Source organism: Gymnogyps californianus, chromosome 2, assembly GCF_018139145.2.
Source record: "Gymnogyps californianus isolate 813 chromosome 2, ASM1813914v2, whole genome shotgun sequence".
Taxonomy (NCBI): Eukaryota; Metazoa; Chordata; class Aves; order Accipitriformes; family Cathartidae; genus Gymnogyps; species Gymnogyps californianus.
This window is the reverse complement of record NC_059472.1, coordinates 159,010,971-159,082,857: the sequence shown is the minus strand read 5'-3', so window position 1 is coordinate 159,082,857 and position 71,887 is coordinate 159,010,971. Positions and strand designations below refer to the sequence as shown.

Sequence of the window (71,887 nt, the reverse complement as noted above, 5' to 3'; positions counted from 1 at the left end):
AGCCATAGCTGACCCTGCTAAAGCAAATCTGCCTATTCTGGCACCCTCTTATAAAGGAGCTGGAGTTTGCAGCCATTGACTGCAGAGCAATGCTAACACTGGGTCGCTGCAGGCAATGCTGCAGAAGCCGTGCAAGGGGGCTCAGCAGCAAATGAAGCTCTGGAAGATGCTTACCAGGAATCCAGGCAGGACCCTGTCTGCAGCCTGCGTTAAGATTCAGCAAAAACTTGTCCGCAGAGAAAAACGAAACACTTCAGGCTCAACAAACCAGTGCTGCATTTTGCAACATTATTTTGGATCTTGCCAAGCAGCCCTAGCGAGCAGCACAAGCGACAGGTCACTGGACCTGTGCACAACATGAGAAATGAGTGATGTACCTTCAAGTGAGAGGCACGGCTGATGGCTTTTATTAGTTCCACTGAGCCGTAATCCCCCACCATGCTCTTCCCCTTGTACCTAGGAATTCACATCTCATACTGCCTTTTTTCCATAACAACTCCTACTATTATTTGGTGTACAAAGCAAAAATATATCATGCTTTTGGAAATGCCTACACTATATCTTCGCAGCTGTCAAATCCACTGTCTGCAAAGCAGGTGTTATTTTTACCACATGCGCTCAAGGAAACAGCTTACCCTAGCTATGGTTTTCAAGAACGCAGCCATAATATTTCAAATATGTGTACTGTCATCATGACAAGTCTGTCAGTCAGTCTGTCTTGGGAGCAGCTTTATTTTTCCTGCATTAGCTGTACTGTGATCAGACCCAAGAGCCTCAACGTGGCAGACGCTGCATAAAAAAAGCAGTGAAAACCCAGTTCCTGCCAAGGTTCCTTGCATTCATTGCAGATCCTTTGGAAAGGCTGCTGGAGAAGAGGCACTCTCACAAAAAGTCTGTTGTGGTGGCTAGAGAGGCTTCATCGCTGCGGTACCCGCTGCCTAAGATCTTCAACGGATAAGTGAGGGAAGAAAAGGCCTTTTGCAGGGATGGGATGGGATGTGCATGCAGGGGCAGGAAATGTGTAGGGATAAAACGTCAGCCTCCCTAGTGAAGTCATCTATGTCCATGCAAAGAAAATACAAGCTGCTCCTGAATGAAAACGCTAACATTTTACATCTATTTATTCATGTGACAATTCAAAGCCTGACACGGGGGACAGCAAGACCCATTTCCCACTGGAGTGTGACCTGAGAGCCTGCAGCAGTCAGGGCTTTCCTCCCCGCCGCAATGCCACGAGGGAAAACATCCACCCTGCAAACTGATGGAAAACTAGCAAGAAAGTCTATGCCCCTCACTAATCAGGAGCCCCTATCATACAGCAAGAGGGAAAACCTAGCAGAGATTGATAGATTTCTTTTCCATGCAGGCATTTTTACTGAAAGATGCTTCTTGAAAATCCCTAAAAATAGGTTATGACTTGTTTCAGATTCTGGGAGATTCCCACCTCTCCCCTGATAAGTGTAGAATGTAGTACTCCGTTAATTCTGCTCATCTCCAGAGTTTGTATCTGGAATTAGTAATCCGTGCCGTTCTCTGCCCGGCATCACCCCAGTATAACCCCAGCAGAGCCATTCATCATTTACAGCACTGTAACCAGCCAGGCAAGGATGCGAAAGTGGTATAGCCTTAGTTCATAACATGAATATATTCGTATTGACATGAGGAAAAGCTACACTCGTGCTACACGGTCTCCATGTGGGACTGGGGCAACGTTGAGAGTGCACTCAACTCTGGCTGTATGGAGAAGGACACTGTTCTTGACTGATCTCACAGCCCTGACAGCACAGGGATTAGTGCAAAGCAGAACTCAATTACGGACTGCAGTAGCCCTTGTCATTCTCAAGAGTACGAACCGTAACTCTGCTCAAAACCCCATGCACAGAGCGACCTGGCTATATGGAAAGCTAACTGTCCTTGGCAATACAAAGCAATCACCTCAGCTCGCGAGGGAGGCTGTCAGGTGTGTCAGACAACTCCCTCTGGGATGCCCGAAGGGACAGAGGAGCAGTGTTGTCCCTACGGCAAACCACTTTTTTATCCCGTTAAACTCTCCCACAGAGGCATCGGCTCAACAGACACAGCAGCTCTGCGGAGAGCCGTTGCAGGCAGCTGTAAGGGCTGCATAGCAGCAAACACTGCACCTAGGAGCTGAGCTCAGGTGTCTTCAGGGCAAAAAAGCATCTTTGCTCCTTGCATGCAGAGTACATGTTACGTTACACCGTGAGCAGCCCGTCAGTCACGAATGATGGCGTTCATTGGCAGAGACCCGTGTGGCTGATAAAAATGGCATCATCAAAGCCTGGTGCGTGAAAAAGCAGAATGATGACCCAGCGCGCCTTTTTGGTTTTGGGACACACAACCAAGCCAAAGGCATGGGGGCCAAATGCCAAGCCACCTGATTTGGCTCCCGCCAGGATTCATTTCTCTTGACTCCAAGAAGATGAGCACAAAATCCAGATGCAAATGCTGCTGTCACCTCAAACTAATATTTTTATCTACGCTGAAGCAAAATGCAGTTAGTGCAGGGATCCCTGGTCTCCTATCAGGGTCACACATTCCTTAAAGCTTGCGGTGGAGAATCTCTCCTAGTCCTCGTGATCACATTCATGCAACCCGGAGCCCAGATGGGCTCCAGCCCCAGGCAGCAGCTCCGAGCTGGTGGCCTTTGCTGCCCACCTGATAACTGGTGTGAATTTGGCTGTAGCCAGGCTGGCGGCAGCTCCCTGTGCTGGGGGCTGTACCTCCGCACTCCCCCCCCAGCAGCGGGTGCTGCCTTTGCCTTTGCTCCCCAGCGCTGCCTGGGCTGGTCTCCAGGTCTCCACAACGTGGGGGCTGGGGGGGTCTCTGCCGGTGGCTCAGTGATTTTGGGGGATTAGGGTTATTCCCTTCACACTTTAGACATATGGATGTAGGGAAGACAACAGTGTTTTTAGGACACACATGGGGCTCAATGTACATCAGCAGAGCTTCAGAGATATACATAAGTATTGTCGTGGTTTAACCCCAGTCAGCAACTCAGCACCATGCAGCCGTTTCCCCCTCCCCCTCCCAGTGGGGTGAGGAGGAGGAAAGCAAAGGAAAAAAAAAGTAAAACTCGTGGGTTGAGATAAGAACAGTTTAATAACTAAAGTAAAATATAATACTAACAATAGTAATAATGAAATATAATAATAATAGTAATGAAAAGGAATGCAACAAAAAGAAGGGGGGGGGGGGGGGGGGGGGAAGAAAAAAACCAGCGATGCACAATGCAATTGCTCACCACCCGCTGACCGATGCCCAGTTAGTTCCTGAACCGCGATCCGCGCCACCCGGCCAGCTCCCCCCTGTTTATATACTGGGCATGACATTCTATGGTATGGAATACCCCTTTGGCTAGTTTGGGTCAGCTGGCCCGGCTCTGCTCCCTCCCAGCTCCTTGCACACCTGCTTGCTGGCAGAGCATGGGAAACTGAAAAGTCCTTGGCTTAAGATAAGCGCTACTTAGCAACAACTAAAACATCGGAGCATTATCAACATCATTCTCACACTAAATCCAAAACACAGCACTGTACCAGCTACTAAAAAGAAAGTTAACTCTGTCCCAGATGAAACCAGGACAGTATCCACCCCTTATTTATGATCTTTTTCTTCCCTTAGCACTAACACTCTTTACCTTTATTCAATAGTGTCAAATTCACAACGGCCTGTATCTGTGAGGAGATGCTTACATTGCCTTTTAAGTGTTCCCTGCTCCAATTTGTTTTTTTCCTCTTTCATAGATTTTATTTTCCTCTCTCTCCTTCACCATTTCCCCCAACCATGCCTGGCTTTAAGCAAGACCTGGACTAATCTGTGAGAGGGCTTACGTGATGAGCAGTTGACCCAGGAAGGCCCTTCCAGTGCGTCCCTTGCTTTTATGGCAGCTGTGCAATCGGGCAGGGCTTAACCTACCTGCCCACAAGGAGAGAGGACTGTTTGCTTCCCCAACACTTCTTGGCTAACATCTCCAGTTAACCTCCTCCCTTCTTTTTAATGTTGTTGCAGCTCCTTCCAGATTAAAAAAATAATAAATCACGGCAGCAGGTGGTTATTACCATCTCATTAGTCCACCGAACCTATAGATTGCGTTCCCCTACTTCTTGCCCAGGTGTCTCTGGCTGGTGGCAACATTACACTAATGGGTGTTTTGACACCAAGCAGGGCTGGCCACAAGAGGTAAGTAGAGACAAAATACAAAATATGACCCTAGACTGTAAAGACACATACAATTCTGGACAAAGACCATCAAGCAGAATACGGCAACACAATATCAGAAGAAATGAAGAGCTAAGGCACCCTTGCAAATGAGCGATGGCGAGGACAGAGGGAGGAGGTTGCTAAGAGTAATCACGTGTTTCTATCCTTTTCGCGGAGATCCAGTTTGTCACGTCATCATACAAACAGTCAATAGCTTTATCTACCTTTTGCAGCTGGCAGGCAGAGTATGTGTAGCAACATTACCCCCTACAGTTCAACACTAGGTTTCTTTAAGCTTTCGGTACAGCTCTGGGTTTTGCTTATCTTAAGCCAGTGAGGAAACTTCTTATTTTAGTTTGAATCTATTAAACCTGTGCGTGTGTGGAATACACTTGGAGGAGGCAAAAGGAACAGGTAAATTGGCAGCCTGTAAAGACTAATTACTGCAAATAAATCTTGGAAAAACACAATACATTAAGTCAGCCCAAGTAACTTCCGATTTGCACTTTCTCCTTATTTACAGCCTTTTGGTCACAAGTTTGCATTTGACCAAGAAAAATGGTGATTTTTCCACCTTCCCTAATGTTTTCATCTACTATTTGAGAAGGACACAAAATGTCTTACAAGATGGAAAAATTACTTGACATTTCAGATTTGGGATCTTTATTGGGAAAAAAGGTACATTCTTACACAAAGAGTTGTCTTGAACAATTTTTTTCTTAAGCACAACATTTAAAAGATAAACTGCAGTTACCATAGTGTTGCTGGCTGCCTGGGGGGATGTCCCATGGGCTCCTCTGAGTCTCGGGGATCCTGTTCTTGCGGCCCTCGTAGGGCTTGAGGTATTCCAGTCCGGCCTTGGTGGCTGTTCCCTTGTCCTATTTTCTTTTTTCTTCATTTCCTTAAATCTGAAACGAAGAAGAAGAAACACAATACAGCTTTTTTTAAAATACCGTAGGCCTTGTGAAAACCAAAGCACCTTTAAAAGGGGCTGGAAATATCTTTAGGGGTTAAATGTCCATGGGTATTAAATTTAAGGCAATGCTTCAGGGAGCAGTGCCTTAAAATGCAGCTGGTGCAGCACAGACACCTGATTCTGTAAAAGCTGAAATTGGCTTTTTGGAGCTCATTTGCACTCCTGGGTAGAATTACAGCAAGGCAATGATAGCCAGGACACACGCAGTTACCTTTGCATTTCTCACAGTTTATCACCTACGGCTGCAAAACGCCTGAGCTTATTTATTATCTGAGAAAAATTACAGGGGATTTTGAAAGGTTCAGTGCCCAGGCGCATGTCCGGGAGTGCACGAAGGTGCAAAGGAGGAGGAGGACACTGAGCCACTGGCTCCCGTTCCCGAAAGCCCATCCTCATGCTTCAGTGGTGTGCAGCATGGTGCACCCCTGCCCTGCCTGCATGGAAACCTGCACCGGCAAAGCCGCTTTCCTTCCCATCCTGAGCAGGCAAGCAACTTCATCACCTCGCCCGTGGTGATGGAGAGGGGAAGCCACCTCTGTATGAATACACCTAGTGGGTTGTAGCATCATCAGAGAGGAGCCAGTGTTGCATTTTGCAGCATATCACGCAAATTGCAGCTCATACAAATAGTAGGTGAGTGATTGCCTCAGCCAAGTGTGACAACTTCATATATACCTCACATAAAACCAGCAGTACGGAAAATTATTAAAACAGAAACCCTGACATTGCAATCACAAATCTGAATGCATTCTGGCTTAAGGGTAATAAATTTAGCACTGAGCAGTCTGTGGCTTTGACTTTGCCACCATTAAAAGCACATTTAAGAATCCAGAAGAATTCAGTTTCCAGAATCATTCCTTGTGTCCTGCCTCCGTTATCACACCTAGATTTTATCAGTACAGACCAGATGACATGTGTGAGCATTTCCTTGCTGGGAGAGGAAAGCTACAGGCAAAGCCTTTGCAGACACAGCTTTTAATGGATCTTGTTAGATCACTGCAACCCTCTGCTTGGGGCTATCTGATTTTTGGTTTAAAAGTACCTTATCTTGACTTAGCAGTGAGGAATCAATTTTGACTGCAGGTTGCTTTCAGCCACGGGGTCAAACTCGGTGGTATTTTGTTTGGAAGGAAGGGCATATTCTTTGTCCAACATAGGAACCTATTTTCTACAAGATGCTGCATTTGGGGGCTCACAGGGCAGGTAACAGCAGTCACGCCGTTGCTGTGCAAACAGCATTGCATAAACTAAGTGCCGCTTGTTCCCCAGCAAATTCAGGGAATAGATCAGAATTCAAGAAGTTGTTCAAACTCATCTTGTTTTCTCTTCCTTTAGAGAATCCCTGGTAGCAATGCCCAGTTGCAGTCAATTAATCTGAACATACAGTTGCAAGGAATCCCTCAGTTCTCCATCACACTTTTAACTTCCTCGGAGAGCGGAGCTTGAAGGAGAAACGCAGAATTAAGACCTCTACAGGCACATCTGTGCGTTCAGAGATTAATCCTTTAAGAAAAGCTCAGGGCCAAGTGAGCCAAACACTGTACCAGAAACCAGGATTTCCAGTCCCAGCACCAGCTCTGCAACTCAGGCTGCAACTATCCCGCTGCCTGACTTGGGATAAGCATCAAGATACTCAGATTCCAGGAACAGCAAAAAGAAACCTGTGAACACTTTCAAATTAAGCTTGTTTCTTTTCCTGGGTTTGTTGTTATTAGTGTTGTTGTGTACGTCTCCTTTTCCACCTAAATTGCCATTATTCTGATTTTTGCCCTGACGAAATGAAGGTTGAAATGCCAGCATCCCCCAGGGCTGACACCGAGCTTTTCAAGCAGCTGTTGCTGGGTACCTGCACTGGGCTCTTCTGGCACAGCACTAAGGACCAGCACTCAGAGACGTGTAGATTTAGCTCCAGGTGGGTCCATACCCCACCAACAGACCAGTGGGGAGCGAGTTGTTCCTCAGTGTGCAGCTGATCCTCAGGTTACTCCAGTTTCCAACCCACTTGCTTCCCTGTGCAAAGGGTGTAAGCACGAGGTAGAGCAATGGTTTCTGAGAAGTGCTAAAGCACCCTGAACACCTAAGATACATGCTACATATCAGCACTAACAGTAATGCTAAAAAATGAGGTCTCAGGGCAGCAGTGGCAGTGAGAAATGTGTCTTGCCACAAACCCTCACCAAAGGAATTCGAACCTGTGTTTTAAAGAAAGCGAAACCTCAAAGCTCTTAACTCCGTGCAGCTTCACAACAAGACCTGCGTAAAAAGAGCAATCAGAGCTCTCATCAAAACCCATTTCATATGCTAAAGCGATGCCAAGTAATTATTGTAAGACACTGCGGTACAGCTGCCTCAAGTTCCTGTGTGATCAGCATATTTTAAGAAGAGTTTTGCAGTGCAGTTTCTCGATGTTGCAATAGCACGAGAGCCCTGGGGAACCACAACAGACTGCCTGCCACGGCTGGGCTCCACCACCTCCTTCTCAAGGTAGGAGCCCACATTAGCAGCAGCCTCTGGGATCCTTCAGGATCTGTTCCCCGCCTATTCCCACTCTACCTTACACCAAGCACCCCACAGTGGGAGTTCTTCTGTGGGATACGGGCAAACAGGGTCATATCCTTCTCCTGCTTGTGCTGGGGTGGGCACTGCAACCAAGGGACTGCCCAAATCCAGTGCTGCAGTCGTGTGGATCAACCCCTTGGCCATAAACAGTTTCAGTGGAGCCTGAAGGCATCTGCTCAGATGCGCAGAGCCAGAGTCAGCTGCCAAAACGTAGGGCTGTAGACCCCTTTGAAAGACCCTAGGGTATCCAAGACATTTTCCTAGAGCTTTTTCACGGGACCCTATAGGAGACCTGCAACTTTCTGGGTCAGCATCTGGAAGCCAGGCATCAGGGCCTCTCAAATGGCACTGAATGTGCAGGTTTAGGTGACTGAATCCTGCCCAAAGGATGGGATTCAGCTTGAAGATTAAGACATGTAAGTCAAAGCACCTTCATTGTAGGTGTCAAGGTGAGCAAGGTGTCTAGTTCCCACTACAGTCAGAGGAGACCAGAGGCTTGATTCAATTGCCCAAATGCAGGAATCTGGTGTACTCTGAAATGCTGTAGGGTATCCCATCTGGACACCAGCTGACACTCCAGAAGCTCATGGCTCTCACGTTGGTTATATGTGGATGACTCTGATATCCTAGGATATACTGGATGGCAATAGATGTCTACATGTGGACACCGAATTGAGCCCTGGATCCCCATCACCTGTAATGGCAACTCAGCGTTTTCCTCATAGGCATATACATACCCACACATAGACACATAGTATGTGTGTCTTAACCTGTGAGCCAAATCCCATCCGTAGCTTTTTTTGTTGTTCTGTAGATCACAAGAAATTCACCTTCGCTGCTCATGTTACTGCTTGTGATGTTATTTCCCCATGCAGTACTTACACGCATATGACAGGCTGGATCCCAGCCTGGTGGAGATTTCACATTGATGTTAATAGGATCAGGAACATGGCCTACGCAAAGATCAAATATAAGCTTCTTACCTCAGCACCTAGAGGCAAAATAGCATTAGGCACTTTAGAAATGCACATAAATTCTATACTGATACAATGATGTCAAGAAAACAATAGAAAAAGAGATAGTTTTGTTGCCTGTTGTTTTGAATTTATAGGAGACATTGCACAGATCACCAGAAATCATTAACAATTAATCACGTCTAAAATATGTGCTTAGAATTTTTTCAGAATCTACCTAAATACAAGAACAAAAGGCTTTTCTTCCTCAAAACAAACATAAAATGCTATCTAGTGTTGGCTCTTTGCTACTGCAGTCTCACATAACTACCTCTGAATTAAACAAAATGAGCTGTGAAGCCTTAAGGTGCACGGGGCAGCATGCACAGCAGCACTGCACACTCAGGAGATGGGAGACTTGTCCTTTTTCAAAGTCTGTTCTGAATTTCAAAGACCATATAGAGCTCTCTGGATTCTCACCCTGCAGAGGAAAACTGGAGCAGGAAAGACAGTCCAGGAAGAGAAGATGGAAAATGTAAGGTCTAACCAGCTGCTGACCCAGGCACCAGTACTGGCTTAGCTGTGCTCCCTCTTTTGGCTTAACAAAGCATGGGATTCCCTCTAGATAGAAAAAATATACTATTTTTAATCTATTTTAACTGTGTGCAAAAATGTTAATATTAAAAATATTTTAAATATTTCTTTAACAATAAATATCTGGATTTAAAACGCAAGGGAAGGAATGGCAATGGACTGAAGATCCCTGGGGTTTCAGATCAATCCCTCATATTTATCTTATGTGTTAGTTAAAAAGAAATAAACTCTTGCAAGTAAGTATTTGTAGTTTCCATTCTGATGGCTGAGTTAATTAAAGATCAGATCCTTCCTCCACAGCCACTCTTGCAGGAGAACTCCTATACAATGCTGCTTTTCCACCAGCAGTTTTTCTGTCCATCAGCCAGGCGCTATGACATCTCAGCACGTACAAAAACATCTTCTTTAAATTGCCATCAGCCTTGCCTAAGATGGATCAAAACATCTCAGCTTCCCCCGGGTGATGTGTCTCAGAAATGTCACTTTTATCCTCAGCAGGTGATGCCCCAACTCACAGTTTTCATGTCCTTCCAGGAGGAGGGAGCGGAGGGAGGGAAGAGGGAGAGGAGACGGCGGCAGCCATTAGCATGACTGCTCACATGCTGATTTTGCTCTCCGAGGCCAAATTTTCCATTGCTGACTCTATGAGACACATCATATACCTCTGCTTGTGGCACATATAGCTGGCACCGCTCTGCCTGTGAGGAGTCCACACAAGGGCTCGCAAGATTTGGGGTTCTTGGAATAGAGACCATCAGCTCAAGCTTTGGCCATAACATTTTTTCTACACATTTTTAATGTGCCCCGTGGAAGCGTATTTAGTTTTAGTCAGACCACTGCAAGTAAAGGCTCAGAAACACTTTTCTTCTGTAATCCATAGTTTTCTTCCTGATGTGAAGGCAGAATGAACTGTGCACGCCAGACGTTGGTTGTGTTTCTATTGTCAGACTGGAAAATTATTATATACTTGGAAAATGATTAGACATCTGGAAAATTATTATCAGAAGAATATGATCAACTAATCAAAAATGTGTTCTCATAAGATTTTAATTCAAGTCTCATATAAGCTCACTGTGCCAAACCTGTCCTGTTTTCAGCACTACACAGCCCTTGCTCAGGCAGATTCCTACTGACATCCCTGGAAGTTTTGTCTGGGTTAATCACAGCGCTCATAGTGGAAACCTCAAACTTTTCACTTCCCTCCAAGGCTGGTCATGGGGTCTGCAAGCACAGGACACCCTTCGCGCCCCGGCTCCCCAGCTCTCACTGGAGATGCTGATCCTGCTGACGGGGCTGCACACCACGCAGTTATTTTTCCTACATGCCATCTCCAAAGGTTCCCACAAATCAATTCACAAGATGGCAACCAATTCCCCATAACTCACACGGTAGAACAGAAGCCATCACATCCCGGTAGGAGCAGCAGCACAGCACTGCCATTTGCCAGGCGACAGAAGCACAGGCCAGCAGGGACCCCCAGAGCATCATGTCACTCCAGGGCCATTCAGCAGCATTCACACTTCTTCTCACCATCCCCAGATTTTAGGCGCACAAAAATGCTTCATTCCTCAGAAAACACAAATGTCTGCTGAGAAGGGAAAAGATGAGACCTCCGGGGCCAGGACCCCTCTCCTATCCCAGAAATTGATAGGTGAAAGACAACAACCAGTTGATCCCAGCAGAGAAAATCTCCCATTCTGCAGCTGCAGGGGACAAATCTTCAACATTTCTGGAGAAGCCCAAAGGGTTTGGGGACAGTCCCTGGCCAAGAGGAGGGGACACAGAAACAGGCGGCAGTAGCCTGCCAGGGCACACGCCAGCCAGCCTTGGCGCGCCAGCAGCAAACGGTGTCCAACATCTCGCACTGCAGAGAATTAATTCTTCGCCAGAACTTGGTATTCTGCGAGCGTTGAGCACTGATGCCACACCACACACAGCGGGCAAGGACTGGGCTGCGGCCGTGATACCAGCACAGGAGCATAAGGGAAGATTTCGTTTCATTTCTGCCTGAAGGAAGGAAGATTTAACTGGGACAACCAGGATGTATTTTATTCCCATGTCCGACCAGTAAAGAGGCAGTTGCCAGTTCTCATAATGTGATTTCACTGCTACTTGTTCCAGCTCCCGGGGTCATGCGGTTATGGACAAATGTCACCTACCGCTGCAAAAATGAGCTCCAAGACTTTGTCCCTGCAGGGAACAATCTTTTAAAATGTAAACCTGAAAGGCTGGAAAACCAAAGGCAAATAAAAATCATTGTGCAAGCCATAGCACTCATCCTCTTTTTTTCATCTCAGTCTCCAAAGGTGAGATCCATGACATTTTAACAACGGCAATTGGCACTACGAGACAAGAAGCCGCGGGGGCTGTGAGGGCTGGCTGGGAAAGAACAGAAGCACGTTACAAACCCTCACGCTGGGACCCCATTTTACAGCTCTGGTTGAAGGCATGCTCCAGCGTCAGATAAAAAGACATATCACACCAAATGGTTATTATCTAATAAAAATACATATGATACTCATCCCTGAATGAAGAACCAGAAGGGTGTCATAACACTTCAAAGGGTCCTTCACTGCAACTGCCTCTTCCAGGCTCTTGGAAGTTGAAGCACAGGCAACAAACTGTCTTGTCACACAGGGGGAATGCAATCACCCACTGAGGCACGAGGCTTTCTGGGGTGAATATGGGAAAGAAAATATCCTGAGCAATAATAATGCGGGCTTCACACCCCGGACACAGGCATCACTTCGATATGTGTGAACTGATCCCCCGGCCCATGATTCTGAGCCTTTATAGTACAGAAAGGCATCACTGAAAAAGCCTTTTTGAGCTGCAGGCTTGTGCATCTTCTAAGGGGAAGGAGGCAGTGAAAATGAATGTCTGTGCTGAATGACAAGGTCTTTCAGATTTTTCCCTTTCACAAAAAGAGCATCTGCTAAAAGTAAGATTAACAATGTATGGAAACATGTGGACTGACCTGAACACATCAGGCTGCAGAGGTAGCTGCTGGCAGCTCAGGAATGATGAGCCACGAATCTGGCAGGCACTCGAGGGGGTGAAAGTGCCATGCTACATGGCACGGGTATGGCCGTGACATGTTCTCCCTTGTCCCAGCCTCTCCTCGTTCCTGCCTCCTCCCTGCCGCTCCTCGCCTGGCTGGCCATCCCGCCATCCGCTCCCAGTGCCCAACATAATTTCCCAGATCTCAGTCTCACTTTCTAATGGTCTTTGCCAGCCCGTGTTGCCTTCCCCATGACCCAGCAACCCTTCAGCTCCAGGTCCTTCTCCCAGTCTCCTCCCCATCAGTGTGGTCCCAGTTTCTGGTGGGTCGGTGCAGCAGACGGACACTCATTCTGGTCCCCAGGGACAGAGATGCTTTGCAAAGAAAAAGCACCTGGGGCATGCCCAGCGTGGGCAAGCACTGATTTTTTTAATTCCACTGAGCTTTTACTGAGTCTGTACCATGCACAGTGACTGCTGCTGGTGCAGATACAGGTTTTACCTGTTCGATGCAGCTCCAATACTGCATCTACACCAGGACTCTTCCAGCTTAGATAGGTCAATTAAATATATCATGTCCTTAATCAGTGTAGGTATGGTGGCAATCATGGGCCAAAGTGACCTGGGAAGAGTTTCTAAATTGCCCACTGACAAGCTGAACCTCCCCTGCCAATATCCTCTAGTCCTTTCCCTGCTTTTGTGCTTTTTCTCCCTTCATTTACTGTTCTCCTCCTCCTCTTTTACTCCTAAAAAATCCCCAAGGTCTGGCAGCAAACCTGTTGTTCCTGAGAGCTTTGATCTCAGCAGCCGAGCTTTGCTTTTCCTGCATTTCTGCCACCAGGGAGACTCGTCCCATTTGGGTAAAAATGAAAGACTGAGGCTGACATTATTGACACATGAAATGTTTTAAAGGAACAACCTCAAGTGCCTGTGGGAAGTGCCCTGAGCCCAAGAGCAAGAGCTCTATTTTGAGAGATGTTTTCAAATATATTTAAACCCTCCCTTGATAACAAGAAGGTGAAAAACCCAACCCTAAAACACCTTTCCGCAGAGGTAACGCAACCTGAGGGTGGTTCCTGTTACCTTGAAACCAGAGCGTTGTTCCCAACCCCCTTCAGTCTGGGGGAATAAGGTCATCTTTACCTGGGCCTTGGGCACCTCACTCACAGCATTTCAAAGAAAAAGAGGAGGAAGAAGGCATTGGGTCTGAAACAGCTATTCCTCATCCCAGGCTGACACTGCACAATGGTGCCAAGCATCCTGGCACCTCAGTTTCACAAGTCACTTGTTTTCTGCTAGTTTCAGAGCGTTTTAGCACCCTTCCCCGTTAGGAAGCCCTTTCTTCTAACTGTTTTTTGGCTATATAACTGGTTTTTTAAGCTTGTCACTGATACACTGCATTGGGGGAGAACCGAAAAATGAAGCGTGTTGTGGAAGAACTTGAGCTACAAGGGTATGGTCCTGCCCGGGTATTTTAACTCCTTATTGCCTACCAAATCCATAATGGTCCAGAGGCAGAAACCAGCTTGGTGGCTGCTCATAGCTCACATCCCACTGCTTTTTGGGCGCAGATTTTTTAACGGAAAAATCCTGCAAATAACAAAACCTTGGGCAGGCAGCTATTTACCGAAAGAGAATGAGTCACTGTGTTTACTCTGCAGACTGCGATGTGAAAGACAAGAAGCCACAAAAGGTCACAGAGGAGTTGTCTCCTTGCCACTTATTTTGTCTGTTCCTCTGACAAAGGCAAAGCCATCTGCAGTACAAGCAATGAAGCAGTGATGACCAAAAAATTTCAAAAGGACATATGAAGAGTGCCAAACGCTCTTGATAAAAAAGCGAGTGAACAAGAGGAGTCATACAGCTCTTTGTGTAACCTTTACTCCGCTGTTAAGTGCACCAGTTTATAGTAATTATGGAAAAGCCACTGATTGTATTATAAATGTAATGACATTAGCAGGACTGTCACTGTGTTTGTAGCAACAGTTGTGAAATTAATTTTTTTCTTCATTAAGGAGATCCTTATTTGCATGATTAAAATGTCAGCCCAGATAAATGCATGTGTCGGAGAATGAATCACTGAGCAAAAATGCCACCTGCCAAGCCTGGAGAACAGGACAAATAAACAAGCAGTAAGGAGCAGCTCAAAACTTGATCCAGCTCCCAGTGGGAGCCGTTCCATCATCCTTGGGAGCTGCAACAGGCTCCAAGCGAGCGCCAAGGCGAGGAGGCTCAGCCAAGCAACAGCCCAAATGCTTGGGATTTTTGCTTTGGCCACACTCAACCATTTCGGAAGGGAAAACTACAGCCTAATAAAAACAGAGTGTCTCCATTGTGGTTTAGAGGGTAGAAAAACCTACTCCCATGAAAGAGGGCAAAATACATGCAATCCAAACTTACTCCTTTGCTACTATTTGGTAAATCAAAAGCCCAGCCGTGACCCCTCTAACGTGGCTGAAGCTCATCAACCCTGCCTGCTCCTATGAATCAACAATATTTCCTATTTACTTGCAAGCTCCACTCAAATACTTGCTAAAGCAGACGAATCCACACCAAAAAAACGTGCCCTTGTATGAAGTTCCAGACTCAGAGGCTGACTTACAGCTGTCCCCAAAAGTGCTAGATCTCAAATGACAAAATTTTGAATACCGGAGTGAAGAACACCAAGCTGTTTTCCTTTTTGCCCAAAGTCGAGAAGAGAAGCTGAAAAGGTAGCATGGTGTCAAGGAGACAGCAACTTTTATCTGTTTTAAATAGGTCCTGATCCTGCAAGAGTATTTTCACTGATAATTAAAGCAAAGAGAGAAAAAAAAGGATAGGAAAAAAATACTATTTTAAACTGAGTTACTCCTTTTAAAGTACATAGAGACTCTTATTATCTGGTTTTCATGGCAAATTTCATGATTTGGACTTTTTTCCATTTTAGAAAATAAAACGAAGCAAGCAATTTTGATATTTCCTGCAAGCTCCAAAGAAATGTGTTTGTTATTCAAAACGGTTAATTTTGACACAGTGAAAAATTCTAATTTGATTTGATATTTTGTTTTATATGACTTTAAAAGGTTAAGAGCTGAAATAGAAAGTCATCTAGAAAAACAGAACCCTTCACTCTGGAAAGGTAAAAATGAAAGACTTCAGACGCGGTGCAAGGCTGTGTCCTCGAGGAGCCATGAAGAGAGCCCAAAACAGAAATTTCTCAAACCAGTGTGTTTCAGGGAAATTCTGTTTGATAATTAGCACTTTCTAGAAAATGACTTGTCAGACAACTTCTGACCAGCTCAGCACCACGCCGTCACACCTCTCCTAGGGAGCAGCACTGCCCTGCTCCCAGGCAGGCAGCGTCCGCGGGGAAGGAGGGCTCCTGCGCGTCGGTTCGCTCCGCAGAGTGACTCAGTGGCAGGACAGGCAGGACAGGCAGCTGCCAGCTCAAGACGAGCTGCCAGTTTATCACAGCTGAACTGAAGAGGCACAAGCACGCTGGCAAGCTGCATTAGCACCCCCCGGCCTCCTCATCTTCCTGAGCAGATCAACACTGCTGGCATAAAATCTTTCCTCTGATCTTCATCGGAGCAGAATATTCTGATCAATACTAGTCTATATTACGTTTGCCTTAAATGAGAATATGCTCCAAAGGTATTTTAGCACCGAGACTTTTTTTTCCATGACTGCAGTGAATCAAGACCCTGTATGTTACAAAAATGCAAAGGATATTTCTAACACAGCTCCACTCAGTCTAGTATGAACCATGCCAGACAACTCATCTGAATCAGGTATTTCTTAAGATTTCAAAAATAAATCAGCTATTTTTGTAAAAGTTAGGAAAGAATCGGCAATTTCAGTTCCTGAATGCTAATTTGCATGTACCAATTTGTTTATAAAAAGGTATACTTCGGTCCACCACCATGAAGCACCACTGGTGGGACGGAATAAAAACAAGGCAGAAGGCTCTAACCAGAGGACACAGACCACAGTATATAGCTCAGATCTTCCAGCAGGTGTTTTAATGCAGTTATGGCCAGCGCACTAAAGGGTTTGGTCACTGAACTGAGGGTGAAACCCCTTTTTTGAAGAGGATTGTTTGTAGCTCTTGCCCGGGTGGACGTGGCGCTCTTCCTTTCCATCCCACCTTCCGACCACAGGGCCCGGCGGCTGTGTCCCTCTGCACTGTGGGAGCCTGGCTGCCACAAAGCCATACATAAACCTTCCCGGGAGGGTGATCTATAAGGAGAAAATGCAGAAGACACAGCAGAACTGCTGCAAATGGCTCAGCAGCACAGCGAGAGCGTGCCGGGGTGCAGCGCCATCCTGCACCGCACAAAGCCCAGGCTGCAGGAGCAGCACGCTGCGGGGACCGAGAGGACCAAACAATGGGCAAGGATGACACCCTACGTGCAGGTTGTCACAAGGATGACAAGCGATAGCTGGACTGGGAGGAGTCAAGTGTTTTGCCGGCCACGTAGCTCAGTCTTGCAGGCAACAAGATGATTCAGGGTCAGAACCAAGATAATGGTTCTTCATTTCCAAGATAATGGAGTGACTCCTGTTGGCCTCATGAGGCTTTTATGAACCTCGGCTTGCAGAAAGAGTAGCAAACAGAAAACACAAAGCAGTTGTAAAACCAAGATTAACACAACTTTATCCAAGGCCTTTATCCTGCATGACTTCTGCTGTCACCCTTGCTTTCCATGAGAACTGGGCGGAGAGGGCCCAGCTTTCATGAACGCAACTCCCATTGGCATGCTGCCCAGGACCTGTACAGAGCAAACATGGCCCAACTCAGCACCCTTGTGGGTCATGGAGAGTCTTTCCTGTGATTTCAAGAAGCCTTTAGACGGGACTTCGTGCTTAGGCAGGTGTAGGAGAGGCAAAGAAGGCAAGAAAGTGCATGGAAAAGGGGAAAACAGCAATTCTTTTCGCCAGACCTTTAGGGTTTTATATTGAATTGCGCATATGTGCGGTTGATGGTGCACCCTGCAGCCCTGCTCCCCTGTCATCCAGATCAGGTTGTGCTGCAGCAGAGCTCCTAGCCGCTGCACCGAGGGCCTCTCCCATGGGACCTAGGGCATGGGGTTGGCATGGGGTAGGTACAGGGAGGGAGAGGAGGTGGGACGGAAGGTGCATGTCCAGGTCTCATCTCCTGATGGAGTCACCACATCACCAAGGAGCTGGGGAAAGCCTCTTTGGCCCAGGCGTTTGATATAGAGCAAATCCCTGCCTCTCACAAGGGCAAAGCAGAGAGGCTCTTGCTCTGGATCAGTTCCTTACATATAGGCAAGGTCTTGGCTGTGCAGCTAAACAGCCTCTTCCATGAAGCCTCCAGGGATTTAGGGGAGCTGTTGCCTCACCGGGAACATTAACTCTGTGTTGCCTCCACGAGGCAGTGGCTCTCACTGAGTTTTTGCTGGGGTTTTGACTGAAGCTCTGCAGTGGTGCTGTCAGAGCTAAAGTGGAAAATACAAGAACCAGCCCATCTTGCCACATGGCCTGAAGTGCTGAACAAGAGGGCTTTGCCACCTCTCTTCTGTCATCTCCTGCAACACCATGGCTTTGCAACCTCTCTTCTGTCATCTCCTGCAACACCATGGCTTTGCACTCTGAACTCCTGCTGGGTTCAGATCTCAGCCTCTGCTTCTCCCTCTGCTTCAAGCTCTGCTGCTTCTGCTGAACAGACTGCTGCCACAGCCGGGATCTCACTGTGTGATAAAGAGAAGCTTCCTCCTCTTCAGGAAATAAAAACAGCTCCAGATGTGGCCTTCAGCAGTGTTGGACTTGGTGTTAGTCAACAACAGCACAGAGCCTCTGGAAGAGTCTACCCTTGACCTACGAAAGTGAGCTTCTCTCAGCAAAATCAGATTGCAAAACTCACCACGGAGCACAAGAGGAAAAGTTCCCGAGTCTGATGAGAGCCTACTGACAATACGAGCTCCACAAAAGTCTTGCTCTCCCTTCCCTCAGTCTTTCCCAGCCAAATTTGATTTCTGGCCTTGGATCTTGACTCTTGTGTGCCCTGCCAATGATAACATCGGAATCCTCTGACGCATGCCCCGTGGCTCCACTTGGCATCCCGGATCACGGGCATGCCTGCTGGAGACAGACATGAGCTCATCCTCCTCTTCTGCATTCACAATGAGTTTCTGATAGCTGCAGACCAGTTTGCGTCACCTTCCACCAAGAAGACTCTCACCGACATCCAGGTAACTGCTCTGCACTGGCAGGGGTCCCCAGCCCAGACCTGAGTCTGTGGGATCCTGGATGTACCTTTAACCACCACCAGTTACTTTTGCTCTGAATGTTATTTTCAACAGAGTGTTTCAGTATGTGAGTTTTGATACTATCTTCTACTGCTGTCATACAAAGAGGTAGGAAAGCCAACAAATCCTTATTACTTACTGGTTTTCAGCTAGGTTCAAATCAATTCGTATTACAGTACGCTGGATGTATATTTAATTCTTGCATCCTTCCTGACACCAGGGAGATGGAGATTTTTTTATTATTGTTGTGGCATTTATGCTGAAAAGTTTTGCGGCAACTATGCAAAGGAAAGAAGAACGATAGAGTGATATGCAGAAAGTTAGATGATGCAAAAGAAAGCAATAATGCAGAATAAAAAACAACTGGTTGAACTGCACAACATAAGATATCATGCAGGAGAAAGGCATAATTAAAACACTCTTAATTTGCAAGTTACTACCACTGCGAGCCCTGGGTCTCTGGGAGGATGGGCCCAAGCTGCGAGATTATCTGCAAAACCCCAGTAAAGTTAGTAAGAATTCATAAAGCAATAGCAGCATCTCTCCCAGGAGTATCTCTGCTGCCTGGGCTCCCTGGGAAGCCCCTATTTCATCTGCATCCCCTATTTCTCTGGGTTCCCAGTAAATGCCTTTTCTGCATTTTAAACTGTGAACTTTGCAATCACAGACTTCTTCCTCCACTGTTGCCACAATACAAGGCACATGAGCATGTTCTCTAAAACTAGTTATGTTAGGGGAAAAAAACTGTAATAACATAAAAGCTTTCCTTGACCTTGTTGCATAGTTGGATCAACATCTAATTGCTAAATGCTGCACGTTTCTCTAAAGACAAAAAAAATATGAAGAAAAGCCACTGGATTGTGAAGGCTGGCAAAGCTATCTACCATCTGCAGAAATTCAGCTGGGCCTCCAGCAGATAACAACGGCAGACAATACCTTGATTTTCCTTGTTTTTCTCTCCTCTTACACAGTGGAATATCTTCTCCACTTAGAACTTGGGTCCCCATTAGTCTGACTGTGGAAATGTTTTCCTGGGACCCTGCTATTGTGAAACGCTGTAACTAATCTTTTCTGGGTATTTGTAGTAAAAGTCAACATCATCTTGAAATTGCAGACCAGAATAATTGCCTCTGGTCCCAAAAATGATCCTCCTGCTACTTCAACTAGAAAAAGTGCTTGCAAAGCTTGCACTGCAAGCACACGCAGTTGTAGGGGTCAGGCATAGGCTGGCTGCCTATTTTTTTTGTAAAATCTCCTGATTTTGAACTCTAAGTGCATTCATCTCAGAGCGCAATGCAAGGCCATCTGTCACCTGGTCCACGTGTGCGGGTTGCAAGGTATAGGAGGAAGGAGGTCTCTACAGGAATGACTTTTTGCTCTTGCATTTTAAGAACAAGCTGGGAGCGCTTTCTGTGCCTCGTGTCGGGATCGATTCAGGCAGTTCTGCTCTGGAACCAAATGTCACAGCTAGAAGCATGTCCACATACCCCAGGGACCTCGGTGGGGATTCAGCACAGCGCTGCGCTGTCTGCCTCTCATGGGCAGAGCTGTCTCCTCCCCCTCCGCCTCTTTTTTTTTTTTTTACTGTGAATTTCAGGGGTTTTAGACCACTTAGATCTTTCTGCTTAGGTACAAAGGAAAAATCACTGCCAAAAGATTACACTGGCCCTTGAGTTCCCACATTGCCGCCTTCTCCATAAGTAAATGAACGGCCTCATCTCATCCACACAGACAATGCTGCTATAACACGCTGCTCATTTAGCCGGTTGCAGCACCCAGCATCCCTAGTCATGGAGCAGAGCTCTCTGATCTTCGCCGTATTACACCAAGGGTAGCTACTTTCAAAGTGACTTGCTTTTCTTTTTTAATTTATGCCTCTAATTTGCTATCTAAATGAAAGCTTCTCCCATGAGTATTTCTTTTCTACAGTCAAAGGCCAACATTTGGGGGCAATTGTTTCCAAACCAAGAGGCTAAATTCAGGTTGATACTGTTATAATTATGTGAGTTTGTATTATGCAGACTTGATTCCCTCTGTGTCCTCTAGACTGTGGCAGATGATGGTAATGGAGAATATGCTGCTGTATTATATCCTAAAATTTCAGTTTCCTGTTTTGGAAACTCGCATGTCTCATGTATTCCCTTTTGGTAAACGTCCGTGCTCTGGGGAACTGCTCCCTTGCCCATGTGCTAATGAGTACTTCCTATCATTAGACCCAGGAATCATTACTGTCTAATCATAACTGGTTACAAAGCAATTAACAAGGAAAAAAGCTCTTAAGAAGAATGCTGATGGTGTTCGGGAGCAGGTCCCGCTTTCCAGCTGCCACCTGACATGGGACTTGTAGGGAAAAAATATCCGAAGCCTGCCCTGCTCCCACGCCTGTCCCCCAGCCTGGGCAAGGCACGGGGACTCACCTTAGCCCCCACGCACGCACGATGAGCAATGCACAACTCAGGCTGTCTCATCGTGTTAACTAATCACACGCCGGGCAGAATTGCCCATGCTCATCCCGTTATTTCCCTGTCTCTATTTCCCCTGCTCAGAGACATATGACCGTATTTAGGTTGTTTTCTCCTTTTGAAGGAACCATTGCTGGAGAACTGTGACAAGACAGCTTCGGGTCCTTCGTCCTGCAAGCGCAAAGTGCTTGCAAGTGCTGCAAGTCCCATGTGGGACCCGCCTGGCAAAGGGCAGCCACCAACGCCAGAGGCACGTACCCCAGATTCCCTTAAACCAAAGGAGCTCAGCAATACAGTGAGGGGATGCAATGGCACACCTCATCTTCCTCCAAAGTAACACCTAAATCTGGATGGCTGTGCTCAAAGGGAGCCTAAGGTGGGTGGCTCAGCACTAGGTCTCTATTGCAAACAGCGGACGTTAGCTGAGGTTTTATCCTCACTTTCGGGTTTCAAAGTTGTTTGGAGGATAATGGCAGAACTGAGGATTTTATTCTTTTTTGTTTTCTTGCATTCCTGACCGAGCCAGTGTTTCTGTGGTAAAGCTGCCACTGCACCCAGGAAAGAAAATCCATAAACAAGTTAGCTAAACTCTATATCCCAGAGATAAAGGGAACGAGCGGTCCCCATGAGGCCTCATCGTACTGTCGAGTACTTTATATCAGCCATGCATTTATTCTTACAAAAGTTCCCTCAAATTAGGGTGTTTGTTTACACACATCTGATTGATAAGGCACAAAGACAACCAGAATGATATTTGGTTTAGGGTGCCAGTTCACTGCTAATCTGCACCAGCATCACCGGGAGCAGGCTGTGGTTCAGTTCAGACCAGGAGCCGTGCTCAGGTCTTCTCTGGGCCGAAATCAGCAGATGTGGGTTAAGTACAGCCAGGGAAACAGGATTTCAAGTGACTTGCTCTAGGTCAGAAAAAAGAAGTTATGAGAAAATTGGGACTGAAACCTGGACTAGCTCAGTTCTGCATGTACACCTCCACCAGGCAACCATCCTTCTTCTCCCTCGATCAGGGTGAATGCATAAAACCAGAATTGGATTCAAGTTACCCTGTGGTCCAAGCAAGTTCTGCGCACTTAGCTGGAAACTATCTCTGTCTGAGCCCCAGCCCCTGGTAGCTCTCGCCGGGAAACTGCACGTGCCTCTATACAAAGAACACGGTTTTAATATGGACAGGACACATGGCATGATTCATCCTTCCTCGCTGACCTACATAGTCATTTATACCAGAGCGGGATGGAAACAAAGCACTTTTGGTCCTAATTTGGGAGCACAGCGCTGCCTTGTTGCCCAGCTCTAACCGATGTTACATGCCACGAGGCAGGGCAAGGCCAGACGCACACAAATATCCAGATGCACCATCGTTCCCCACATCTGTTGATCTAAACTGCAGTAGAATTTTCCTGGGTTTGAAGTCAAAACGCCAGTGTTTTAAAGAGAAAAGCAAAGGAGCAGCTTAAAGCCATAAAATAATACATCACAGCAAAAGACTGACTAGCAGAGGGCCCTGTGCTGGAAGAATAGCGGTGCTGGAGGGCAGGACTGAAAGCCATTAGCAGAGCTTTGTGAGGTCGATGGCACAAGTCACTCACATCACATATGACATCGTCAAGGCTTTCAGCCTGTCTCTTTAATGAAGGTTAAATTGCTCCCATGGGCTATATCTACATGGAGGATTTTCCGAAATCTCACTAGCCTCACTGAAGTGAAGCTCCACCAGCACCAGCAATACTGGTACTTTGTTACTAATCCTACTTGAGCACGGTTATACAAAAATATGGTAAAAATCCCAGTCACAGCAACATTTGTGCTGCCAGGAGGCTATGATGATCAGAGGAACCAAGGCTTGTAGGAAGACATAAAGTCTTTTATTAAACCAATACTTTTTATTAGCTATTCCTGGAAAAACCAAGCAGGGATAAAAGCTGTAGGAGACAAAACATTGGCAATGAAACCTATCAGACTAATGAGCCCAAGCTTAGCCTCTGTATGAACAGGCTGAAGTGAAGAGTATCACACTCTGTCTATTCTAGGCAGCCGAGTAAAAGAAAAAACCTTTGGAAAGAGGTAAGAGAAGGTGAGAACTTTGTTGAAGAAAGCAGTCACTATGCCAAACAGAGGTAGTGTGGGGTGACATTATGAATGGAGAAGCTGCTCCCACAAGGTACCGAACGTCCCTCAAGTCCTGCTCTAATGAGTTAAGCCTGGCATCTCACAGTCAGATCCTGAGAAGCTAGTGGAAGGCTTCCTGATTTACTGATACGCTGGAAGACAGGGCACAGAGCCAACTGATTGAAAGCAGACAGTCCTGCAGCAGCTGCCAAGGTGCTAAATCACAGGCAGAATCCAAACAGGGCGTATACGTGGAGAGGAGATTTATCATTGCCAATAGCTGGCACCATCGTTTATTGATCCAGTCATCTAAGAGTATTAGGCGCTGCCACGTTGCACAAGTGCAATACTGATAGAGCAACACGTCGCTCGACACGCCGGTGGTGCTGCTGTTCCAGGGGTGAGGCAGCTCGGCAAAGCACCCCATCACGCTCCACGCGTAGCACGGCAGTGGTTCCTAGCAGCAGCAGGCGCGGTATGAAAGCCTCACGGTTGGCACGTTGCTCTCATTGAAAGCTGCAAGGGTGAAAGATGAGTAGCTGAGAGCTGTCTGGCCATCAGGTTGTCTGTAAGGTGATAGTTTAACTTATACTGTCTGCCTTTTTAGCGGATTGCTGCTGGCTGTTTTTAAATACATGTGCTAAGAAAATGCGCTGCATTCAGGCTTCAGCTATTCCCCAAATTGAAAAAGTGCTCTTTGAAATCCTTGCTCTGAATCCTTGCTCTGAATATGACTTAGAATGAGTAAACAGTTGTAGATTTACTAGAGAAGGAGTAAAACTCATGCAAGTAACGACTTCTTGGCAATGTCAAACGTGCTGCAGCATTGGCAGCACTACTCTGCTAAAGCATGGCACAGGGCTCTGTGAATGACTACGCTGGAGTACAAGTTATCACTATACTAAAATGAGAATTATAATGGGGTTGCTCTAGCAAATGTCACGCCAAGTAATTTGATGTTGGAAAATATGCTCTAACTGATATCCCGACCCCTCCTCTCTACATCTGAGATCCTCTTTCTAACATATTTTTCACCTAGGTTGAACAGAGGCAGAGATCGCACCTCCCTGTGGGTGAGCAGCACCCTGCCTCTCGGTGCAAACCCTGCTGCCATAGCTCCAGACACGGGATCGCTTTCACCCGTACGTGATGCCAGGAGGAGGAGGTTTAGCCGGATTTTGCTGAAAATGTCACATTTCCTTTCAAAAGATCCACTTCCTCAGTGATTTTCACTTCTCGTCAACTTTTGCATAACTTGCTTTTTCTAAAGTTGGCAAGGGAGCTTGCCCTGCAGATTAACTCTTTCCACGCCCTAACCAAATGTATAAGCTAAAGGTTTATGATTTAACATCAGTCCAAACACAAGGGCACTCATGTTGTTTTGACAGCTGAGCTGCAATGAATTCTAACAAATTGCCTAAGATACTTCTTCTAAGGGCTTTCTATATTCTTACAAGTAGATTGCAGGCAATAAAATAATCTTAGAGCTGACAAGTCAACAACAAATAATTGAAACTATACCAGTTCTCAATCTGCATATGCAGACACCGGCAACTTTTGCCTGCATCCGTGCAACTGAAAGAAGCTGTGTCACTGACTTCAGGGTTTTGCACTTTTAAATGCCTGTGATAAATGGAGTCAGGGTGCCAGCGAAAACACCAGTGCAAAGAACTGTGGTGAACTTCGCGATGTATCGGGAATACAGGCATGTCTTTAGTCTTCTGACTGGTTTAAAAAAGCTTAAGCAACGCAGACAACAATTACAGCTGTGCTAGAAACTTGACTCTGATCCCAGCAGAAATCTGCTGTACCAATAACATTTTTGAAAGCTTGTCAAAGCATTTTCTTAGTTTTTAATTAGCTTCTGCAAGAGGTCATGGCTTACAGCTTGGAAGAGAGCTGGGAGTAAAGACATCCAGGGTCTATTCCTAGCTGGGGAAGTGACAGGACAGGTGGCTCTGGGCCACTGGCTGCAGCCCCTCTGCCCAACTTCCACAACTGTAAAATGGCTAAAAGAATACTTGCTGCTCAGGGATGATGCGAGACCTAATTAGATGTTTGCAAGGAGCCCGCTGCCCCTCCGATGAATTGTGCAAGAGAAATGAATAGTAGTATCATATGGGTAATGAGCTCTCACAAGACAGGGACTCCTTTGTTCAAAGAGACAGGCTTTTTCAGCAGCAGCCAGGTTCCAGCAGAAGTTTATTAGAGAAAAGTGAGTGTTGCTCATCTCTGTGTAACTGAGAATATATTGCTTTATATTAGAAGGATTTATCTGCAACGTATGGCATTCCTCGGAGTCTTTACCTTTAGGGGAAGCCTTAGGAATAACTCCTTAATGCCTAGTTGTTATGAAAATGAACTTTAGCTATCTTATGAATTGTTTATCTTAAGGCTGCACAATCACTTTGATTATAAAAGCCCAGTGTTATTCAAAAAACTGCAGAATCTCAAGTGAGTAGATGAATATTGAAAAGATATGAGGGACATTCTGCTTTTCTGATTCTGTTCCACTCATGTGCCCATTTCTCATATGAAGGAGAAGAGTGTAATTGTATTGCAACCTATTATTGTGATACAGAAGAAGCAATTACTATATGTATACAAAAAGATCATTAAATATTTTCAGTGGTAACCACAAATCATACCAGAAACGTATTACTATCATACTGTATTTTCATTACATTCCCCACAAGAAACTTAGTTAACAATTAATTGCAGCAACAGCATAAGGACATCGAAGCAGAAGATAATTTTTCAGCCATCCTTACAAGTAGACTGAAATGAAAAATGGGGTGACAAAAAGTAACTGAAACTTTGTAAGTTGTTAGCTAGTAGAATAATATATGCAGACTTGAGTGACTATAGGGTTTGCAGCCACATGAATGAAAGGTGGAGCTGTGTCGGTGCAGCAATGACTCCCTGCATGCTGAAGAGGTGAAGCAATCAGCCCAACCCTCTGTTTTTCACCGCTCAGAAAAAAAAATAAACACTGACATCCCTTCTCTCACCCGCCCATTGCCACCTGCACCGGCAGTTCAAGGCAAAAGCTCCAACAGCTCCAGCACCTCAGGTTAGAGCCCTGTGTGCTCACAGTCCAGGCCACGAGACAGCTGCCCTTGAAACATTTGTGTGTGGTGGCAAATGGTTCAGAGTCACTCCCTGCTCTGTTTCTCCCTCTTAAAGTGTATTTTCTTTTTTTTGGTGCCTTCACCAATGATGGTAGGAAATACCACCAGGTTTTCTGTTGCTATATCATGTTTCCATATACAAACTAACAAGAGGCTACATGCAGCATCCCTACAGTATCACAGCCATAAGTGTAAACGGCACAAACAGTACTAATATATGATGACATTTATGAATTATGTATGAACTTTATATTGCCACAGTGCCACGGTATCCACCAGACCAGCAATATTAGTCTTGCACCCTTCCTGCACCACCTTGCATCACCACACTGCACTGAACTGCCCCGTCTCTCCCACTCCCTCCCAGCTGGCGGTCGCTGCCCGCATACCTCCACCGCTGTGGCCATGGAGAGGAGGAGGGCTGGAAGGCAGCCACCCTCTGTCTCACCTCCTTTCCCCGATGGGCAGAGCACCTCTGTCTCCCCAGAAAAGTGCTGGTTCAGAGCAGAGCGTCTGTGGGGTCCGTGGCTGCACCGGATGGGAGTGGGAGCGGGAGGGAGTCCCCGACTCCGAGGTGGGTAATGGAGGCAGAGGCTTTCCAAAGAGGAGAGAGCAGCACCAGAGGAGAAACTCCTGAGCCTCAGGAGGGGAGGAGGATCACGAGCAGACCCATAACAACGTCTTGTGCTGCAGCAGCCAAAAGGCAGCGAAGTCTCCCAGGCACAGGTCCCAGCCTGCCGGTGAGGTCTGCTGCAGCTCAGGGGAGAGGCAGAGAGAGGGAGAGACACTCAGGACGTTTAAAAGAGAAGCTGTTGTGGTTATCAGTGGACATTTTTAATTCTCGCACCCTGTGACAATGCCCAATTAACAGGTAGGGTGCAAGACGTACTGCAAGACGTACGTCTCTGTCGCTGTTATAGTGCAGAATGGGAAAATGCTAAATTCTTTCTCCTCTGAAATGTTAAGCAGAACAGCTTTGTAACTGCTCACAGCCAGACTACTCAACAAGGAACTCCAGGCAGTTATAAAATAGGTATAAAACAGTGTTCCAGGGCTCCTGCGGTTCCACATGCATTAATCAAAGATAAGTCACAACGATGATAGCACCGAAGTCATCAAGTTAGCTTCGCTTGCAATTGAAGACAGACATCACAACAAAGTGCTTCCCTTTCCACTGTTTCTTTCCAGCTGTTCTGCACTTTGTCATAACTATAAAGCTTATGGCCTTTCTCAGCTCTTCCAAGCTATGTGATCACTCCAGCAAAAAGATTAACAGGAGGCCAGTTTTGAATTAGCATTTTAGCAGAGTTCAGCCGTGATCTTCCTTATTTTTTGTGTGCATGTAACTAAATTCAACACCTGCAGTGTGACTGCAGTCCTCTAGCCAGGTAATACGCACACCAGATAGAGGGAAAGCTTGCCTGGATTGCTTCTTTAGTCTTCTTCTGGAAGGAATCACCAACTGGAAGGAGAGGTAAGTCAGCTTGATGCCACTGTGATGGTAAAAGCTGCCACTTCAATGTGGATAACACTTATCATTGGCAAGTCAATGGAACGTCTTTCTTGATGAGTTCTACAATTTGGAGGTGAAAAGTTCTGGATCCAGCTCCTATTTTCCTATCTTCATCCACTGGAAAGTGGATGGAAATCCACTGGAAATTCCACCAAAATTAAGATAGCAATATGCATTTAGTATAGCAGAGAATACAGCACAACTCTCTAGTACATGCAATACTTAAATTTCAGGTAAACTTGTTTAAAATCAGATTAATGTAATGGGATCTACTCCAGATTAACATGGGCGTAAGCATAGAACTGGAGCTTAAGCTGAAGGCCTCAGGGTCCTTCTTTCTGGATCTCTATAGCTGTTCTACACCTCTGTAGCTGCTCTCAATCTGGTAGATATGATGAAAGTAGCCTACATAGCCAAAAAAGGTGTTTCCCCTTTGCCAGCAGTTACTGCCAACACTTAAGCAGGCAAATATTGGGTAATCCCTATGACTCTGCTGATGTTCTGGCATATCTCTGCTTGGAAAACAGACAAGTCAGCATCTGGGCAGAACTATTGCTGCTGTAACAAAAACTCAAATTATTTGCAAAGCACTGCTTATAACAGATACTGTAAAGAAAAAGGTTAGGAGGTCAACAGATGAAAATGTGAGAGCATTTCTTTTACAGCATTTTCCAACCTCCTACTCAGTCTACTTTTGAAACTAAATGGCATTCATTCCTGGGGAACTCTCTTACTACATTCTAGATCTTGGGAAATACATATTTTCTATTACTAATCATTTTTGCCTTTCCTTGAATTTCCACTCTCTGTTCTTCTTGCATTAGTCATGTCCTCATACAATGTTTACCTGGTGTTTTTTTTATTAAATATTTTTGGGACAGTCTGGGACACCCACTGTCTATTCTTCTAATCTGATGCAACTGCTTGTGGTGTTCAGAGAAGATGGGCAACATGCTGAGTGCAGAAGATACCCATCCTAGATCAAATCAAAGGTCTAGCTAGCCCAGTATCTGGCCATGGCCAATGGGTTTGAGAACAGCACAAGCTTGTATGGTTTGCCCTCCAGAATATTTTCCCAGCTTCTAGCAACTTCTGGTTTAGGAAATTTATAAGCAGAAATGTTGTCTTCATATTTAGTATAGTTATTTTAGATATACATTTCTTCTAGTTACTTGTTTTATCCCTTTCTCAGTCCTTGTAAACAAGGACTGTTTACAGTCTTGTTACTACAACAACATACTGTTGTAGGTTGCAGATTCCAGATGCTGTGGTAGAAAACTAAAACAAGTAATTTTGTTACTGTTATCTAAGTGGAATCTCATCATCTGTGGTTATTTCATGCCTAATGAAAAGAACAAGACTATGCTTAATTATATTCAGATTTCCAAAAAACATATAGGTTTTACAGGTTTGGATATTGGTGATTCAGTAGGCAGCTTCTTTCCCTGAGTCATTAAAAACATTGCCTCAGCATGTGGATAGCGCTGGAGGTATCATCAGCCTAATATTGAGTGAAACCACAAAGTTCTTAGCACTTTGAGACTTTAAAAAAGAACTAATCCAGCTTGAGTATTGCTACTTCTGCATTGCTCAGCCCGCATGGCTGAAGTGATCTTATTGACGGTCACTTAAATGCTCATTTTTTGTCCTCAGCTGCCACATATACTTGCTGTTTTTGACGGTTGCCCTGTTCCATCCAAGAGGAAGCCATACATGAAGAAGCTGTACAGGGCTGTACTTGGAGCCAAATTACTATGTTCATTAAGACGTCACCCCACACTCAATTTTATGACTTTGGCGCTGGCTCTAATTACTGAATGGATTGAACAAGCTAAGCACTCCAGCAACCTATTATTAAGATTACCTGAAAACACAGGTGAGTCTAGCTATTAGACGTGTGACCAACTTTGTTTTGGAAAAAAAAATCTAAATGAGAGCAACTCCTCCCCTTCCATCCAGTCTCACCTGACCTCTGCTGATCCGTCACACCCTTAGAATTTTTAGCTGAGTACAATGAAACTACAGAGGAAACCATGAGTTACATGTGATTCAGTACCAGGTTAACAGGACAAAAGGAGGGTGTCCTTGTTCCTTTACTAGTGTGCTCTGCACAGCAACTCCTCTCTTCCATCACTACACTGGCCATGCTTGCTAGTTAGCCTTGGAGTTGCTTCTGTTAATAGAAAACATGTCTGTGTGAGCCCGTCCTCTCGAGTACACACTGCTAGTAAGTGGTTGATGTAGGAACTTGTGCTGAGTCGGTGGGAAATGAGTTTGCTTAGCCAGGACTTGCACTGTCATTGACCGTGAGCACTCTCACTGCAATGGTGTCAGCACACCAGCCCAGCGAGGACCAATAAAACCCTCCTGCTGTCATAAGCATTTGATTCTTGCAAAAATAGGTCATCTAGGAATACAGACTGCCAGAAGCACACACGGACAAATAAACAACTTTTGGATGTGCGTGGCAGAATTTAGAAATATCCTAAAAACCAGGACCCGTAATTCAGTGGGAGAAATTATCCTGCTACCCCAGGATTCCAATTGCCACACTGAAGTCAATGTGAATATGGCCAACGACTTCAATGAATACAGGAGCGAACTCCTGGGACTTAGTTCTGCAAGGCATCAAGCACTCCTGTATGGTGCTGAGAGTGCTGGCTTTCCTGTAGGAGCTCAGGAGTTTTGAAAAGTCTGAATTTAAAAATAACCTGCTAGTGCAGATACTTCCTGAAAACGAAAGACCTGCAAAGACATGGCTGCAATACATGAGTTAATTACTTCTCACCTGCTTTCAACAGAAACATAAATTACTGGTTTGACTGATTAAAAGATTGCACGAGCACAGTTAAAGCTGAGATAGCACCTCTATTCAGAATCTCTTTGGAATAATAAAAGATAAAGATAACAAGGTAAATACAAATCTATAATTTTTTTCAATTAAACAAAACCAACTAGATGCTTTTTGTTGGTATCATTTTAATATGGAGTCTATTATTCAAACAGCTAAACATTTAAAATTGAACCGATGACCTGCAGTAAGGCCTAAACTCATCACATTCTATTAATTTAAAGTAAATACAAATTATGGTCAAGCAGTCCATGTTTGCTGCTGAAGGTGAAAAGGAAAACCATTCTGCTGGGGCTACCAGCAGGGAAACACATGGAACTAGAGCTTGCTGCAGCCATGACCAGTTTTTGGAAACAGCAGCCTTGCCTACAAGCACAGTGTATTCAGTCTACTCCAATTTAGTACTGACTAACTTAAACTAATTAGTAACTAACTAGTTTATTTAAAGTCTCTCCTCCGCTGCTAGTTTAAGGAACAAAGAAGATTGTTTTCTCAGCTTCAGCCAGCTGAGGGGCTGCCACCATAGGTCCCAGAGCATGAAAAAGCCCAGCTTGATTCAAGGTAAGAGTGCAAAGCAGTGTTATGTCTCTGCCTCGCTCTCTCCAGTGCTACTTTAGGAGCCTGATCATGACAGCTGATTCCGCACACTGCCGTCAGAGCCTGCAGAGGCTATTGGAGAGGCCTTCACACAGCCGTGATGCAGATAATCTGCTGCTGAACTGGAGGGAGCCATGGATTTGACAGATGTTCATGCAACACTCTGCTTGAATCAATACAGCCTACTGGTCCGAAGTCAACTTTCCACGTAGTGAATAAACTGAGGTCAGTGCATCCCCAGCCTGGTTAATCCGCAATCCAGACAAGCCATGTGTAGATAACTGAGAATTGATTTCCACATTGAAATGGTAGACAAATGACTACAAACTGTCCATTCCATTTATGAGCTACAAGGAAAAATACATCTTTTAATTATTATCAGTGATAAACAATTTTTTTTATTTTTTTTTTAGAAAAAAACCCAAAAAGATCCAAAACAAAAGATAATGAAGTGGCTTATTTCAGGTATGGCTTCTTGTTTGCCAATGGGAAAAGCAAAGCAATCCTACTAAAAGACAGATAAAGAAGCCTGAGCTGTCTCTCAGAACACCATATCCAGCATAACTTGGCACAGATTAAGGGGTGAGCAGAGAAAAATGAATTTAAACCAGCTTTGGATCCTCCCCCTTTCAGTCTTCTCAGGAGATGAAATAATGTCAGGTGGCATTATCAGATGGACTAAATGAGGAAAGGAAATAGGAAATCAGTTTGAAACAGCTATGGCTCAGGCAGTTTGGGGGAAAAAAAAAAAGAAAAAATTGTGGTTACCAGCAGAAGAGGTCACTAGCAACACTGATACAGTAGCTAATCTAGTCACAGATATTAAGATTTGCTGTATTTTCTCTTGTTCTTTAGTTATGTGTTGATACCTACTCCATGGGACCATAGGCCTAGGAAGGAGAGAAGTTTTATGTGTGTTAGTTTGGAATAAAGAACCAAATTTTGGGTTTTGCCCTCTTAAGCAGTTGAGTCAGTGGATCTGTTCCTAACAGCTGTCCAGAGGAGGATAAAGCTTTGTTTGCCTTCTTCATGTACTATGCAATAAACTGTAAAGGAACTGCAAGAGACAAGTCAAACAGGATTGTAACTATTGGGAACAAATCTTTGTAAAAGACCTGCACTAAAAATTTCATACCTCAGTACAAATTCAATTTTTCCCAAAAGGTAGGATTGCTCAACTATGCAGCTGCGGGTTGGCACACAACAGATTCCTAGAGCATTCATTCAGTTCAGTATCACTCTGGGCAGTAAAAAAGCCTTTGCAGCAGTTTTGCTAAACATCATTACTTCAAGCCTAGATCCAAATTATTTTACTAATGCTTGGTTTAAGCAGAAGATCTTCTCATCAAGCCATTTCTCTAGGGCAAAAGGCCAACCGTGCTTCCACTGGTCATAAATATTCTCTGTTCTCCTTGCACTTCTGCCAGTCTTTTTTTCATGCTGAAGAGAAGCCTTTCAAAAAGACTGAGTAAAGTTGTTTGATGGACAGTATTACGTAAGTTTTTAATTGTTTTTCAGCTGGTTTGTATCTGCTCCTGACGAACGGTTTATTGCAAAAGCAATGACATGCTCCACTGCTTGGGAAGAGTTAAAGACAAGCTACTATGCAAGTTTGCTCCTCACAAGGAGTGAGTTTGCCGAACCACCTTCTCCCAGTCCGTGTTCTCTCTATTCCCCTGGGAAAGATATTGATGGACATACTTCATCTTCAACATGAAACAGCAGCAGGCTTTATTTCTACAGAGAATCCAGATATGTTATGCGGACAGGAACATTAAAGACATGCCAATAATTCTTCCAGTATTTATTATACTGTTATCTCAAACATCAGTTGAATTAATAGTTATCTGTCAAACGTACAGTTAGTCTAGACTAAAACACTCATACCAGATAGAGTAAATCTTAAAAAAAAATTGTAAATTTCCTTTTTCATTCAACAGAATCTTTCATGAATGAATCTTTTGGAACAAACCCAGGTTTTTGCTTTTCCCATTGAAATTTATTGGTAAAGGGTATTTCCTAATACAAAGCAAAATGTTAATGACCTCCCTAAGCAAATTAGGTTGTGGACTTTAAACATGTGCTTAAAAATTTCAAGTGCAAATTTAACTTTTGCTTGTGGGTAAAGTCATTGGGCAGTTAGGCATTTCTGACTGGTTGCCAATCCAAATACCAGATATTCATGACAAAATTTCTCTTGTGAATGGACAAGACTTGGCTTTAGCGATCCAGGTAGGTGAGTAGAAGCATAAAAGGACACATTCCTTCCCCAACCTCATGAAAGCTTCTCTGCTACTTAAATGAGTCTTCAGTAATATCCCAAGACCACACAACAGGCCAAATTCTGCTTGCCCAACTCAGATATAAGCATTCACAGTAAAGTCAATGAAATACATATATAATCCAGGTTAGAAAGCTTTGTCCAAATCTTCGGGCAAAGCCAGATGGAAGTATTCAGAAAACACAGGGATGGTGGGATAAAGGTCTGATGGAAAGTGAGAAATGTGCTAGGCTACTCACACACATATCACCAGCGTCACTAAACACAGCACCCAGAGAAAAGGCAAGACTTGAAGGAGGAACTAATTTCCATGGGTGGCTGCCAGAAGATGAGGATTAGGTGCCGCTGTACTATTATTACAGATTGTTTACACAGGAGAAGCAGGAAAAACACTGTAGAGAAATAGCATTGGTAATACTAATCTCAAAATCACAAGGAAGACTGTCTGTATATATTTAGTATGTTAACCAATATCGAGTTGGGAAAGGGAAGTGGTACCATTTTTAGCCTGCTTTCTTAATGAAAAAAGATTTATTCCGCCTTGCTGCCTTGTCTAGTATTCGCTTTCCTGCTTATCCTATACCTTTAAAGCCACTGAACAATTTTAACCTTATTTTAGGATTAATACTAACCTTATTTTAGGACCAATACTAACCTTATTTTAGGACCCGGATAAAGGTCACTAAGCAAATAAAGTTCAAGATGTTTTCAGAATGAAGGTAGCAAGGAAAAACACAGAATCTTATGTGCTTTTTTATAAATTCCAGTTATGTGTGACTGAGGGAAATACTCGACACGAGCTTACAGGAATCTACAAAGGAGCCTACAAAGACCGCAACAACAAGAAAAGTTACAGTCAGTTTGCCATCAGTTGACAGGCGTGAGCTCATAGGAAACTATTCGGCACAACCCTTGTGAAATGGCTTGGTGGTGAACTGCATTGAGACATGCTTTCCAAGCAGGGAAGGCAAAACAGGCGGTGGTACAACTGACCTCAGCAGGCTCCGTCCCTCTGTAGCTGCTTATTCTCACTCACCACACCGTTTGTAGGGGTGAACGAGAAGTGGATTAGATCAGAGAAGGGATACAGCCGAAAACAGCAAGGCAATCTGTGTTACCTGGCTCACGTCCCCATTCTACTTCACAGAATGATCATACAGGGAGATCTGCAAGCACACTGGCAACAGGAATAACTATGCAGGAGTGGAGATAGGGCTGACTACCCGGTCAATGAATGCTTGCTCAGACAATCTGAGCTTCAACACGCACATTGTAAAGGCAGACAAAAATCTGGGACCTGCAGTAAAGGATGAGGAGGAGCGCGGGAGTGGATGGTTACACTGTGGTAATAAAAGGCTTAAAACAGATTGGGAAGTTTTACTCAGTCTGAGGGTACTTTGCACCACAATTAGTATCAATGAACCCAGTGGAACTAATGATGAAGTAAGATACCAGACAGTGTAAGAGCATCAGAGTTTGACCCTATGGAAGTGAAACTCTAAATTATTCCTATTTATTTTTTGAAGACAAGAATAAATAGCTGAACCTTGAAGAAATACAGTGAGAATTTCAAAACAAGACAAATAGTTGTTAATAAAACAAAACTCTCATATATTAAAGTTTTTTCTTAGACCTACAGACAGACACTTGTTCCCTCAAGGCATGTGTGAAGCAATGGCACTATGAGACTATGCAATTCTTTCAAGACTAGGCAGGATAAATCAGTTCACGATAAGCTCCAGGCTTTCATAGCTACAGCTACACAGAAGCTGAACTAGGGTCAGGTCTACACAACACCTCAGCTGTGGAGTTCAATTTCACTTTTCCTTATGTCACAACCATATTTGTACACAACCTTTGTACGAAGAAAGGCTGAAGTACCTATTAACAGCCTCTTCGGTGATAAGTCTTCATTACAATCTGTTCATATGTGTGTAGATCTTCATAGTGTACTTTGTAGCTTAGCTAATGATAACACATGCAAGAGTCACCTGGTACGGTTTATACAAGGTATTTATTATATATACAAACACACTTTCCACGAGCACCACAAGCTTGCGATTTTCAAAACAGCTTCAGGCATTTCGACCTATTAATGTTCACTTACGAAATTTCTACATCTGTGGAAAACTCACCCTTGATATCCAAAGACAGCCTGTTGAATAAATGCCTTGTTTTTCAACAGGGCTAAGTCCCAGTGGAAGTCAAGCACTTTTGAACATGAAGTCAGTGAATAAGGCAGCTTCCCCCTTCATGGCTGTAATCACAAGACCTCCCAACTGGAAAATATAGTCCATCTGTAATTAGAAATAAATATGGACATGACAGTTATTTATACTAAATCCACTTTATATGGTCTGACCATAAGAAGTGGCCTTGTAGTTATCAATTTTACTTAAGCCTTTACATTGCCGGGCTGGTGTAAAAGGCCATTTATGTCAATAGGAATCCGGCCCTCTTTGTCTTCTGTGCATACAAGTATAACATTGCAAATATTTACCCAATTAGACAGTTAGCTCCACCCGAGTATGAACAAACAAAAACAACTGCTCATAGCATTCCAGAGAAACAACACAGCGCAAGAACAAAGATTTCCACATGCAAACACAGGCAACCAGCTAACCACAAAGCAGCAAAACCAGCAGATCCTTAAATGTTAAAAAATAGGGGCAAGTTCTCTTTGATATCCACAAATTTTTGTGCTGCTGGTTCAGAAGTAGGGGATAGATGCCTGCCTGATTTTTCCAGCTGAGATTCCTCCAGTGAATGTGAGAAAATTAAATACATATTCAGTTGAATAGATGCTAAGGTTGACTGATGAGAAGACCGATAGCTTCTCAGATGGGATGCAGAGACTTTTTAGCTTCTCAGATGGGACACAAAGCCATTGTATCTTGAGGCATTTTGTATTTGTTTCTTCTGTTTCCTCTGACCAGGTTATCATTCTTTATTCCTTGTGTTTGTTTCTCACTTGCTGGATGTGCGACATAAGAAACTAGTAACACCCAAGAGGTTAATGCCTGTTTGCCATGAGGTCTTTTTGCAATCACAGTTTCTGAGCCTCTGCAATAGATGTGAAGGCATCAATCTCATCTTTACAATTGTCGAACACCTGACCTTGCGAGGCAATACACAAACAAACCTGACCAAACAGTGAAACCTGGGTGAGTTCTGGACCTATAAACCATTCCGTCTGATAACAGAGTAGAAACATATAGTTGCCCTCTGACCTCAAAGCTTGAATCTATCCTACTTCGCTTACTTCTGAATAAAGAAAGCAGAAGCTTTCGCTGCAGTCAGAGGAGAGAAACGGGCACCTCCCAAGGCCAGTCCAGACAAACTGGGATCTCAGCAGCCCTCTGGAGGTACTGTTTCCCCCTGCTCTCTCCAAGGGCAACCGAAAGCAACAGGTACTAACCTCAGCACCTCCATTACGTGTGTTAAACTGAGCAAACTGAGTGGGCACAGTGCACGTTCCTAAACCGTGCACATTGTTCTCCTATGTGTTTTGAACTCCTTCAGCACTTTGCATAAGCAACATCCCAAAATAAGCCTGAATAAGCAAGCAAAGCTGGCAGTGTGCAGCTCAGACCATTAACAAGATGAAATTGGCAGAATCCTAACCTAGTATTTGATTTAAGACTAATCTGTTAGCAGTACCTGTAAACACAGTCAAATTTACTGTGGCGTATTTGAAGCTGTTGTATCAGGTCCAATCCTGCATTACAATGATAGCAAGAGTTACATCAGCATGTAACTAGTACAATTTAGCACATAATTATGTCCTTTGAGTTTGCATGCAAGTGGCCTGATCTCATTATTACAAGTAAAGTGTGTCCTTTTATGAGTAAAAGCTGAAGGGTTTGGCTTTAAGTAAATACATTTTTCAGCATAACCTAGCCTCAGCAGTTTCTAAAGTATCGCTCCAGGCAAAGTTGTAGGCTTCCCATATGCTGCACATTTTTAACTTAAAGTTCAGCTTGGCAATCTGAAAACATACCTAACAGCAATTCTTACCACCAAGGTATAGTGAACTGCATTTAAGAGCACTGATGTAATCATCGAAATGGGAATCTTAAGATTTTGCCTGAAAAGTGGCAATGTTTACAGAACTAATCATGATGCAACATGGAAGCCACACTTTCATACCACATCATGCACTAGTGCATACACACATTCTCTCTCCGATGTTTTTCCTCTGCATTGGTCTTCCTGGTTGCACTGGGAGCTTTACACTGGAAAGCTTTTCCCAATGTCCTGTTCAAAACCAAGACTGTTCTCTAAATATATGACTCTACAGCATGATGGGAGAAAAAATCATGGTGAGATTAGCTCTACGTATTCACACTCTCAAGATGGCAGCCTGGAAGAGGCACTGGCGGTATTCAGGCACCTCCTCTGACCTCTTTCATGCAGTCATAACGTTGTTCTGGAAGATGAGCTACAGATGTCTTAAAGGACTTTTTTTTTCAAAAGCAATGTGAATTGGGCAGAATCATCCTATGCGACAAGCTCTGGAAAAAAGTGTTTTGCATACAATAGCAACAGCTCTAAAGCTCTCAGCCACTGTGCTCCAGAGTTTAAGGGACATGAAGATGTACAGATATAACCAGAGTGTGTGGTACTGAGTCTATTCTTGGTAGCCACAGCTCTGCTATTTATAGTTATTACCGCAGTAAGGACAGGGAAGGAAGGGGCAGAGCAGAGAATTGCTAATCTGATTTAGACCTTGGCTACCTCATCAGACATCGAGGCTGCAGCTAGCTCTCCTAGATGGGAACAGTCCTTCTACCTGACATAGTGAGAAGAGTTTGGAAAATGAGGATGCTGTAAAGCCCCTTCCTCTCCTCTGTAACTACCCGTTCCAAGCTGAATAGCTACAGCAGAGTTTCACTGCACGTCTCCCCCACTGCAGCATGATGAAAACCGAAGCTTTAAGCATGTACTGGGGGAGTAACTCCTCTGTGGTGGCTTCATGGTTAACTCTATAAGCTAGCACGTGACTTCCAGAAGAATCTTCCTCAGGCGCACATGACAAGAGTAAATGGGAAGGTTGCCATCGTGAGAGGACAAAAAGTGCTGGAATTGCGTGCCACGAGAAGAGGGCTGTAAGGGGAACGTAGTCCACGTTGCAATCCTTGAGGAAATTTCCTTTTTATCCTGTATGGGAGTGACCGAGTTCCAAGTCGCCAAACAAGCAAAAAACATTTGAGCTTACGATCAACCATGGACATGCTTGCACATACGCCTTGGAGAAGCCCTTTTGCAAAACCTGATGTTGTATAAGGATTGGTGATAGAAATGTACTTAGTTTTCCTCTTCATGCAAGCAATGTTTCCATCAAGAAATAAAAGCATATAAAAGACAATGTTCCTTCTGGTTTATTTATCACGATACCTCTGTTTATTATTTCACCTATTCTTTAGACTATCATGACTTGGACTACTATTATAAGAAACTGGCCATCCCCTCATATGACGATTGACCAGCTACTCATTTACAAAGGCATTATAGCCAATAATTCTACTTTCAAGGAAACCCGCTCCTTTTAGTGCCCTGCTTTTTACGTCATAGCTAATGTAAAAAAAAAAGGATGGAAACCTCACTTCTAATTAGTATCTTTAAAGATCTGGAGGTAATATAAATAAATGTATAAATGTAAATATAGCAAGACCAGAATTCCAACAATTTTTAACTACACCTGGACAGAACAGCTTGCTTCAGTAACATGCCAGCCTCACAAACCTACTATCATCATCAAAAAAGTAATTTTTTCAACAATATAACCAGCAAATAGTATTTTTCGTAATGAAGTTTAGATTAAATCACCGTCTTGAATATCAAGTATTAACTCATTGAACTCGCTGCTACATAAATATGCAGAACGATGGCGATGAATGAAGTTGAAACAGAGGCAAAGACGCTGTCTTCATGTCAGGACAGAAGTTCATTGACACTGAGTCAGTACCCACAGCTGCATGTAGGATGTTGATTAGCTAATTATATGATAGTTGTTCCATGAATTTATAGACACTTGAAGACTGCAGCCTACATATAATTGTTCTTTCTGTTTTGTTCTGATAAAAGAAGCAGCTAGAGAAACGTCGGCAACGAAACAAAAAAACTTCAATTAACATTTGTCATATGCCCACTACAATATTATTAACTACACAAAGACAGAGCTTTGTTAGGATATCTTAGGGTTTAATTTCCATGCTCAGACTCCAACCATAGTTTCTCACCCTCAGATTATGTAAAAGCAGCCGAGTTTTTAAGTTTTGCTCACTGTGGATGACTCACATTATTATATACTAACCACCAACACATTTTGTTTTACTCCTTTGTTTTACACACCTGAAGTGTTCCGGCTAGGGTTTGTCTTGTTCAGAGTCTGTACGTTTCGCATACTGCTTACTGTACCATGTAATCACTCCCCGTCCTTCTCCTTTCAGCTTTTAATGAGCTCCTGCACTGGGACTTGGGCAATTTCACAAAACTATCCTACAGAACTCAGCAGGCGCCATTTATTACGGTGGTACGCTCACCCCCGAGAAGGCACCATGCGATCTGCAGGCTTCACTGCAGATTCCTGAGAATTCACACAACTGCACTGAGGACCGCCGATAAGGCAAAGAACTCAGTCTGATAAACTGCTGCTGATGTCAAAAGATTTTTTGAACTCTTGTACAGAAGGTTGGCATCAGGAATCAAACAATGCATGTCACTAAATCCTTTTACGGAGACACAGGAGATCAAGGCTTAGCTTATGACTGGGAAGGTTTCTATTCTCTGTATCAATCGGAGAAAGTCTTGAAGGTGAATAAATTCCAAAAAGTCTCCAGTGAAGCAGAGGGAGAGCAGCTTAACACATAACACAGGTCTTGCTCTGTGATTCTCCACCACTGCCTTCTGAGATGATTGTATCAGCAGCCAGCTCATTTTTTGATCTAGTTTAAGAAGGGAGAAAAATAAAATGTCCAAGTATCCTAAGTTTCCTGCCTAAGAGGCCCATGAAACAGCCTCTGTGAGACAAGCACCTTGTCAGATTCCAGAACATCACAGAGTTTAATACAGAAAGCATGAAAGAACAGGTGAAATTATTTATTTATGTAATGAGTAGTGATGCTGAGTACTTCCAGATTCTGCTGTCTTTGCTAAGGAATGAGATAAAAATAACGATGTCATTAATCTTACAAAGACATATGAACGCTTCTTTCCAGAAATAACTGTTAAGCATAAAATTTCAGGCATTAATCAAAGCACGTGGAGGCCTAACCCTTTTCAAGATTCTAAAAGGAAGTGTAAAGCAATATGACTGCAAAGCAACACAAACATAAGGGGCATTTAACCTTTACTCTAAGCAGGTAACTTCAGGGAAAACATGCTTAGGGCCAGTTTCTCAACTAGTGTAGATTTGTATTGATTCCGCTGGGTTTAGCGAAGCTGCAGCAAGTTTTACCATCTCAGAAGCTGGTCTCTGCTATCTGAAAGAAGCCTGGAAGAAAGAAGGGCACCACCACATGATATTATGAATATGGAAAAAAAAATAATAAAATACGCTGCAGGAAGTAGCAAGAGACATATCCATGAGGAAAGGAAAAACAGGATAAAAAAAAATGCTGAAGAGGTTCTTTCAGGAAAGAAAACTAGCAGACGCAGCACAAGGGAATGTGAACTCTGCCCAGACACTGAGAATATGGGTAAGACTCAGGGAAAAAAATTTTAATACAGAAAGATATCTTTTCAAATAAAGTAGGGATGTAGCACAAGCAAGGATGAATTATATCTGTTTCCCACAGGTCAACTCCAGAAAGAGATTTCTTACAAAGATGGGTCATTTTATCTCAGATCCACAGTCCTGTTGATAAATCTCAAAGTGATTCAACAAGAAAGAAAATTTCCCAGGGAATGAGTTCTAGCCCTTATTTAGAGCTGCCAAAGGTATTGCTTAGCGGTCCGGGGATACAGATAAATTGCCTGTGTCAATTTAAAACTCGTACACAGTTGCCATGAAGGGAAGTGTTACGTCTGCATGTGATTTCCTGGAACAAATCAAATGTTTCTGCAGAGGAACCCATAAAATGCTGCCAATATATTAAGACTGTTTTCTCTGCAAATAGTTAACTCAAACTTATAGTGCAGGTCCACTGGGTCAGAAAAAAAAAAATGAAGAGAGGGAAATAAATTGTGTCTTAAAAAATCTGACAGAAGAATCCAAACAATTTTAGTGTACGAGACTAAAACCAAAAACTGTTTCGGTATACTATTGAGATAAAACAGCACTGGAAACTGAGTATTTACAATTCTGTGTACAGAGGACATGTATATGGCAGTGCAGCAGTAAAGTCTGCGAGACAGGGCTGGGCTGATCCCAAGCTAGTCGGTATTAAGAGAAAAATACTGGGCTCTTCTGTCACTTCCAACAGTGGCACTAACAATTTGTCCATCACCAAGACAGTCGAGTACGTTGCCCAAAGGCACATTGCTCAGCAGGCTCAGCTATCCTAACTCTTTGCATCCCAGCTAGAACCGAGCAGAGATCAGAAGGGACAGCCATATCCCAGATGAATTTTACTCTTTATGATATACAGAGGACCTGCCTCTTTCCATATCTTTAATTGATTCCATATTTTATATTTGTTACATTTAACACATCGATGAAAGACAACTGGAACCATCATTGAACCATCATTGAACACTGACGGTACAAGAACTTAGACCATCATTCTGCCCGTCACGGGCGTGGCTAGCAACTACTCTTAAATCCTCAGTGTCATCGCTTGGGAAGCCATTGGGTCCTGTATTCTTTCCAACTGTAAAGAGGGCATGCCTCACGTGACAAAGAAGACCTGCTGGCTCCAGTGAGGCCAGCTAAATAAACAAGAAATCCAGCTCTTCCTGCTGCATCAACACACTAGCCTCCAATGTGTCCTGGAGAACCGGCATCTTAAAGAAGAAGCCTAGCAGCTGAGTCCTGCTCTGTAGACAACTTTTGGTGCTGAACCTTAACACGATGTACAGCACACACAGTTAACCATCTCTGCTAGGCCACTTTCTAGACCCTTGCAGAATCCAGAGGGTGAACCTGCATTTAATTGTATTTTTACGACACCACACTAGGCTGGGAGCATCGCGACCCAGGCTTTGCCGGTGCTGGCAGAGTAGCTCCTCAGGTTGTCAGCACTGACGTTAACAGTCAGGAGTCCGGGATCTGCCAGGCACCCCATGGCTGGTCGCTGATGCAGCGTCTGGGTTTGACACGATCTTCTTACGCAGTCATGGGTTTGGCGGGATCTCCTTACACCAACATTTTAGAATTACAACAGCCAGGATCACCGATCCTTTCATCTTCAGGAGACGCCACAGCAGATGCCTTCAACCTTCCCCATGACTAACTGCCATCTCCCAAGGGGACAACCCACTATGGCGGGCTGGGCGAGCAGGCGAGGGCTGGGCTGCGGAGGCCACCGCCACCTTCACCACCACCATCACCCATATCTCCACCACCACCATCGATATCAGCATCACCACCACCACCCCGGGGTGGGCCGGCGGGTGACAGCTCGGCCCCGGGCCCTCCTCAGGGCTCCCCCCTCAGCGGGCGGTTACAACCGTTGGCGGCCGAACGCTGAGGCCGCCTCGCGTGCCCCCCCGCCCCGAGGCGGCGCGCGCCCTCCGCGCGCTCCCGCCCCGCCCGCCATTGGCCGCGGCCCGGCGCGGGGCGGGAGGGGAGGGGGCGAGGCGGCGGCGCCGCGCGGTCCTGCCGCCGTCAGCCGCGGTGCGAGCGGGGGGGGGGGGGGAGGCGGGTGGTGTGTCCCGCACGTCATATCAGCCGCCCGGCCGGGATTGGCTGCGGCGCCTCACCCGACTGGACGCGGGCGCCCGGGCTGGCGCGGCGGCTCCCGCGCTCGGCGCTCGCGCCCGGCCCCGCCCCGCCCGGCGCGGCCCGGCCCGAGGGGAGGGGTGGCGGAGCGGAGCGGCGGGCCCGTCGCTGCCTCCGGCCGCGGGTAGGTCGGCGGCGGGTAACGTGACACCCGCGGCTGGGGGCTTATAAACCTTACACGGGGCGCGGGCCGGCGGCGGCGAGCCGGGAGGGAGGCGGCAGAGTGGTGGCTGTTCGCCGTCCCCCACGGGCTGAGGAGGCGGCGGCGGCAGCGGCAGCGGCAGCAGCGGGCGCAGCCCCCTGAGGTGAGAGGGCGGGGAGGCCCGCGCCCCCGGTGCCTGGTGGGGAGAGGGCCGGGGTGGGGGGCGGTTTTACGCCCCCGAGCCGGGAAGCAAACCCCGTCCCGGAGGCAGCGCGGGTCTGACGGGAGCCGCGGGCGGAGGGTCCCTGTCCGCCTCCTCCCCTGGGGCCGGGGACCCCGCCGCTGCCAGGCCGAGGCAGCGCGGCCCCTGGCCCTGTGGCTGCCCAGGTGGGTCAGGTCACCTCGCTCCTGCAGGGCTCCCGCCTTCCCCCCGGCCCGTCGGGCGCTGGGTCGTTTGCCCGGTGCCTCTGGAGCCTGGTTGATGCTGGAGGAGGAGGCGGTGGCGTGTGTCAGTGGTGTGTAAGGGATCGACCTGAGCCGTTGTTGGGGGTTTTAACAGCCTGTCCCGGTGCGTGTGTTTCAGGACTCCGGTGAAGCCAATGCCCAGGTTGGAGAACTGTGCCTGGAGCTGTTCCTGCTCTGCCAGGGGAAGGCACAAAGCCCAGCTGGGGGACACGGCTGCTGGGCTGGCCGCCAAGGTGGGCGAGATGCTGAGCTCCTCCGTCTCCAGCCCCTCACTGACGCTGGTGGGTCACGGAGCACGCAGCCCCAGCACCTCCAGTGCCAGCAGCACCAGCAGCAGCAGCACCTTGAACTTGAGTCAACACCTGGTGCAGAGGAGCGTGGTCCTCTTCGTCGTCGGTGCTTTCATGGCCCTGGTGCTGAACTTGCTGCAGATCCAGAGAAATGTGACTCTGTTCCCTGACGAAGTGATTTCCACTCTCTTCTCCTCTGCCTGGTGGGTGCCCCCGTGCTGCGGGACAGCAGCAGGTGAGTTGCTGACCTCCACGAGTGGGTTGGTTTTGGGTTTTTTCCCCCCCCCCATCCTCCCGTGGGGAGGAGAAGCGGTGGGGCTGAATTTGTGACCTGTGTGTGTGGGAGCTTAACACTTCCATCACACAGCGGGCGATGCGAACTCTGGCTTTTGGAAGGGTGCGTGCCTGCTCCAGCTTTATCCACGTGCAAGGGGCACCCACGCGTTTGCCGCGTGTCCGAACGCTTTTTTGGAGCTGGTGCACGCCGAGCGTGGGCGAAGTGTGTTTTTCCTGCAGCGCCGTGTGGTCTGGAAGCACGAGTGAGCAGCTCCAGCGCCGTGGCGCGGAGGCGAGCGTGGAAACCCGCCCTCCCCACGCAGCTGCCGCCGTGCTTCTCCGGTGACAGCGTGACAGTGTCAGTTCAGTGCGGGATTCCTCCGCGCCGCCCGCCTCCGCCCCACGGCGGGGCACGAGTGGGCGCGGTGGGGCCGCGCCGTGCAGCGCCGCCGCGCGTCACCGCCCCTCGCCGGCTATTGGCTGCCGGCGAACTGGTGAGTGGCGGGCGGCGTTCGCCATTGGCTGCCGGCGCGAACTGGCCACGGGCTGGGCCGAAAACAAGGAAGTCACGTGCGGCCCCGCCCTGCCCGCCGCCCTGCCCGCCGCCCTGCCCGCCGCCCTGCCCGCCGCCGTGCCCGCTTGCCCGCCCGCCGTCCCGGGGCACCTCCAGAGCCGCAGCGCGAAATACCCCAGAAAACCGCGGTTGGCGGTGCGGTTGGCGCAGCAGCCGGCACTTACCCGGTGCGCTAGCGTTAATAAGTCCCTCCTATCCTTGTCAGAACAAAATAAGGCCTTGACGAAGGGTTGGGGGATTAAAAAGGCGTTAAATCTTAGGGAATAAACCCACTGTAATCTTTTTTTAAATTTGCATGGAAAGTACTTTAAACAACTCTTGCATAGTTGTTTTTTAATGCAGTGATAGTGTCGTGTGCTATTTGCACCTCATAGTAAGGGAGTATGAATGATAAATCATAAACTTGAATGAATGATAAACTGCGTAGTAAAAAGAGATTGCCATGGGATGTGCTCCGATGAGAGTTCTCGTAGTCCTGTCACGGATTAAACTTTGGCATTTAGCTGTTATGGTAGGGTAAAAGTGCTGGTAACTGGCATCAGAATAATGAAACTGAGCATCAGATTGCCTGTTTTTCTTAGAATGGTATGTCTTGTAGCCTTCTTAATGTGGAAGTTACTCCTCTTAGGAGTTTAAGGAGGGGAAAAAAGGGGTAGGAAAGGAAACAAACGTACATGTTACATACAATTAAAGCAGCACGTCTAACCGTGGCGTTGGTGACAACACATGGAGTTGCAAGGCTTAGAAGACTGAAACTCATCTAGTATTTGTGCTAGCAACTGAGCTAACACTAGCCTGTGTTTTTCTTCTGCAACCAATTTGCAGACTGATAAGGCTGAGAAAAATGGGGAGGATATGAAGATAAAAACTTTGTCTGGTTAATAATATGAGTAGTTATTTTTCCCTGACTGATGGCAGGTGCTTCTTTAAGTTCAGCTCTGCTTCTATTTGGTATCAAAATTCATCTGATTTGGATGGGAGCATAGGCTGACTTACAGCCCAGCAGAAGGAGAGAAAGCAGCTCTGCCAAGAAACTTTTGAGTCCAGGCAAATATTTAGTTCAGGGCCTGATTCACAGCTAATGAGTCATGTTCATAAAACTGTCTGCCCTGCGCGTGAGCAATAAACGCATATTCCATTCCTCACTGTAATTAAGCTTTTGTTATGCTTTGTTATTTATTGGTACAAAACAAGCATCTGCTTAGGATGTCAAATGATACATGCTCATGGGAGAAAAGGAGCTTGAAGCCAGATACCTTAACATTGCAATATATATCTCTGCTTTGAAGGTTCAAACAGAATATTGCTTGTTAGAGTGGCTTTTTTTTTTTCCTAAAGCGGGATGGGTAATAATTGTCTTTTCTTTATTAGGCTTACGGTAGCGTGATAAGCACCTCACTACTTTGTCAAGCACTTACTTGCCAAACTAATATTTAGTAATATTGAAGTAATCATTGTATAACGGTTAGTACAAGCAGTGTTACTTCTCTTGCAGCTGTCGTTGGCCTGCTGTATCCCTGCATTGACAGCCACCTTGGGGAACCACACAAATTCAAGAGAGAGTGGGCCAGCGTAATGCGATGTATAGCAGTTTTCGTTGGCATTAACCATGCAAGTGCTGTATCCTTGAACTAGTTTACATTGTTGTTCAATGTGCTTAGTCTGTTGTCATGAAACAGTCTCTCCCATTCGCACCTGGGAGAATTACAAAGGTAAGGATGGTGCTACTGGCAGAGACATAAACTGTGAGACCTGCAGTACACTGCAGTAGTTACTTTAAGCACAGTTCACTTAAAAGTAGTTGGGGGGCGGTTCTGGGAGAGGGGAGAGATAGACATCATATACTGTCATGCTTGCAGTTAAACCAGACATACTAAGTTGTGTTATTTTAATCTGTGTGTTGTCTACATCTAATAGTTAACTAGTGAGGTACACTGAACTGTTCAGCAAGAGTGTTCTTTGTGTTGGATAATGGTGGTTTGAGCAGAAAAGTTAAATCAGCAGGGGTAACTAGGTTACTTGAGACAAAAATCCATAAAAGTTAAATATATTACAATATAGTATATTCTTCAGGTGCTCAATGTGACAAAAACTGATGTTGCCTTTGCACTCACACTGCGGTCAAAGTCAACAAGAGCTATGACTGCTCAGCAGGTCTGAAAACCACATCCTTAACGCATTGTGTTAGAGATACAGAATCATGCTCACTTTCAGTTTGAGTTTCTCCCTTGTTCAGTTTCAGCAGCAGGATGTCTGCAGACTTAAAAGGATTGTCCTTAACACCTTTTTCCAGAAACTAGATTTTGCAAACAACATCCAGCTGTCCCTGACTCTAGCAGCCTTATCACTGGGTCTTTGGTGGACATTTGATCGTTCAAGAAGTGGTCTCGGACTTGGAATTACAATAGCCTTTGTAGCAACTCTGATAACCCAGTTTCTTGTATATAATGGTGTTTATCAGTAAGTTATGCTTTTAAAATACTATTTCAACTATCATGTCTCAACTGAAAATGGGTGCACATGCACTGGAAGTTAGTTATTAACATATTTGGCATGTTCTTTATTATAAGACATTTTATTTGTCTAAGGCAGCTAATCGTCCAGTTGTTCCAAATGATCAGATTGAGAACTGGGGATGGAGGGTGGGGAGCAGACAAATTGGGATGTGTGTTGAAGTGGTAACGACTCACCAAACTGAACTTCTGCTGACTTGGTATATCATTAACTGGCTCTCGAGAGAATTTCTAAATTTTGCTGGCTAGGACATTGGGGTTTAGAAGCTTATTAAGTTAACAGACTTAATTTGATCTCCCTATTTCTTCTCCTATGTTACTGTTTTTTTGTTTGGGCCCAGGGAGAGAATTCTATAGCATCTTGTTAACAGTATGTAAGGTGATGATCATAACTTGTCTCTAACTTATTTCCTTTTGTTTACTAGGTATACATCCCCAGATTTTCTTTACATCCGTTCTTGGCTTCCGTGTATATTTTTCTCAGGAGGTGTGACTGTAGGAAACATAGGACGCCAACTGGCTATGGTAATTACTGTATAATTAGCATTTCCTTTAACAATCCAAATACCTTCCATTGTTGTTAGTCCAAGAACAAACTATGCCTTTAAGGGTATGACTCACAAAGTGACAGAGATAAATAGGTATCTTCCCAAGAGTTGAAATGTAAGTGTACAACCTGTGTTGCCAGTAGAGTGGGAATTGTCTTAGTAAGTGTTTGAGTATATTCTGTATTAATTTTTTCCAGCAACAGCCTAAATAAGACTGGAATCAGTACACCGCTTCTGCTGAGAATCTTAGTCACTCCTGCTCTATCAGTACTTTGAATTAACATCTAAGGTAGCTAGAAAACTGAGACACAAGATGGGCTTTGTCTAATTATGCAGTAAAGCATTTTTGTTATGTAGATGAAAGGAAATGTCCCTATATAGCATTAAATGCTACCACTGTAGAATCAAATATGTTCTTTCTGGTCACTTAAGATGTAGTTCAAGTATCACTCCATATATGGGATAATATAGTATAAATTACTATCTCATTTGCTAGGTTCTTAATTAATTATTTCCTTGTAGTTTACTTAAGAGTAAACCTGGCTGTATGCTTGCACATCAGCTGAAGGCTTGGCTGCAAAAAGTGTTCTGACACTGATGGATAGTTATAATTAATACTGTATTGATTTAACTTCTGTCTTCTTTGCTACATAAGTTCTTTATGCTGGAAAATATCCTTCAAGTAATTAACTTCTCTAAGGCTGCTGTGATTTAGGTGCCTTTAATTTTTACTGAAGGAAGGACATTTGTAGACTTGGGAGTTCCTGAAATATTAGTCTCTGGACTGTTTAGTAAGGGGGAGAGCTGCTTTTTGGGACTGAACCATGAGTGAGTAAAAAGATTAGTCTAAAGCTAGCTGTCTTTCCTGAAACTTTCTGTCTCTTCTGCCTTAGCATTGCTAACCCAGTGGATGGGTGCTAATGTACTTCTAATGTGGATAGGCTGAACTTGATGCTGCAGATGGACAGGCTTGCAGACAAGCTGGGGAAGAGAGCAGTGTTCCTTGACCACCACTGGTTAACGTTAAAGATCAATTTCTTTAGTATTGATTCTCAGTTACACTAAATTAACATAGCCTCTTGTAGAAAAGGCTGGGTTTTTTTAAAAAAAAAAAAGCATGGGGCAAATCTACTCCTGTTTTTGAGACTTTTCTTTCATGCTGACTTGCTACCAAGTTAGATTTCCCAGGACCATGGTCACGATCTTAACTTCACAGTCAGTGCTGGAAATTCAAAGAATTCCACTTCTAAAATAGAATGGTAGCATTCAGTCAACTAGGTCTTTCTTCTATAGAGATGACCCAAAAGCATCAGTCTGTTTTGTCAGCCATTACGAATGTGGCAAGAAGATGGAATATTGTGTTTTTTAAACTAAACCTGAATAAAACAGTTATTTTTGTAGCTATATTCTCCTGTAGTCCCTGAGCTGTTTGGCTGCATGTGACAGTTGCAGATCAAACAGTAGATATTTTCTGGGCATGTCTAGAGTAGAAGGTGGCACCTGTGGAAATTACTCCAGTGGAGTAAAGTTGCCTCGCTTCTTCCTCAGCCCCTGTCTAGCTTTTGCAGTTAGAAAAGAAATTAGAGGAAGTAGAATGAGAAGTGTCCCTGAGACATCACCTCCCATCCTGAGAGATGTTAGCTGGGAGATGCTTGCTGCTTTTCAGTCACTGGATTTCAAGTGAGCTTACATGCAGTAACCAAGTGCAGTGTTACCTTTAAGCAAACCTGCTGTTAGCAGAGGGTTTTGGGTTTTGTTTGTTTTGTTGGGATTTTTTTTACTATCAGCTTGAGGATGAAATCCAACATTTTCCTTAATAGCTTGATTTCGAAAGAAAAGGTGAAGGTGCTGCTGCCACCATCTGCTCTCGCTGGTCATTATGACACCTAAAGTTGCTCAGTCAGTGCTCATCAGCTGGGTTAAATGGATTTAATGGAGTTGTAACCATCGTTCTCAACATCCAGCAAACTCGGGTGGTATTCAGAATTTGGACCTGACAAATATCTATTGTTTGCTACTGTTACAAGCTGCAGAACTGTGAACGCATTCAGTACTTGCAAATACATTTGCATTTTGACTCTAGAATGAGAAGAACATATTACAAGCTTTGTTTTAAAGAAAAGTTGGTTAAATTTCTTACACTGACATACTACAGGGTTTCATACTAGAAAAGGAACTTAGGAGGAAATGAGTAAGTCTATCTGATACCAGGCTTTGATTGGAAAATAAAGTAACTTATGCTTGAAGACAGTTTGAAAGAGGGCTGTTAAAAAACTGAATTAATGCCCATTAAGTGAAGCACTGTGTACCTTCTGCTAAGAAATAAACTGAGATAGGGAGGAAAGCTAACAAAGTCTTATAAAAAGCAGTGCAATTGGTAGATGGATTTATCAGATGCATTAATTGAGGCAGTACAGACCCATAGTGATTCTTTTTGTCCACAGTTAAGGAGCATGTCCTTGTTGAGCTTTTATAAGAAGCCATGTCTGCTAGGTCATTGTCAGCCTAACTGAAGTTAGTTGACTATTTAATTATTGAAAGTACTGCATAATGTAGTCACTTGTCAGATGGCATTAAAATATAACGTGTTTGATTTTTATCCATAGGGTATTCCAGAGAAACCACACAATGACTAAATCTTTGAAGAAGAGAGCACGATGCCAGTGTGAAAACAACATTATGAAGATGTGTTCCTGTTTTAAATTGAAGATTATTTAGAAAAAATAATCTCTTTATGGGCTCACTGCACAAATGACTTGTGGGAAGAAAAAAACATTAATTCACTCTTAGAATAGCCAAGTGAAATTAACTGCTTATCTTGAAATCTTACCCTGATTTACTGCATAAGCATTTGCGTATGGCTGTTCTCTGGAAGAGTTTAACACCAAGTTGCATACAACTGTTCAGGCTAAGTGGCAGTTTTCCAAGTATTAGATTCCAATGTAAGTTATTGAAGCAGCTGCTGTATTTTAAAGCCTTGAAACTGAAATTTAATTACAAGCTCTTGTATCAGTGCCCAAAGGAAGTAGATTGATGGTGCTTAACAATGATGAAGTATGATTTAATAGGAATAGTATTTATCCAAATCATTAAAAAATAGGGTTATTTAAAAATAAGAGTGATCAAAACAGATCAAAGGCATTGCACTAATGCTTTTAGGAGTCTTATGAAGGAACCATGCCCTTACTTGTAATGCTGCATTAAGTTTCTGTCTTTGACGGTGGAGAAGGTTGGAGGGACGAAAGGTTGGAAGTCACTTAGTTTGGAATTCCTAAATTACTTCAGTACAATAGGTGAACACTGGAGACAATCTTGTTCAAACGTGAACTTTATCAAGAAATTCTGACTGGAAATTTCATTACTTCTGAAGCTTGCAGTTAGATTTGCAAGAATCAAGTTCTGGCCCCAATTCACTAAGAAATTTAAGTGTGTGTGAGTACTCCTGCTTAATATTAGACATACGCTTCAGTATCTCACTGAAGGAGGTCTTAGGTATCTCAGATGTCTGGTGTCACTGAAAAAATGTGCATTGCAGGCCATTGTTTGGCCATTGAGTATGTGCCCCCAACTCCTTAGATTTGTAGTTTCCTCCTAGAGGTGTCCTTGATCTTGCTTCTGTTTGAGTCGGGGTTTTGACTGAAATGACTGGAAACAGGAGTGGGCCTAAAATGTGATTTAAACTGTATGTGAAGAATAGCAAACAGCTTGTTTTCTCAGTTTAGTTTCTGAAAGAGATCACTACTTGTTTTTTCACAACCCTATAGAACTTGCAATCTGTGATTGCCTTCTTAAAAAAAAAAAGTGCTTATGTCACTACATTAAACATTTGGTGTTTCTTAATACTTAGTTCTGGTGAGCACAACGTATTCATTTGATAGCTTAGACCACAGGAGACCTAAATAGCAAGTATTAGGTCTTAAAGTTGAAGTGCAATGTACAGTAAATCTGAGCCTCATGTTCTCTTCAATATCGATCATTTCTTATGAGAGATTAAAGAGAAAAGGGTTCTGAGTTCATTTCAATGCTGCATGGAGTCAAATGGAGCAATAATTTATTTAACTAGTAAAGCTAGTTTTGTTGTATCTTTCATTGAACCCAAATTTTTAGAAATACTCCCATTTTGTGGTTATGGTGTACTTGTAAACTTTTATGGATTTGCCTTTTTGTATTATGCAATTTTTTTGTGTTCATTTCCAATCTTACATGGCTTCAGATATAGTTAGAGGCATTGGTTAAAGACTGACCCATCAAAAAAGATGTTGAGGCCGGGTAGCAGTGTTCTGGCTGTTTTCACTCTTCTAAGGGAATGCTATAACTGCTGCTTGTGCTTTTTTGTAGCAGGAAAAGTTTAGCACAAAGTCTATATTACAGAGTGGACCCCAATTCTAATCTTGCTTTGGTGTAAATCAAGAGTAATTTCATTGGTATAAGATCCTTCCTCAAATGTTTAAAACCTAAATAATCACATTTTATAGGACTACTTGAAGAAATTAGGTCCTCAGATCAGGACTGGATCAGCTCAGCTGTTTTAAGAAGTATGCTGCCTGCTGGGGAGACAGTTTTGTAATCATCTTGAAACCAATTTCAAAACGTTAGAAAACCAGATGTAAGTAAAGATGACAGTGATCTCTACAGATATCTGATTGATAGAGAAGTATTTAAGATTTATTTGTAAAGACTGAAACTAAATCTGTATGTGCTAGAAATAATACAGCCAAAAGTGTAAGTCAAAAGTTCATTTTTTGCCAATACTTCTGAGTATCTTAACCAAAGTGATTTAAGTTTGGAAGAGGTGGGGAGGGGAGTGAAGAAAATTTGCACTATTCTGAATTTGAACACTTAAATTCTCATTCTTACTGATAAGTTTTCAGCAGTGTGTTTGGTTTTACACTTTTTTTACTATTAAAGTTTTAAGATCAAGTCATGTTTGCCTTGGATTCTCTGTGTTCACATTAAGCAGGAATCTTTCTTGGAAAGGACAGTTGTTATGGTTGCATAACAAATATTCAGTCATGCATACCCAGTGGTTTAAAAAAAAAAAAAAACAAAAATCCTAAACTGAGCTTGGAGAGATTAGCTTTTAGAGGGGCTTCCAGCCTGGGTTATACAGTTGAAGAAAAACAGTCTTGCTATGGTACCAAGAAAGCAGCATAAGTGTATGTTATGGTTATGTGACTTAAGGTACAGAATCTTACTACCATTGTCTTCCAAGATGCTGAAATTCATAATTTTAAACAAAATACAGAGGGGGCAGGGTAAACATGCAAATTCCTGTTGTGGCTTGGTTATCTGCAGTAATGATTACTAAAGTTTGAAGCATCTTAAAGAGTGGAAACCGTAAAAATGAGTAAGCACAGCTGATAAGGCTAAGCAATTCTAAAACTTGCATCATCTGATTTAGGGAAGATAGCATCTTGCAAATTTAGACAAAATGTCTTCAATTTTACTGCACTTAAATATTTATTTCAGACTTCTAGAAGCTGCTACATTTGTGGTGGAAAGAGTAGAATGGCTTTTTGATCAATCTTCGTATCAGTGCAGGGTCTGTTGGCTTAGCTGAAGAAGGCTTCATTAGGAACTTCTTAACTATTTTAGCTTAAATAGCCTGTGTTTGCTTAACTTCAGTGCCTGCTCCATGGCAGCTGAGGTTAATAACTCCAATCTGAGGATGGCCCATATCCTCCAGGTACATTGTTTTCCCTGAAACTCTGCTCAGATTTTGTCAAAAGGAATTAAAAATATATATAAAAAAAAAGTTGTGGGATACAGCCTGGTCTTGGAGAACTAGGACGTGATGGTCTCCTTTTGAGACAGGAAAGTGTGTACAAAGTTTCTGAAGGAAAAAAAAAAGCCTTCCCAGCAAATGTGATGATTTGACCTGTGCATAGTTCCTGCAAATTCATTCAGTAGGTTATTCAGCCTTTGGCTTTAGGCATGGGGATTTGCAGGTGCTAAATTAGCCACAGGAGGGCCCATAGTCTGTTCTCTGAATACAGCAGGAACATATTGAGATGAATAATGAAATTAAGTCTCAATTGCCTTACTGCAAGTCAGAGTAGCTCCAAAATTCATGAGAACAAAGCATTACATGCTGGACTAATTGAACAAAGCATACTTCTATATAAGCGGTCATTGAGGGCCCTATCTTGGAAAGCTGAGAGAGGTGTGGGTGATAACAGGTTCTTCCAGCTAAAAGGTCAAGAAAGGTACCTATAGGCAATGGTGATTTCTCTGGGCAATGAAATAGCACATGAGTTGCCCCACACCTGGTTTGGAGTCCTCTCCCTGCATTTAAATCCTCCTGTTGTGCAGTGATAATGTTCTTCTGTCTTCATGGGCTACAAATGGGAGACAGATGAATTACATAAGCATGAGGACTGTGGTTTTATTGCATATCTGTGTGATCAGAAAGTCTGTAGGTCGTGATGGTGCTTCTGGCCTGCTCTGGTTGACTTTCAAAGGCAGAATTCAAAGTATGTATGATGATTTCTATTAAAAAATGCATTACTACCCAAAAAGTCATAAAGGGTCAGAGCTTTACTGAGTTTTAGTCAGTAAAGTTTTTCTCCAGCTGCAAATCATGTTTTCTGTATTACAGTGTCATGTCTGTGTATTAAGTAGTTTGAGTGCCATTATATTGTTATATTAAATATCAGAGAAGTGCTACAGAGATGACACCAACTTGCTATGCTTCCTAGGCATTAGAATACCAGTTACAAATCAGCATTTTTGCACAGAAATCAAACACAGCTACATCATTTTCTCCCAGCTCAGTGGCTGGCCAGTGGCTCCAGCATTGCCCTGTGACAGCCAGGCAAGTATCTCTTGGGCCAGCCTGCCATGGCTTGGGGCTGGGAAGGGGAGCCCAACTCCTGTAGCTGCTCCAGGGATGCTCCAAGCTTCCTCTTCCCAAAAGCAATAGATGTTGAGTATTGTTTGTGCTGATGTTGATTATTTGTTTTCTCACTGGTCAAAAGCAGCCGAGTAGCTCAAACAGCAAGAACTGGAATAGTCACAGAACGAATTATAGCTGGCCCACATTTTGCTGGGTGGACGGAGAAGAGAAAAGGGTTTTTTCACCCTTTCTCTCGAGGTTCTCACCAGGTAGAAGAGCAGACGTTCGTGCATTGCAGAATCTGGCCACAGATTGCATGGGCCAACTCTTGAAGACAGGGTTGAATCTGGGTTAGTGCCATCACAGCAGCTGACATTATGGTATAAGCAAAAGCTGACTGACTTCACAGAGGTCACATTTATTCACCCTGAATAGTATTAGCCCTGTTCAGAAAGCCTTGAAGGCTATATTCTAGTAGTATCAAGCTGAACTAGCTTTAGTTTAAAATACATATATATATAGTCCTGCTGAAGGCTATGTATGTCTCTTACCCGCATATGCATGCACAGGAAGCTCATCCTTTTCAAGGTACCTTAGAGTAGGTGCCCAAAAATTAAAATAGCCTGGACTCACAAGAGAGTCAAGGTCCCATCCAGTAAGGGCCTGTGACAGAAAGGCTCGCTCAGATGTTCCTGCAGAAATGTAAGTTGTTCATGTGACCGTGGAGTTCTTCAAGACAGAAGGTCTGGTGGCTTTTCTGGCTGCGTTTTCAATTGCAGTGTGCCAGAGAGACCTAAGAAAGCTTCAGATCAGGTGGCTTGGGACAACCATAGCTTGAAGAGGACTTTACCCTGCAATGCAGAAAGGCCCACAACCAACTGGGAACATGCCCAGCAGTACCTGCAGCCTTTCCTACTCATCACCAAAGAATTGCTGGGACATGCAGGACTGACCAAGGGGGTTGTGATCCCTTTTGGGGGGGGCGAGTTCTAAACCTTAGACTTGGACACGAAGGAGATGTTATGTTACAAACGGAGGTCATTTAGGAGTAGGAGATGGTGAGATCACTGAGAGGTCACTGAGGTTCGGGTTTTCCTGGATACGTTAGGGTGCTCCTCAGCTCATCACTTGAAATCTGTTGGTCTGGCCCGTGATGTGGGGTTTTGTGGGTTCACGTTGCTTCTTGTCACCACAGGCTGTCATGTACGTCCGGGCAACTGCCCAAACACGGCACTATCCGTTCTTCCAGTGATGACAGAAGTCTTCCATCAGAGGTGGCTGTGGGAGATTTGCCACTGACTGCAGTAAAAACAACACCAGACCCTTTTTTTTTTTTTTTTTTGCATGAAGACAAGACCTCCAAGCACAAAGTTTGGATCAACTGAAACACTTGTTACCATCTTGAAATGCATTGTTTTGATTCTGACCTTTGAAAAGTGGTCCAAGTTGTCTAACAGTACAAAGTTTCACCAATTCAAAAATCTCAACCACACTTTTTTATAGAAAGGGGATGAGCAATTTCAATTACCAAACTTTTTTCCTGGTTGTTTTCCATGTTACAGAAATTCATAAGAATGTGCTGGTTTGGGAATTATCTTTTGTTTTGATAAATCAGCATTTTTTGGCCAAAAAAGAAAAAGGTTTTTCAAAAAATTCCTGATCACTTCTGCTAAGTATCTCCTTGCTCACTCGCCACCCTCATCAATCTTTTATTTCCTGGCCCATGGTAATCACTTCCTTCTTCCTTCATGCCCCTTCCCAGTTAAACAGCCTCCTCCAGGGTCAACACTGGCTTCCCCACCCTTCAGACCTCACCTTTCTCCGTGCCACCCCAATGGTGGCTTGAAAGGCAGCAGATACCTGTGCCAGATCTGTAGTCTGCACGCTGTGCTGTCTGGACCTTTTTGTTCTCAGACTTTACTCTCAGCTTGTTCAAGGCTTTTTTTTTTTTTTCCCCCTCTTGTCCTGCCTGTCTCTGAACCTCTTTCCACAATAAAAAAGTCAGCTTGCTGGAAGGACCTGCATCCCCCATCTCGGTGCCTGGGGGAGCAAGCAGGGAGCTGGGTTGTTCTGCAGAATCTCTGCCTTGTTCTGACAATTGCATTTCAGAAGGTGAACTGAAGGGGTTTTTTAAAAAAACACATAAAAACCCCCAAACTTTTCTCACCTGTTCTGCCCTGGCTCAGAGGAGCAGCTTTGCAGCACCAGCTACATAGCTGTCATGTTGTACCGGAGACTGCCGCGATTTCAAACAGCAGCTCTTGGAGATGGGACACCTCAGGCTGTTGTTAACTCTGAAACCTACAAGCCATCATTCAGTTTTTAATACCAGTACCTATTGCGCTGTTGCTGCTTTATAAAAAACAAGCTACTGTTGAATTTAATGCTAGGTATAATTTGAACCTGATGTCATCCAAAAGCAAGAAAACCTGTCTGTGATCCCTGATCATTCCTGGTGTGCAGCTGGCAGGCCAGGGGTGGAGCGTCCTTCTGGTGAGGGTCTGTGCTGCTGAGCTCTTGCACCAGGACCCCGTGGCGTAGGAGCCTGGGCACGGCGTGGAGCCGTGCTGGTGGGATGAGCAACGGGCTCCGATTTCTCCAGGAAATTTGTGGCTCCTGGGCTGGTGGAAGAGGTGAAGCGAGCTGGTGTGGGAAGGAGGTGCAACACATCCCAGCCAGCATCGTGCAAGCCCACTCCAAATTTTACCCTGCAAGGATCAGACAGCATAGTCCAGAAATCTCTGTGAAGCTAACGGAGATGCAGAGCTTGAGCTAAGGAATAATCACCAGGAATACATACCCTGCTGACTTACCCAGTGTTAGCAAAGTAAACAGAGCAAAAATCAAAACTTCAAGGGCTCTCTTGTGCAACAGAGACCTTGTCCAGACAAGCAGAGCTCATTCGTTTCCGTGCAGAGCTCTGCAGCAATGAACTTCTTTGCAAGCTCTGGTTTTAAACATTTTTCCTTGCTTTACTGAAGCACCCAGACAGTGCAGTCAGTGAACTCCTGATCCCAGAAAGGATTCAAACACAGGGGACATGAGGTGTATCGTAGGTGAGGTCAGTGGGACTGGAGATGTGCTGAGCATCACAAGCAGCTCCGGGTCTGGAGTTCTGCTCACAGAAGGGAGCAACAGCCATAGCGGAGCAGCAGTGACTGTCACGGCTAAGGGCTGGAGGTCAGCTGTTGAGTAATCCTCCTACCAAACCTCCCATAGGTCACCTCCCAAGCACCTTGCTTAAGGCTATTTTGGAACAAGTTGAGTAACAGTGGATAAAAACATCAGGAAAAGAGCCACACAGTAGTAAGCAGCTGAGTTAGCAGCTGGAAGTGGAAGAAGATAGTAATGGTATCTAACAGGATAACCCGTCCTGATGATTTTACTCAGATTTTTATCACATTTTTTCTTTTCATGCAAAGAAAGCACTTGATATCACCAGGGCAGATCCTGACATCATTGCTTAGTTTTTACTTCATCTTTACTCAGACAGCTTGCAGTGCTTCTGGGATGAGAGTCCTACCATGGTATGAATGAGTCCATACTGGATACAAACTTGAAGATACGACCTGGGGACTAGTGACTCTCTTGGTGGAACTCAGTTGCAAAACACAGACATTACCATAGTTTTAGGCACCCCAGGGTATTCAAGGCATCCCTATGGGGCTGATAGATTTGGCACAGGAGACGCATAGCCTCCAGGAGCAGCAACTGAAGGCCACACAGAGGATATGGGACATCTCAGTTAGAATCATAGAATCATAGAATCATAGAATCACTTGGGTTGGAAAAGACCTTTAAGATCATCTAGTCCAACCGTAAACCTAACACTGCCAGGTCCACCACTAAACCAGGTCCCTAAGTGCCACATCTACACGTCTTTTAGATGCCTCCAGGGATGGTGACTCAGCCACTTCCCTGGGCAGCCTGTTCCAATGCTCGATAACCCTTTCAGCGAAGAAAGATTTCCTAATATCCAACCTACACCTCCCCTGGCACAACTTGAGGCCGTTTCCTCCCATCCTAAAACGAGATGGCACTAGGCTCAAGTTTTGAACCGCACCCTCAATGTCCACTAATATGTGAACCAAAGATTTCAATCAGTGTTTAAGCTGAGGAACACCAGGGTTTCAGGATTTTGCCCAACAATCAAACATTGGAAGTAGACCCTGAAGCCAACAATGCACAGATATCTCAGCGTCATCACAGCCACAGCTCATGGTCATGAGAAGGAGCAATCTCCTGGAAGATGCAGCCAGGTGAGAGAAGTTTGAACCCAAAGTTATGAGGTTGATGAACAAGTAGCCTCACACAGGAGCCAGCGAATGAGTCTTTCCCATCAGATCTGCAGTGGGACTTGGGGAAAGAACAGCTGCATTTGCCTGCCTGCTCTTTGGGCATGTTCCACCTGCTTAATTGAAGGCAGGTCCAAATGAGCCATCTGTTGACCTGGTTGAGGAATCAGAGCTTCCCATTAATTTAAAGATATTTTTACACGTTATTAAAGGCCTAGAAGGAAAGGGGAGATGGATAAAAAACAACGGTAAGAAGCTTTGCCTTAGAGGCACAGGTAATATCTGTAACAGCTGCTACACCCTATGCCTAAGCTAATTGTTAAATGAGTCACCCTGGCAAAAGAAGCATTAATAAAGGGAAGCGAAGACTGAACATCTGGAAAATAATATGAAAGGGAAGAATTTTCATATTTTGGAACTCCTTGCTGGGTGGGAACTGCTTGGGGAGACGGCTCTAATTGCTTGTCTGAGAGAATGAAAAGTGAATCTATTCCCAGCCTGAAATCAGCACAGTCATTGCGTATTCCTCCCCACTCTCCCATCCCAGTGCCACAACTGTTAGGTGGGGCCCTGACCTGCAAAGACCAAGACACACTCTTCATCTTCTGCACCTCGGCCAGACAGCGATACTGGTCCATAAAGCCAATGGTGTGCACCAGCCTCCTCAGGACCTGGGTCCAAGCTCAGGAGAAGTTGGTTTGAGCAGCTGAGTGCAAGATGCACTATCAAAACAAGGTTATTCTGGTGGCACCTGTGTCTTTGTGCTGATGGGTGGTCACCAGGATTCATTTTGATATCCCCTCTTTCTGCCTGGGGCTGTCAAACTTTCTTGGCAATGGCCGTGTAGTAGGAGGGGAGAACATCAGGCCTTCTGCCGCCTGCTCCTGCTGTGCACGGCCCTGTGCATTGTGGCTCTTTGCTGGGTACAGGGAGCTAAAGACGTGGTCAAGTTTCTCCCTCTACAGAAAATGACATGGCCAACGTACAGCAGACTCCTCTATGCACACCTCTGGGGAGACCTTGTCCACCTCAGCAAAGAGCTCTGCGGAAAGTGTCCACACCACAGTCTGAGTCAGACCCTTTCCCCGATTTGACACTTGAAACTGGGCTGGATGAAACTCAGGAACATTCTTGGGTCTCGTTCAGCTTTGGCAAGGAGAACCAAACTGGGATACAAAGGATCCCTCTGATGGCAGGATGCCGGGATTTTAGCACCTACCTGGAAGACGGGTTGTGCTGCAATGCCTGTGTTCTAACTGTGTCTGACTGGGCTTAGCTTTTCTGCTCACCATTTCTTCGGAGAAGCAGCTGATGATTCTTCCACCTTCCCTCCATTTGGTCTTCTCGCCCTTCTGTCATTTTGCACTTTCTCTCAGTCTCCTTTTGCCCATCTTGCAGAAGAAGCTCCTTCACTAAACACCTTCAAACAGCACTGTACAGCCGGGAGATCTCCATGCAGCCCTGGCACCTATCTGCCCGGGGTTGGTCTCTGCACAGGTGAGCACCTGGCCAGGCGGTTCCTGGGCAGGGACTTCCCAGGGCATGTGTCCAGGAGAACACATGGATCCACAACAGGCACGTGGTGAGGGCAGAGGAGAGAAGCACTGAACAAGGGCTCTGCAGCAAGACAGGAGTCACAGTGCTCTCATTTCAGCAGGAATGTAAAATATGAGCAGTCTGATCCACTTTTCTAAGTAGAGCCTAAAAGCAGCTCAGCCACCGTCCAAACACAACGCCGCTCCCAGCCCTAGCTTGCAAGGCATCGCCAGTGGCACGTCAAGCCCTTCGGAGCTTTTCATTTCCACCTGCTGAAGGAACGGCAGAGTTTTTCAGTACTTTGCGTCTGCATTTTTGAAGGTGAAGGTGCCAACCTGAGCACAGGCAGCACTGATACTGAGTACCCCACTCCTAGGGGCCCCCAGCACCGCCTGGCATGCCCCAAATCTCACCCCTCTGGTGCCACTGAAGGGAGGACAACATTGGACACTGATTTCTAACTAGCTGAACACAAAATGGTCAGTAACTGGCGACTCCCATCTACTTCTTCCTGATTTTCTTCTAGAATAGATGTGCGTGGGAATCAATTTTGCAGGCAGGGAAATCGGAGGGGATGAACAGGAGATGTGACACAGGGACGTGTCACCAGCCCCTTCACAGCATGTGCCGTGATGCTGTGGCCCAGCGCTTGGGAGAGATGTCCGGTGACACGGAGCAGAGAAGGGCTTGGCGGGGCCGTGGCATGGGTGCCAGGGACAGGGATGGGGAGGGAGGGCACCCCGGGCACCCTCGGGTGCAGGGAGCAGGGATGCGACCAAAGCACGGGCAGGGAAGAGGCTGCGGCAAAGGAGAGTGCGCGCGGGGGCCGGGGCCGGGCAGGCGCGTTCCCAAACATCCACGCAAGGATCCTAAAACGTAATTATGAAATTTTAAAAAACAACTTGACGTTATAATTATAACAGTTCCTGGAGGAGCTGCGTAATTGAATTCTAGGGTGTCTCGCTCTCATTGCAGGCGCTAACAAGAGAATGGCTCAGCTTCCCTCGCAGCCTTCCCGGAGCCCTGCAAAGCTCGGGAGACACCCAACAATTCAATTATTGTTTCCCTCTGGAAAGCAGATCATTTTAGACATGCGGCCAGCTCTAATTACAAAGGAGAGGGGGAAAATTTCTCATGTCCAAAATTATTTGACTCATTAAAAGGATTTACTTTCCACCAGGCCTAAAGAGTTGAAGCTCTGGTGGAAGGATGGGAAGAAGGGGAGGAGTGGCGGCGCTGGCAGGGAGGGCAGGGACCCCCAGCCCTGCAGCAGCACCCCCAGGAGCCTGCGCTCGGGGCTGAGCCCCTCCAGGTCCCCCTTCCCCAGCTAAAGCCGTTTTCCATGCAGAAGGAAAACCGGGCTGCAGGCAGGGGTGGCCGGGCAGGCAGGTTTCATGGCAGACCACAAGGCTTCGCCCAGGCAGCGTTCAAGGAGAGCGGCTCCCATCGCCGGGATTTGGCAGGAGCGAGGCCGGGGCTGGGGCTAGCGGGACTTTCCTTCTCCCCGCTCCCCTCGGCAATAAAAACATGAGCTTTTTTACTCAAAAGCTTCATTATGCTGTTGTGGGCTTTTTTTCTCAGATTATTTTTAAATGCTCTTTTGTGGAGAAAGACGATTTTATGTAGGGGAGGTCCCTTTTCCAATTACCATTAATTAACTCATCTCTAATAGATTTTTTTATAGCCCTCCATTTCCCGTGGCCGGGCAAAGGCGGCGGGCAGGAGGCTGAGCTGCTGCTTTGCCCCAGGATGGATCAGGCCGCTCCGAACCCCCCTGAGACAACGCTTTAGAAGGGGTTCATATATTTTTTTCAATTTTTATATATATTTTTATAATTGTAATAATGCTTTCATAGGCTTTGCAGGGACAATGCTTCTGCCCGATGTGCCCGACTCGGGCAAGGGGGAAGCGATGCTGGGCACAGGGCTCCCCAGACCACCCCATCCCCTCATCCCCAAATCCACTCCTTCCCTCCTTTCCAGCGCAGCAAAATGAATTCCAGTGTAATGTTTATGGCTAATTTGAAATCTAGCACTTGTTAGATAATCCTGTTAGTACCTTGCAAAAACAAGGGACCCCTTGTATAATCAGTAATTGTAACAGGCGTTTTATGTTAAATTATATCTAATAGGCAAGACAAAAAGGGAAATGTGTTCTTGGATGGAGCCTTCCTCGTCCAAAAAAAAAACAAAAAAAAAAAGAAAAGCCTTCTCCGTGGGGAAATTATACATCTGGGGGGGGGGGGGGCGGAATTAAAAGAATAAAGCCGTGGGAATGTCAGAGCCGATATGCCAGGGAGCGGGAACCGGGGTGATTTCGCTCCCCCACCAGCAGGACCTGCCCCAGCCGGGCACCGTCGAGGGCTGCGGGGCCGGCGGGGTGCGGGCAGCCCCGGAGGCTGGGTGCCCCTGCCCGGCTGCTGCCCCGAGGGCAGGAGGAGGAGGAGGAGGAGGAGGAAGAGCGTGTGTACCCCGGGGCAGAGCCGTGCCGCCCCACCGGGCCCCCCTTGCCCGGCTCCGCGCTGATGGGGCTGGGGGTGAGCCCCGTTCCCCCCCGCACCGCACCCCAGCGCACCCCACCGCCGGCCCTTTGCGGGGGGCAGCGCGCTGGGCGGGGGCCGCTGCCTGCGCCGCCGGGCGCGGTCTTTCCGCGGCTGCGGGCGGAGCGCGGCAAGGCGAAGAGCGAAAGAAATGGCGGCGGGGGAACGGGGACGGGACCCTAACGAAAAGTGGCGCCACAAAAAAATAATAAAAATGAAAATAGAAATAAAAAAAATAAATATATTTTAAAAAAATAAAAATAAATCCCCCAGCCGCGCTGGCTGCTGGGGAGAAAAGGGCCTTGTGCCCCCCCCCCCCCGGGGGAGCAGCACCCCCAGCCTGGGGACAGACAGCGGCCCCCACCCGCCCGCGGAGGGGCCTCGCCCGCGGAGGCGGCAGCGGCCGAGCGCGGCTCCGCGCCGCTTGCGGCTCCCCCGCGCAGCGGCCGCGGTGTGGCCGAGGACGCGGGGCGCGGGTGCGCACCCTCAGCCCCTGCTCCGCGTTGTCGCTCCGCGGGGCCTGAGGGCTCCTGTCCGCGGGGATCCGGTGACAAAGACCCTTTTGTCTGGCTGTAGGGCCACCGGCCCCGGGTTCTGTGGTTTATTGGTTGTAATGTCTGACTGAAATAAAATAAGATAAAATAAGGTAAACTAAAATAAGGTAAACTAAACTAAACTAAACTAAGGTAAAATAAAATAAAATAAAATAAAATAAAATAAAATAAAATAACCCCGGGGTAGGCTGGAGCGCGCGGTTCTCTGCAACTTTTTCCCGTCTTAAAATTATACTTTCATTAAACCGTCCCCTAAAATGTGACAATGTTTAAACACCGGAGTTATTGTAAATACGTTTAATCAAATAGACTCTTGAGGAAATCTCCCTCCATAAACACGCAATCTTGTCCTTTAAACATGTCTATAATCAGAAAATCTAATTAAAAACTAATAGGAGTGCCACGTTTTGTTAATTTTGCGCGGTGCGCGGGTAAGGCGCTGCGCCGAGGCGGCTCCGCGGCCGGGCAGGCTCATTTCAGGTTTTACATATTAGATGGCAGATTTCGCCCGCCTGCCCGGATTTCAAACACGATGTGTCAGGACGAGAAGCAAATGTTGTTTTAGCAGGAAAGTAGTAATAACAAAGCCATTTATGCAAGCACATTAGAGCGGCGGGAATCCTGCCTGTTAGTTAAAATTTTTGAGCCAGAAAATTAAAAACAAATATTTAACTTCGCAATTTTGAACCCCTGGCTGCTACCGCCGTTAAACTTTTCGCATGCATATTCAATGAATTAAACCCAAGCTCTCGCCCAGCCGAGGGAAATGGTTTTAATGCGGTTTGAAATAAATTAATAAGAGTTTGGATCGATTCCTCGCCGAGGCGCGGAGGGGACGCGCTGCGCGCAGCCCGGCCGGGGGTAACTTTGTCGGAGGGTGGCGAGTCCCCGGCGTCACCGCGGCGACCGCCACTGCGCCCGCCGCCGCGGAGGGGGGCGGAAAATGCTGCGGTTCCCACGGTTTGAGGGCTGGGTGAGGGGCGGCGGAGCGGGCCCGGGGAGGCGGTGCCGCTCCCGGCGAGCCGCCGCGCCGGTTCCGCGGGCGCGCACCGGCGGCCGCCACCCGCTGCCCCGCGGCCGGGGCTCCGCGCCCGCGCAGAGGGTCGCGGGGTTCCGCCACCCCCGGCGCCCGGCTGCTGCCGGGAGGCGGCGGAGATGCGCGGGTGTGAGGGGGGAACCGAGGCCTCCGCGCAGGCCCGCGGAGCGCTGCGGAGGGGCGCGGGGGGGGCGCTGAACTTGAGCGGGGCTGAGCAAGGGGGAATGGGGATGGGGCTCTGGAGGGGAAGGGGAAGGGGAAGGGGAAAGGGAAGGGGAAGGGGAAGGGAAGGGGAAGGGGAAGGGGAAGGGGAAGGGAAGGGGAAGGGGAAGGGGAAGGGGAAGGGAAGGGGAAGGGGAAGGGAAGGGAAGGGAAGGGAAGGGAAGGGAAGGGAAGGGAAGGGAAGGGAAGGGGAAGGGAAGGGAAGGGAAGGGAAGGGAAGGGAAAGGGGATGGAGAAAATCGAGAAAGAGAGGAAGAGAGAGAAAAAAGGGGAAGGAAGAGAGGGAGGGAGGGAGGAAGGAAGGAAGGAAGGAGAAGGAAGGAAGGAAGGAAAAGAAAGAAAAAGCAAGAAACAGGAAAAGACAAATCCAAAATAAAAAGCAAGCAAGAAAGACGAAAGAGAGGAGGAAAGAGAAGCAGCAGCCAAGTTAGCTGGGTAGGATTTGATCCCACCTCGGCAGAGCACGGAGGGGTTCGGGGCAGAAGGGCAGGAGGCGGCAGCCCCGGGGCCGGCCCGGGGAGCGGGGCCGGCGGGGCACCCCCACCTGAGCCCCCACCCCAGGGCAGCGAGCATCCGTGCCTGTGCGCACATCCTCATTGTCACCACAGCTCCTGCCCTGCCGCTTCTCCCCCCACACACAAAATCACTCGCATTTCTCCTTCTCCTTTTCCCTTTCTTTTTTCTCTACCACCGGTTTGCCAAGCGAGCATCATTTCTCCGTAAAATTCAATTTAACGACTGCAGGATGCACCCGGCGCCCCAGGTCCTGCTGCAGCGGGACAGGGCATTTGCCGGGGCCATTGGTAATTGCAGCTTTTGGGGGGATTTGGGAGATGCTCAGCATCGTGAGCCACTAAGTGTCATTTCCTTGGCTCGCTGGGGAAGTTCGTGGAAGTTATTTTTATTGATGTGCTCCTGGTAGATTGTTTTGGCAGCTGCAATTTCCGTGTGACATATCCAGCCTCTCCTCCGAAAATCATCGGAAAAAAAAAACAAGAAAAAAAAAAAAAAGCCTTGACATTTATCCCCAGCTACTGCCGCTGCTCAGTAACGTTTAATTACAAAACCCAGCTGCAATGCCAGCCTGTATCGGTCATTAGGAACCTTTCTTAAAATCTTGTCAGCCTGCAATGAGAAACAGATTTAATGGAGGCAACCACATACCTCCTGGTCTGCCAGCTGAAACTGAGACTATGCAAAAGAGGATAGAAATGCCAAATAAGCCACCGCATTCCCTTCCTAGCAACCAACTCTTTAAATTTATTGCTTTTTTTCTCCCCCCCCCCACCTTCCCTTTCCTGCCCTCCCAACCTCCCTTTGAGGAACTGGGCAGGATCTTTATTTTTACAAAGTGCTTTGGGGAGGGAGAAACAAGTTTTGCCCAGGGGTGTCGCTTGGGTCGGTTTGGCTGGTTTTGTTGGTTGGGTTTTTGGGGAAAGAGGTGATGAGAGATGGAGACGGCCGGTGTCGTCCTCCCCCCCGCCCCCCCAGTCCCCTCCCCGGTCTCTCCGGTCCCCTCCCTGGTCCCCCCGGCCCCCCCGGCCCCGGCTGTCCTTGCAGCGAGGGGACGCCAGGGGGCAAGAGGCGTTCACAAAGGCTGCCTCCCTCCATCCCTCCATCCCTCCATCCCTCCATCCTTCCATCCCTCCTTCCCTCCATCTCTCCATCCCTCCATCCCTCCCTCCCGCCTTCCCTCCCTCCCTCCCTCCCTCCCGCAAGGATTTCAGCATCTCACAACAGCAAAAGTCAGATTTCTTATTAAAAATAAAAGGGAAAAAATCCGCAAAGCGGTCTACATTTCCAATCCCCCCAACCTTATCTACGCGTGCACCTCTTGGGCACGGCAACGCGCTACCTTGCACGCAGCACGAGCAAGCGGAAACAATATCGAGAAGCCTTGTAAAGAATGGCACAGTTTATTTAAGCCAGCCATTAATCCTACTTACCTTGCTGCGATTTGGACCTAATCCTATTTCCTCTGTGCATTATAAGGACAGTGAAACGACACATTTTTGTTCTCCTGGCGGAGGCTGGCCGGGAGGAGCGTGTCGCCGGTGCCTGGGCTCCTGCCGGAGCCGGAGGAGCGGGATGCACTCCGCGGGCAGCGGCAGCTTCCAAAGGAAATCACTCAAGGGAAACTTTGCCGGAGACAAAAACCACATTCAATTTCCTGACTACTGCTTCCCTCCCTGAGTTATTTATTTTGGCAATCGCACATTCAATAAATGAAATATTCAATCAACTGACCTCCTCACCAGCTTGTATGATTCTTTCAGGAGTCCCTTTTTTTTTTATTTTATTGCTTAAATAAACTATGGGGAGGGTTCCCATATCCCAGCTTTGCTTGGCAACTGGTGCATTATGTGGCTTATGAATTTTGCAGACAATGACCCCAGTGTGGATGAAGCGGACCGTACACACGTATACACGCCTTTTCCCGGGCACGTTAGACGTTAGGGCAAAGTGTCACTTATTCTTTCATCTTTTCACACCTTTTCCTTTCCCAGACTTTGCCCCAAATGCTGAGAGCTGGGATGTGAAGCTAATGCCAGAGATTTCGCTGCAGAGACAGAAACCTCTTAAAATAATCAGATGGCAAAATACCAGGCTCACCCCCGAGAGCAGCATTTGTAATGCTCCTGCCTGGCATTTTATTCCCTGCTTTATCTCCTCGTATCACACAAATCCATACACTGTGTATCATTTCTCTTTGAAATGCCATGAACTTGGTGTTTTAAATCAAACCAACCTTTCTTTTTTTTTTCTTTCTTTTTTTTTTTTTTTTTTAGCTGCAAAACAATGGAGATTGTCAAAGGGCCCCGGGTTGAGCTTTTCTGCGTGTTCACAAAGCGTTAAAGCTTTATCGAACAAACCGGCTCTGTCTGACCCCTGCCAGACAAAAGGCAACTTCCATTTTCCTCTGCGGAGGAGAGGGGCAGAGGGGGACACTGAGGGGATGTACAGTAGGGCCGGGTGGGCCTGGGGCCCTGGGGTGCCCCGAGGCAGTGGTGGGATGCCCTGTCACCCAGCCAAGACCATGGTGCTGCTGGTCTTGGTCGTTTTGGAGGTGCTGCTGATGTGCTCGGCCTCTTGCAAGTGGGGGACATGGTGCCAACGCAGCCAGGGGAGCGGCAGCCCTGCATGCTGGCTCTTGTTGGGGGCTTGGCCACAGCTTTTGGGTAGTGCTGTGCTGCACCGAGCCATGCTGCACCCACTGCCGGCAGTGCTGCGCCCACCCCGGGCAGTGCTGCACCCATGCCGAGCAGTGCTGCACCCACCCTGGGCAATGCTGCACCCACCCCAGGCAATGCTGCATGCACCCAGGGCAGTGCTGCACCCATGCCAAGCAGTGCTGCACCCATGCTGGGCAGTGCTGCACCCACCCCAGGCAATGCTGCATCCACCCAGGGCAGTGCTGCGCTCACTCCTGGCAGCGTTGCACCCATGCCAAGCAGTGCTGCACCCATGCTGGGCAGTGCTGCACCCACCCCAGGCAATGCTGCATCCACCCAGGGCAGTGCTGCGCTCACTCCTGGCAACGTTGCACCCATGCCAAGCAGTGCTGCACCCATGCTGGGCAGTGCTGCACCCACCCCAGGCAATGCTGCATCCACCCAGGGCAGTGCTGCGCTCACTCCTGGCAGTGTTGCACCCATGCCAAGCAGTGCTGCACCCACATGGGGTCAGGCAATGCTGCCCGGTGCCAGGCACACCCCAGCGCCATCCTCCCAGGACACAAGCCAGTCCGACTGTGCCCTCCTTGGCCACCCCATGCCATGTACTGCTCGTGCCTGAGCACCCCGGTGCCTGCCTGGTGCCTGCCGTGTCCTGCTGTGCATGCCCCATCTGCACACACGGGTGCACTGCCCCCAAAATCACCACCCGGCATGGAGCAGACATGTGCCGTGGGGCCACGCTTCCCTCCTGAGCCAGAGCCCACTCTGACGTCCAGCCAGAGACACCAGCAAGCCTCGGCTGATCGAATATCTCCCACCACACGAGTGGTCCTGGACACTTTGAATTTCTCCTCAAGGTTCTGCAGAGAGCAGAACCACTCCATCGCTCCGAAGGTTCACCCTGATGATTTACTGTTTCCATGGGGGTTTTTTAATGAATTTTGAACAAGACGGGACCATCTTGTTCTTCTGGAGCCGCACACCACCGTGGTGGCTGGGAACAGTGGCCAGGCGTTGATGGGAGAAATGGTCAGAGTGGTCAGAAATGGTCAGAATGGTCTTCTGGGAAACACCACGGGCAGGGGGACAACTGGCAGGTGAAGGGATCTGTAAATGCCGATGTCTGGATGTGGGCATCTACATGAGCTTGGGCTCTGAGTTGCCCATATGGAGCCCCACTCGACCTCCAGCTGCTGGTCCAGAAGAGCGTTGGTCTTTTGTAGGCCCTTGGTGACATCTCCCATCACCACGTGGGTGTCCCAGACACCCTTCCAGTGGCACCCGTCTCTGCTAACCACCGCCACAAGCTTGTGCATTTTGCTCGCACGTAGACCCCGACACAGAGACACCAGGCTAAATCCTGCCCGGCGTGTCTGTGGCTTTGACAAAAGTCTGAGCAACATTTCCTCCAGCTCCAGCAGCAGCCAGGTAGCAGATGAATCGTTTTATTGACAAGCGCGGTGATCCCCGTCAGCAGAGACGTGTGTCTGGAGCACCGTGATGCTGAGCGGTGCAGGCAGCTTATTACTGCATCTGCTGGCTCGGACCCTGCGAGGACAAGCACAGGGACATCCTTTGCTGGCACCTGGGGCTGAAACGGGCTGCTCAGAGGTGGGTGGGAGAAACCCTCACCTCCCATGAGTTGTGCTTTGGGGTTTGCTGGTGAAGTTCACACTGTTTCTCCCTTGGATTTAGTTATTTGCAGAGACCCTCCTGCCCTACGCCCATCCCTATCCCACAGGCAGCAGAGCAACGCCAGCGCTGCCGCGATAGCAAAGACCACCTTTCTGTGGGTATATCATGTTCTCACAGTGCCAAAGCACCCCTTAATTTCCAATCCTGCTCATAAAATGTTCATTTCCAAGGAGGAAGCCAGGACCGTGCTCAGCTTTGGGCTTGTCAAACTTTGGGTGGTGGGCACAGGCTGCTGCTCCCCGCCAGCAGCGTTTTGCGTTACTTGTTAAGGGAAGTTGGCACTCGGCTTTGCCGTCAGCGGAGATTTGTAAGCCTGATTATATTCCTAAGCATATGTTTGGAAATGAGAAGCAGCTCTCTGAAGTCAGTGGAATTGCTCTGATGATTGAAAATCTCAAGTCAAGAGGAGGGAAGCCTGGCTCCGGGTCTGAGCTCCCCCTAGGAAGGCCCACAAGCAGCGACAGCTTTGGGCACTGCTGCCATGGGGGAGAAGCTGAACAGAAACCAGAACAAACACTTTTGTCGTGAAAATCCCATAATATCACAGAAGTGTTCGTGTTGGCATTTTTTAAGTGCATAAATGATGAACCAAATTACCTGGGTGGGCAAGTAGTGCCTGGTACCTTTTCCAGGCTATTTTACATGGTTTGGAGGACAATTCTAAGGGGAAAGGGAAGCTTGTTGAACTCAGGATGCAACAGATATTCCCACCAGCAGATGGTTGGTTTTGAGTGCTGGAACAAAAGTGGCCAAGGCTGAGCAGCAGCAGCAAAGGGTTTGCATTGCCTTGCAAGGTTCAGCTCTTTGTGTCGCTGGGCTCAGCCGTCGCAAAAGCAAATCTCTCTGAATGGGAGCCACAATTTCATTCCCAAAACCAAATGGTTCCCGAGAGCACATCACTTATTTTGGGACAGCACCACTTCCCTGGAGTCAGCTGGATTTGCCTGGCGTAAAACTGCTATAACAGAGCAATGACTCCGACCTGTGAAGCTTAAAGCAGTGAGAGATTTGGAAGACTGGAAAGGCAAGCGGGTCCTTTGATTGCTCCATGTTAGCAGTGGTGGGAGATGAACACCATAAAACACTGCCTGTGCAGGGTCACGACTCTGCGGCAGTCACGCATACACCCTCTGCATTCCCTGCCTCCAAACACACTGACGCTCAAAGCCTGACCACAAAAAATGCTTGGAAAAAATAAATTTGAATTGCACCCATGCGTGTTTTCACATCAGAAGGAAGATGCTGCTGACACAGCGAGGACACAACCCACTGAGGCTGAGACCGGCTGTCCGGAGCAGCCGCCACACGATGCCTCCCAGGGCATCTGCCCTGCCTCTCCTCTCGCCCACAGGGCTGGGGCTGGACCCTCCGGTGGGTGGTAAATCCCAGCCACGTGGCTGGAATTACTCCCACTTTACACCAGCATAAGGGATGGGGGAATCAGGCTGACTTTGTGTAACTGGGACAAGAGAAAATTCTATTTAAATTCTGCACCCCGCCAGTGAATCTTGCAGCAGCCTAATTTTTCTATGAATAATGCCTTGGGCAAGGCTTGTGTGGCCCAGAAAAGGAAAAAAAGTTTGATTTTCCTCTATCCTGCTTATTTGAAACCTCCTTCTAAACGGCTGGTGAATCTTGGGAGGTTTGGCCCGCTGGTGGCCAAATTGGGGCTCTGATGTTGGAGAGGGCACCCGGCTGGGGAGCGCTGGCACCCGTCGAAGCAAGGAGGGCAGGGATACAGGGAGTCAAACACTTGTGCGATTAAGCCAGAGAGCAAAAATAAAAAATAAAAAAAAAAGA

The 71,887-nt window shown here is 46.2% G+C and overlaps 1 protein-coding gene across 1 annotated transcript; it reads left to right on the top strand.

The window, feature by feature from the left end:
* Nucleotides 1–43,649: 43,649 nt before the first annotated feature.
* INSIG1 (insulin induced gene 1) lies at nt 43,650–53,116 on the top strand. Its single transcript, XM_050890813.1, has 6 exons — nt 43,650–43,695; nt 44,116–44,522; nt 46,633–46,757; nt 47,431–47,597; nt 48,076–48,175; nt 50,805–53,116. The coding sequence occupies exons 2-6, from the start codon at nt 44,132–44,134 to the stop codon at nt 50,832–50,834; spliced, it is 813 nt and encodes a 270-aa protein (XP_050746770.1). The 5' UTR covers nt 43,650–43,695; nt 44,116–44,131; the 3' UTR covers nt 50,835–53,116.
* Nucleotides 53,117–71,887: the final 18,771 nt, after the last annotated feature.

Coding starts and splice junctions, on each gene's coding strand:
- INSIG1 (XM_050890813.1), top strand. CDS start 44,132: ATGCCCAGGTTGGAGAACTGTGCCTGGAGCTGTTCCTGCTCTGCCAGG. Junction 44,523..46,632: donor GTGCTGCGGGACAGCAGCAG/GTGAGTTGCTGA, acceptor CTTCTCTTGCAG/CTGTCGTTGGCCTGCTGTAT. Junction 47,598..48,075: donor GTATATAATGGTGTTTATCA/GTAAGTTATGCT, acceptor TTTGTTTACTAG/GTATACATCCCCAGATTTTC.